The sequence below is a fragment of the Ahaetulla prasina genome, chromosome 1 (assembly GCF_028640845.1).
Source record: "Ahaetulla prasina isolate Xishuangbanna chromosome 1, ASM2864084v1, whole genome shotgun sequence".
Classification (NCBI taxonomy): Eukaryota; Metazoa; Chordata; class Lepidosauria; order Squamata; family Colubridae; genus Ahaetulla; species Ahaetulla prasina.
Window position 1 is genome coordinate 180269379 of NC_080539.1, and position 66276 is coordinate 180335654.

The 66276-nt window shown below is 41.8% G+C and overlaps 4 protein-coding genes across 5 annotated transcripts; 2 read left to right on the forward strand and 2 right to left on the reverse strand.

Moving 5' to 3' along the window:
- Positions 1-1255: 1255 nt before the first annotated feature.
- Positions 1256-33064, forward strand: LOC131198512 (cytochrome P450 2K1-like). 2 transcript variants are annotated; one of them, XM_058183243.1, is made up of 10 exons: positions 1256-1393; positions 1488-1561; positions 2528-2690; positions 24266-24415; positions 25142-25302; positions 25438-25611; positions 26270-26417; positions 28194-28378; positions 29510-29651; positions 31592-33064. In XM_058183243.1, the coding sequence occupies exons 1-10, from the start codon at positions 1312-1314 to the stop codon at positions 31774-31776; spliced, it is 1464 nt and encodes a 487-aa protein (XP_058039226.1). In that variant the 5' UTR covers positions 1256-1311; the 3' UTR covers positions 31777-33064. The 2 variants fall into 2 exon arrangements, with proteins under 2 accessions (XP_058039226.1, XP_058039217.1); XM_058183234.1 differs by having other exon boundaries at positions 1256-1561.
- On the reverse strand, positions 3181-7672 carry LOC131198516 (uncharacterized). The gene is made up of 2 exons (XM_058183257.1): positions 5309-7672; positions 3181-5161 (listed from the first exon to the last, which is right to left on the reverse strand). The coding sequence occupies exon 1, from the start codon at positions 7034-7036 to the stop codon at positions 5921-5923; it is 1116 nt and encodes a 371-aa protein (XP_058039240.1). The 5' UTR covers positions 7037-7672; the 3' UTR covers positions 3181-5161; positions 5309-5920.
- Positions 13818-16406, reverse strand: LOC131198504 (zinc finger protein 862-like). Its single transcript, XM_058183222.1, has one exon. It carries the CDS (start codon positions 16404-16406, stop codon positions 14406-14408), a length of 2001 nt encoding a protein of 666 aa, XP_058039205.1. The 3' UTR covers positions 13818-14405.
- A 3825-nt stretch (positions 33065-36889) lies between the features above and the next one.
- Positions 36890-49025, forward strand: LOC131197650 (cytochrome P450 2H2-like). The gene is made up of 6 exons (XM_058182023.1): positions 36890-37029; positions 37112-37265; positions 38050-38212; positions 39690-39840; positions 40748-40752; positions 49003-49025. The coding sequence occupies exons 2-6, from the start codon at positions 37260-37262 to the stop codon at positions 49023-49025; spliced, it is 348 nt and encodes a 115-aa protein (XP_058038006.1). The 5' UTR covers positions 36890-37029; positions 37112-37259.
- The last annotated feature ends 17251 nt before the right edge of the window (positions 49026-66276 follow it).

The window sequence follows — 66276 nt, forward strand, 5'->3', positions numbered from 1 at the left end:
GCTGCCACAAAAATGATGGGGTCAACCTATTTTCCAAAGCACCAGAAGGCAAAACAAGAAACAAACAATGAAAACTAATCAAGGAGAAAAGCAACCTGGAACTAAGGAGAAATTTCCTAATGGTGAGAACAATTAGCTAGTGGAATAGCTTGCCTTCAGAAGTTGTGGGTGCTCCATCACTGGAAGCTTTTCAGAGGAGACTGGACAGCCGGTTGTGGGAAATGGTACAGGTCTTCTAGTTCAGCCCCTGATTGAGCAGGAGTGGACTAGAAGACCTCCAAGGTTCCTTCCAATTGTTATCCTATGTTTTATGTTTATTCCATGTTCCCTTATTTTTCCCTTTGTCTTAGCTAGTTAATAGCTAACCTGGCATCGGGCCGGGTTATTTACGGGACCGCCTACTGCTACCGAATACCTCTCACCGACCCGTGCGCTCTCATAGAGAGGGTCTCCTCAGGGTGCCGTCAGCGAGGCAATGTCGTCTGGCGACGCCCAGGGGAAGGGCCTTCTCTGTGGGGGCTCCCACCCTCTGGAACAAACTACCCCCCGGACTTCGTCAGCTTCCGGACCTTCGGACCTTCCACCGCGGGCTTAAAACATACTTATTTAATTGTGCAGGACTGAGCTAGATTTTAAATTTATGGGTTTTAATTGGGTTTTATTTTTATATTTTAATTAACGGGCTTTTAGAATAAGTTTTTTAATTGCTTTTATATTGTATTTATGTGTTTTTAAGTGCCTGTGAACCGCCCTGAGTCCTTCGGGAGATAGGGCGGTATATAAATATGATTAAATAAAATAAATAAATAAATAATAAATAGCAAACAAAACAGGAGAAAAGTTGCCCTTCATAAGTTAGTATGAGACAAGAGTATAGTGGCTTTTTGTTAATAATAATGTTTCAGACCTTGAAACATCTCTCTGAGGTCCAATTTACATTTCATTCCTTCTGTGGGTTAAAAGTGTAAACTGAGAATCAATCTTTAGTTCTTCTTGTCTCTAAATGGAAATATTCTTAAAAGAAGAGGAAAACTGCTAACACAGAAGGTCACAGTTTTCCATGATTTTAAGAGATTATGTATTTATTGTATATTGATCTTAAAAAGTTGGATATTATGTAGTACAGCTACATGAAAGTGGCTTGGTAAGCCTTTGATGTTTTCAATATTTGTGTAACACATGTCAGGACAGATCAAATTCCTATTAGAAAAGAACAAGGGCAATGTTCAAAAGTCCTTTATTGAACAGAGCAGTCTGAGGATTCAGTAGAAAGAGTAGCTGGGCTCTGCTTACTGCGTTGCTTTGAACTACATGCTGCAATTATTTCAGATTTCAAAATTCCTTGTAATTTTTATTGAAGGCTGCTTACTGAAAGGAAATGGATTGGACTGGAGTAATTTTAACTTTATTACTATTTATTCTTGCAATTATGTTCCTTTTGAAAAGGGGCAGTTCCAGGAATAAGAGCTCCCCCAATCTCCCCCCAGGACCCAGGACTATACCCATTTTGGGAAATCTGCACATGATGGATCTGAAGAGGCCTCACAAAACAATGATAGAGGTAAAGCCTGATAATTAACAAGTCTCTTTACTGTTCTTGGTCAAAACTTTTTGGGAAAAACCTGATAACTTGGTCGGGTAAGTCTGATGTGCTCCCTGATGGTGTTTACTGTATATGAAAATGTTCAAAAACTAGAGATTTAGCTGATATCTGAATACATTTAAATATTCTGGAAGGATTATTTCAAGAAAATCTTTTTGTTAATCAATGTAAAATGTTCTAATTGAATAAATAAATTTTTGATTATTTAGATTTGCAGAAATGTTCAAATTCCAAGGAGTCTTTGGGGAAACATAAAAGCTCTTAAGCTTGAATGACTGGAGATGTACTTAGAGGAACTCCTATGTTTGCACATTTTAAGCAGAATTATAAGCCATTAAATTGATTTCTACAGTGGCCAATACACAATCAAAATTAAGGGCAGAACAAAAAGTAATGGGTGGAAACTTGTTAAAGAGAGATACAACCTAGAAATTTTCCGACAGTGAGAACAGTTAATCAATGGAATAGCTTGCCTCCTGGAGTTGTGGGTACTCCACTACCAGAGGCTTTCAAAAATATATTGGACAACAATTTGACTGGGATGATATAAGGTTCCTGCCTTGAGTAGAGGGTTCGAATAGAAAACCTCCAAGGTCCCTTCCAGCCCTATGATTCTATGATTCACTGTATGTCCTGCACAGATGATGTTGTTGCAACATATTAGAAACCTTTTCTCAGCTTGACAAGCATTTCTATTGTGAGGATCTTTTATTATATAAGCATTTTTAAACGCTAAATGTAGATCATGTGAAAATTAAAAAATATAAAGAATAATATACCATCAGAATTCTCAAGAACAGAAAAAGGAAATAACATTATATGTGTCTCTGAATTTTGACATGTAGTTCCTTAAACATCTTCTCCATATGTGATTCCAATTATTGATTAAAATTGTCCCTTTGATTCCCTTCTGCTGAATTCCAGTGGTCAAAAGAATATGGTCCCATTTTCCGCATCAAACTGGGATTCCAGGAGATGGTGGTGCTGACTGGCTATGAAACGGTCAAAGATGCACTAGTGAACCAGGCTGATGCATTTGCAGATAGGCCTTTTATTCCCATTTTTGAAGATGTAACAAAAGGGTTTGGTGAGTTAATTCATTTTGGATTGTAGTTGACAAATCTTTCAGATGTGTGATCAGTATAGATTTTTTCATTTGAGGTTTGCACCAGAAGGAACTCAGATGAAAGAAATAGCTTCTGAAAATCCAACAAGGATAAAAATCCAACTAAAACCTTTCTTCTTTATTTTTGATTTTTTTAATATATTTTAAAACAAACAAACATAAAAGCATCTTCAGTCCAATTACAGTGTGTCGGTGGGGTGGTTACATATCTCTTGTACAATTTCAAGATAAAAATATCTCTCATTCATCTAATCTTACATTACCTCCATCTGATATCTATCCAATATTTATCCATACAATAAATAAATAAATAAATAAATAAATAAAATATCTTACTCAGTTTAGTTAACCAATGGCTATAATATTTCATGCTCTCATTCCATGTAAATTTCCCCAAGTTAATATTTTATCTAATAACATCATTCATTCCATCATTTATTTATTTATTTATTTATTTATTTATTTAATTAATTAATTAATTAATTAATTAATTAATTAATTAATTTTTATACCGCCCTTCTCCCGAAGGACTCAGGGGGGTTTACAGCCAGAATAAAACAACATAGACAAAAATTAAAACATTCTAAAAATCTTATTCTAATTTGGCCAAAATAAGTTAAAACTGTCATAAAACCCTAATAAAACCCCCACATTAAAATTACGTTAGGCCAGCCCCGCACGATAGAACAAAAAGGTCTTAGGCTCGCGTTTGAAGGTCCGGAGGTCAGGGAGTTGACGTAACCCCGGAGGCAGCTCATTCCAAAGGGCAGGAGCTCCCACAGAGAAGGCCCTCCCCCTGGGGGTCGCCAGTCGACATTGTTTGACTGAGGGCACCCTGAGGAGGCCCTCCCTATGGGAGCGCACAGGTCGATGGGAAGCTATTGGTGGCAGTAGGCGGTCCCATAGATAACCCGGTCCTATGCCATGGAGCGCTTTAAAGGTGATAACCAACACCTTGAATTGCACCCAGAAGACCACCGGCAACCAGTGCAGCTTGCGCAGGAGATCATGTTGCGGCATCATGTTGCTCCCTCTATTACCTGGACCAGCTGGATCCTCCTGGTGCTCTTCAAGGGGAGCCCCATGTAGAGAGCATTGCAGTAGTCCAGGCGGGAAGTGACAAGGGCATGAGTGATCGTGCATAGGGAATCCCGGTCTAGGAAGGGACGCAACTGGCATATCAGACGAACCTGATAAAAAGCTCCCCTGGTGATGGCCATCATATGCTCTTCTAAAGACAACCGTAAATCCAGGAGAATGCCCAAGTTGTGGACCCTCTCCCAAGGGGCCAATGATTTTTCCCCAACAGCGATGGAATCAGCTAGATGTACCAGGATGCCGGCATCCACAGCCACTCAGTCTTGGAAGGGTTGAGTCAAAGCCTGTTCTTCCCCATCCAGACCCGCATGGCCTCCAGACACCGGGACATCACTTCCACGGCTTCGTTGGGTTGGTTAGGGGTGGAAATGTACAGCTGAGTATCATCAGCATACAGATGGCATTGCACCCCAAAACCACGGATGATCTCACCCAGCGGCTTCATGTAGATGTTGAACAGGAGAGGCGAGAGAACCGACCCCTGTGGCACCCCACACATGAGGTGCCTTGCGGCCGATCTCTGCCCTCCTGCCAACACTGTCTGCGATCGGTCAGAGAGATAGGAGGAGAACCAACGAAAAACGGTGCCCCCCACTCCTAAACCCCCCAGCCGTCGGAGCAAGATACCATGGTCGATGGTATCAAAAGCCGCTGAAAGATCTAATAGGACCAGGACAGAGGAACAACCCCTGTCCCAAGACCTCCAGAGATCATCTACCAACGCGACCAAAGTCAACTCCGTGCTATACCCAGGCCTGAAGCCGGACTGGAACGGGTCTAGATAGACAGTTTCATCCAGGTACTGGGGAGCTGTCATGCCACCACACTCTCAACAACCTTTGCCACAAAACGAAGGTTGGAGACAGGACGATAGTTCGCCAGAACAGCTGGGTCCAGGGAGGGCTTCTTGAGGAGGGGCCTCACCACCGCCTCTTTCAAGGTGGTAGGGAAGACACCCTCCATCAAAGAAGCATTGATAATTCCCAGAAGCCAGCCTCGTGTAACCTCCTGTGTGGCCAGTACCTGTCGTGTCCCATTCCTCCGCCGACGGCCGGGTCAGGGAAATCCAAATCAGGCTTGCCTCTGCAGCTCTGCCCAAAGTCCTAGCAAAGTCCTCAGAGCAGGCAGGAGACCAGTAAGTGACTTCAGCAAGATAAGTTTGACTTTGCCTGACTCAGAGACTGCCAGAAAGCAGATCCTTTATATAGGCCATGGGGTGTGGCTCCATGACTCAGCACTCATTAAGGCCTGCCCCTCCCTTCCTTCTGTTGCCTCCGCCTATCCAATCTTCTGATGCGAGGGTCACTCCAATCAGCTGTTGGAAGTAAACTTTCCTCAGGCTCACATGCTGTGGAGGAGGGGGAGGGGTCTAGCTGCTCCATTTGCCTGGGCATGGAGCCAGGGCTGGGGCCGGGGGATGCTCCCTCCTCTGCAGCCTGCTTGGGCATGGAGCCAGGGCTGGGACCGGGAGGTGCCCCCACCTCTGCAGCTTGTCTGGGCATGGAGCCAGGACTGGGGCCGGGAGGCATACATTCCTCCGTGTTCGGGAGCAGATAAGCAGACCCCGGCTGCGGTGAGAGCAGACAAGACACAACAGTACCAACCAAGAGGGACACGGGTCCAAAAACATGTGGTCGCATTCAGCCTCCCCAGTATCCTGTCCATGTCCTCGGGAGCCACAGTATTGAACTCTTCCCAGATAACATTCTCAAGAACTACCTCCGTCGTCCCACCCAAATCTACCCAATCAGCGTCCAGACCATCCCGGATCCGAGCGATTTTATCGTGCAGATATTGTCCAAAATCCTCAGCACGCCCTTGCAAGGGGTCCTCCCGAGCTCCCTGAAAAAGAAGAGAGCGGGTCACCCTAAACAGGGTGGCTGGGCAGTTATCTGCCGATGCAATAAGTGCGGAAAAATACTCACGTTTTGCCGCTCTTATCGCCACTAGGTAGGTCTGAATATGAGACCTTACTAGTGTTCGATCGGATTCAGAGCAGCTGGTCCTCCAATCACTCTCTAGGCGTTTTTTCCGGCACTTCATCTCTCTCAGCTCCTCAGAATACCGAGGAGCTAGTCGAGATCGGCGCCGGGTCAGAGGCCGCAAAGGCACGACGCGTCCAAAGCCCTTGCCGCTGCCCTTTCCCAGGCGGTGACTAGTTCTTCAGCCAAGCCGTGGGCTAGATCCTCAGGAAACGGCCCAAGCTCCGTCAGAAACCTCTCCGGGTCCATCAGGCGCCTGGGACGGAACCAGCGAGTCAGCTCCGTCTCCCTGCGGTGTGGGTTGGCGGTTTGAAAGTCAAGTCGAAGGAGCGTATGGTCTGACCATGACAGGGGGTGGATAACTAAATCCCCTAGTTCTAGATCATTCAACCACTGTCCCGAGACAAAAAACAAGTCCAGAGTGTTTCCCCCGATGTGAATGGGACCATTAACTAACTGGGTCAGGTCCAAGGCTGTCATGGAAGCCATGAACTCCCGAGCCGTCGCCGCTTTGCCTGCCGACGGCAGGTTGAAATCCCCCATAACCATAAGTCTGGGGGTATCAACCGCCGTCCCGGCTATCACCTCGAGCAGCTCGGGCAGGGCTGCTGTCACGCAGCAGGGAGCCAGGTACGTAATCAGCAAGCCCACCTGCATCCCCTGACCCCACTTCACAAAGAGAGACTCACATCCGGCTATCTGCGGCACAGTGACCTCCCTCGGATCCAGACCTTCGTTAATAATAACCACTACCCCCCCACCCCTGCCCTGGGCCCTCGGCTGATGAAATGCACGGAAGCCCAGTGGGCACATTTCAACAAGGGGCACCCCCTCTTCCATGCCCAACCAGGTCTCCGAAATGCCCATCAGGTCCGCACCTCCCTCTTGTATAAGATCGAAAATAAGGGGGGCTTTATTAACCACAGACCTGGAATTACATAACAGCAGCCGAAGGTCCAGGCTGTGGGGATTCCAGCCACTCGGGGAACGGGGAAAGCCACAGGGACCAGAGTGCGCGATCGCTCGTAAGCAGCGAGTGCACACTCCCCGAACATGATGCGGGCCCCTGCTTCCACTGTATCTGCCCCTCCCATTTACCATGCCGATGGAATAGCCCTTATAAGGTCGAACTCCAGCCTTCTCCTTCGCCCCCGAACCTGTAACCTCTGTGCCGCGAGTCTTAGCAGGGTCCAGCCCTATCCCTGATGGGTTTCCCCCACAACCCATCCTAACCCTCCCCCCCTTAAAAACCCTTTAAAAGACAATTTTAAAAAAACTCCTAAGCCCCTTCTTTGCCACATGCCACTTCTCGGGATTCCAAATTCTGTCAGCGAGGTAGGCCCTCGATAGAGTGGAGGGCCAAATCAGTGAGATGGGGGAGTCTTGCAGACCAAGAAGTTGCGCTGGTGAGTACATCAATGTTCTAGAGAGTGACAGGTGATCTCATCCCGGCCAGTCCAGATGGTAACACAACAGTCTCTGACCGGGAACAAACTTAGATGATAAATTAAGGTCCAAAGGTGGAAATGATGTCCTGGGATGGCGGGTCATCTGGGCGGGCACCCACCCAGGCAAGGATGGAACACTGCCAAAGGTGACTCCGCCAACCATACTGAGCGCCGGATTATTCAGCAATGTTAGTCGGTGACGAACCAATCACTCAACCTCAAGAAGACCCCAAGGCAGGGAAAAGATGTCGCCGCCACCGCCGCCATCACTGCCGACCGCCGCAAAAATGCCGCCATTGCCAGAAGATGACGACGGCGCCATTGCCGCAGCCACCGCTCAATCCAGCCACCCAGGCCTCCAGGGGCCCCAAAGAGGAAGAAGCCACCGCCGCCAAAAGATGATGCCAATGCCGACGCCGCCGCCATCACTGCCGACCGCCACAAAAATGCCGCCATTGCCAGAAGATGACGACGGCGCCATTGCCGCAGCCACCGCTCAATCCAGCCACCCAGGCCTCCAGGGGCCCCAAAGAGGAAGAAGCCACCGCCGCCAAAAGATGATGCCAATGCCGACGCCGCCTTCGCCACATAGGCGGTGGCCACCAACGTGGCAGCCACAGCTTCCCCAAACCTCGAGAGGGCTCCATGGGGGGCTCCATGGGGTCCTGTGGGATGAAACACCACCACCGCCAGAATGCCGCCGCCATCACCATCCAACCAAACCAACGGGCCACAGCTCACCCCGAACCTCAGTTCGCAACCAGCCTCGTTCTTCCAGGCTGGCAAGATGTTCCGTGGGCTTCCATGGGCTCCGTGGGGTCCTGTATGAAAAGACGCTGCCACCGCCGCCACCGGCGCCAACGCCGCCGCCGCAACGCCACCACCGCAATTAAATCAATTTAATTCAATTATTTCTCTTAACCATTCTCAAATCTTTTCTAAGATATCCTTCCTTCTAACCATTGATAAAATAAATCCCATCTTATAATATTGCTTATCTTCTTGTTCTCTGATTTCAAATGTCAATTTACTTATTTTTGCACATTCCATTATTTTCCTAATAATTTCCTCTTGCAAAGGTAGTTTCTCATTTTTCCAATTTTTACCAAACACAATCCTAGCTGCTGTTATAACATTCACCATCAAATATTTCAATTCTCTACTATATATTTCAGGTATAATCCCCAATAGAAAAACTTCTGGCTTAAAGTCTATGTGTTTTTTAATCATTTTTTCCAACTATATGTGAATTTTAGTCCAATATCTTTTAGCTTCGACGCATGTCCACCACATATGGTAGTATGATCCAGGTATCTGATGGCACTTCCAACATTTTTCAGATTTATCCTTGAACATTCTGGCAATTCTTGCCGGGGGTAAATGCCACCTGTAAAACATCTTATACAAATTCTCTTTATATGATGTAGACATTGTCATTTTATAATTATGCATCCATAATTTCTGCCATGCCTCTAGATCTATCCCATGTCTGAAATTCTTCCCCCAGGCAATCATCATCTCTTTAACTTGTTCTTCTTCTAATTTAACCTCTAGTAAATATCTATATAATTTCCTAATTAAATTGTCATCAGCACCTGTTAAAATCTTATCAAAACTAGTCAAATTGTTATAGAAACCTTCTGTTTTGGAATCTTTATCATATCTGGAGTATATTTGCAAGTAAGAAAACCAATTCATTTTTATGCCTTCTGTTTCTAGTTCTTGCATAGTTTTTAATTCACCCTTTTCATTTAATAATTCATTGTAGCTAACAATTTGTTCCTTTCTAAATGTTATTGAATATGAGAATGCCTCAATAATTGATACCCAGACTGGAATTTTTAAAAAAATGACTTTTCTTAATCCTCTCCCAGTTTAATAACAAAGCGTCTCTTACAAAGTGTCTTCTAAAATACCCCTGTGTTTTACTTGCCCATACCATAAAAAAGCATGCCATCCCAATAACAAGTCGTGGCCTTCCAAAGTCAGTATTCTATTATTCCTTAAGGTTATCCATTCCTTGATCCACATTAAATTTGCAGCTTGATAGTATAATTCCCAGTTGGGTAGTCCAAAACCCCCTCTTGTTTTCACATCTTGCAATAGTTTTAGTTTTATCCTCGCTTTTTCACCTTGCCAAATATATTTCAAAATTATTTTATTCAATTCCTCAAAATATCCTTTCCCCAATCTAATTGGAATTGTCTGGAATAGATATAAGATTCTAGGTAGTATATTCATCTTAATCGTTGATATTCTTCCAATCAATAACTGCAAATTCTCCCATTTTGCCAAATCTGACACAATCTGCTGTTTGAGTTTACTATAATTATTCTCTTTCAATGTGCTACATCTTGCAGTCAAATATATCCACAGATATTTAATTTTATTTGTGATTTGCATCTCTGATCGTTCTACTAATTCAATTTTTTGCTTCATTAACATTTTTTTTGTTAAGATCTTCATTTTATCTTTATTTATTTTCAAACCTGCTACTTTTCCAAATTCTCCTATTTTATCTATCAAAATAGTTACAGATTCTAGTGGATCCTCAATAATAAAGACCAAATCATCAGCAAATGCTTGTAATTTATATTCTTCTTTTTGAATTTTCATGCCTTTTATTTCTCTTTCCTCTCTAATACTTCTATTTAATATTCCAATGTTAGTACAAACAGCAGAGGTGACCGGGGGCAACCTTGTCTTGTTCCTTTTTTAATTTGAATCGATTCTGTCAGTTAGCCATTTATCATTACTTTCACTGATTGCTTATGACATATAGCATCTATTGCCTTGATAAACTTTCCACCAAAACCCATCTGTTCTATTTGTAAAAGCATAAAGCACCAATTAATGTTGTCAAAGGCTTTTTGTGCATCAAGGAAAATCAACGGCATCTGCTTTTCCGGATGGGCCTCGTAGTATTCTAGAGTATCCAGTATTATCCTCATGCTATTTTTAATGTGTCTTTTGGGCAGAAATCCATTTTGATCAGAGTGTATAAAATCACTCAAATATCTTTAAAGTCTTTCTGCCAGTATTAAAGCAAAAATTTTATAATCTGAATTTAACAGAGATATAGGCCTATAGTTTTTAACTTGTTGTAAGTCTGTGTCCTCTTTTGGGGTAAGTATAATATATGCCTCTGTTCAAGTCTCAGGTATTTTCTTCTTTAAAATCACTTCATTCATGACCTCTAGTAGTGGGAAACTCAACTGTACTTGAAATGTCGTATAATATTCAGCTGGCAATCCGTCTGTGTAATGTATTTGAATTTCAGGAGGGAAATTTGGGCGGGAAATTGCACGTTGCTAATTGGCTGATGCCTCAGCCAAAATACTATTTAAAGAGGGGTTTTGCCTGTTGGTTGTTGCTGGGATCACAATAAACCAAAGAGCTGTTGTCACTTGTATTGTCTCCTGCCTCTTCATTGCCCGAACTTAACGTTGGCGACAAGAGTGGGATATTGAAGGCAGTGAGACTAGGAAAAGAGCTGAAGGAGCAAAGTAACTTCAAACCCAGCCAGTATCAAGGGCGGATACATAGCGATGTCTAGCTATACGCCGCCAGCGCCATTCGACCCAGCCAAGGAGAAATGGGGGTCGTACATGGCTCGTTTCGAGTGTTTCCTCGAAGCTAACGAACTGCAAGGAGTATCGGATAATCGGAAGCGAGCCTACTTCCTGAGCCACTGTGGGCCAGAAGTCTTCGATACCGCCGAATCGCTGTCGGAACCAATGCCAGTACAGTTGGTGCCATGGCAAATGCTACAGACGACGCTACGAGCACACTACGCACCGGTGCCATCGAAGTTTGTACAACAGTTCGAGTTGAGGCAAAGAGTTCAGTGACAGGGCGAATAGATAAGCGTGTACATGGCCGCATTAAGGAAAGCCGCAAACCACTGTGAGTATAGAGACTTGGAGGACTCTTTATTAGAACAACTCATTTGTGGGGTCAGGACATCCGACTACAGAGGCGGCTGCTATCGAAAAGCAACCTAACCCTGGCGAGAGCCCTGGATGAGGCCAGGGCACACGAGATGTCCACCAAAGCGGTGGAGACCTTACAAAAGCCGAACACGCCAAATGCCGCAGTGAAAGCAACGCCAGTCCACAGTGAAGAAATCCAGGCCAAATCGGATGGTGAAGAAGAGGAAGAGGTCTTCCACACTGGGAGGCCGGAGAGAGGTGACCGAAACGAGTGCATGAGTTGCGGAGGCCAACACCAACGACAGAATTGCAGGTTCAAAGATGCAATTTGTCGGCGGTGTGAAAAGAAAGGACACATAGCTCAGGCCTGCCGAGCCTCTCAACCTTCCCGCCCAAAATTCAAACCGGCCAATCAACAGGGCGCCGGATCCGCAAAGCGGCCAGGGATTGGTCAGTTCAAAAAAGAAGTTGAATCAGACCACTGTGAGAGTGGGCCACGCATCGACACGGCTAGAAAAGAAAATATTCACCAAGACATACATCGAAGGAGTGCAGTGTAAAATGGAGGTGGATACCGGCTCATCAATCACGATTATGTCTTGGGACACAATCGCAAGGGACCTGCCAGACGTCACAAAACGCCAGCTGCAACCCCAAAAGCTGAGAGTGCAAGACTACCAGGGGAACCGAATCCCTGTTCGAGGAGTCACGTCCGTCAGAGTGAAATATGGACAATTCAAGAAAACCCTGCCGATCACCATCGTAGATGGAAACCTGCCCAGTTTGCTAGATCTGGACTGGTTCAGAGCCTTGGGTATGGAAGTAACCGGGGTTCACAGAAGCGGAGTCAGTCTGAAGGATGAATTGTTGAGAGAATTCGAGGACGTTTTCCAAGACTGCCTGGGCAAGTATGTGGGGACCCCCATTTCATTCAATTTGGACCCCCAGGTGGCTCCCATTAGATTAAAAGCTAGGAGGGTCCCGTTCACCCTAAAACCCAAGATTGACAGGGAACTAGACAAATTAGTAAGCCAGGGAATACTAGTCCTCGTCGACCATGCAAAATGGGAGACACCAATAGTGACCCCAGTCAAACCGGACGGATCAGTCCGTATTTGCGCTGACTATAAGGCAACGCTTAACAAAGCATTGCAAAAGAGTGCTTACCCTGTTCCCATAGTGCAACATCTGTTGCACTTGTTAGGACAGGGACAGGTTTTTGCCAAACTCGATCTGGCCCAAGCCTACCAACAATTACTAGTTGACGGCGAAACGGCCGAAGCGCAGACGATTGTCACACATCGGGGAGCTTTTAAATGTACTCGACTTCAGTTCGGAGTTAGTGTAGCCCCTGGGTTATTCCAAAACTTAATGAAATGACTCCTACAAGGTCTACCGGGAGTAGTTCCATATTTCGACGTTGTACTGGTATCAGCAGAAAACTTGGAAGAATTAGGGGTCAAATTACGGAAGGTTTTGGGCATTTTCAGGTCTGCGGGGCTTAAGGTTAAACTCAACAAATGCCAGATAGGAGTTGAATCTGTAGAATTCTTGGGTTACCGGATAGATAAGGAAGGCATCCACCCAACTGAGAGCAACGTGCGAGCCATTAGAAAGGCCCCAACCCCAAAAAACAAAACTGAATTACAGGCATTTTTGGGGCTCGTAAATTTCTATGCGGTATTTTTTAAAAATAAGGCAACGGTAGCCGAACCGCTACATAAACTGCTAGCAATGTTCCCTCTAATTTTTCACGAGTCTGAGCAAGCACACTAACTCCCTGAGCGGTCCCTTGGACCACTGTGAGCAACATCAGACGTGCGCACTGTGGTCATGCCAGCATCGCATCCATTCAAGTCACATGATTTATTAAAAGAATCAAATTACAGCATTTACATTTCTGTTATAACACTTTTAAGTGATTTAGCCCATTTACACAATGAAAATTACAAAAATCTTGTTAAAGATTAAACTCCCGATTTTGAAAACATACTTAACATGGCTGTGGATGCCGGCATCTCGGTACAGTCAGCTGAGTCTTCGGCTGACTGTCGGGGGCGAGTCATTGGCCCCGATGGAACGGGTGCGCAACTTGGGCGTCCTCCTGGATGAACGGCTGTCTTTTGAAGATCACTTGATGGCCGTCTCCAGGAGAGCTTTTTACCAGGTTTGCCTGGTGCGCCAGTTGCGCCCCTTTCTAGACCGGGATGCCCTGTGCACGGTCACTCACGCCCTCGTGACGTCTCGCCTGGATTACTGCAATGCTCTCTACATGGGGCTCCCCTTGAAGGGCATCCGGAGGCTTCAGTTAGTCCAGAATGCAGCTGCGCGGGTGATAGAAGGAGCCCCTCGTGGCTCCCGTGTGACACCTATCCTGCGCAGACTGCACTGGCTGCCTGTGGCCTTCCGGGTGCGCTTCAAGGTTTTGGTGAACATCTTCAAAGCGCTCCATGGCATAGGGCCGGGTTACTTACGGGACCGCCTACTGCTACCGGATACCTCTCACCGACCGTGCGCTCTCACAGAGAGGACTCCTCAGGGTGCCGTCAGCGAGACAGTGTCGTCTGGCGACACCCAGGAAGGGCCTTCTCTGTGGGGGCTCCCACCTCTGGAACGAACTCCCCAGGACTTCGTCAACTTCCGGACCTCCGAACCTTCCGTCGCGAGCTTAAAACACATTTATTCATCTGCGCAGGACTGGATTAGTTTTTAAATTCGTGGGTTTTTAAGGGGTTTTAAATGGGTTTTTAATGGGTTTTTAATGGGTTTTATTATTTGCTAAATTTTAATTGCGGCCAAATTGAATAAGTTTTTTAGTGGTATTTTAATAGTATTTATTTTGTAATAGTACTGTTTATTTTATCTGGCTGTAAACCGCCCTGAGTCCTTCGGGAGAAGGGCGGTATAAAAATTTAAATAATAAAATAATAATAATAATAATAATAATAAATAAACATTTTTATTATAAAGCTCTGACTTGCATTATGAGCATAATCCATTGTGTGAAGCTCCTGCCATGCACTGGGTGAGATTGTTCTACTGTGGTCTGGGAGACAGTCAAGTAACTCTTTTTCCACAAAATTCAGTATATGACACACTCATTTGATTTTTACAACTCAAACTAGTGGCAGTGTTCAATGATCAATATCCATAAAAGAAAATTGTAAATAAGTGACACTAGATGAGCACATTCTGATTGAAGACTTAAATTTCACCTTAATTTTCCCGTCTGTCCTTCTCACGTCTCCAATGGTTGTACACATTGTCCAGGTTGATGTCCTCGTCTGCTTGCAGCTTTGACTTTATGCGCATCAGCTGGTCCAAATGATCCACTTCAAGACGATTTCTGGATGCTGTTTTGATCCGATTCATTAAACTAAATCCTCTTTCACAATCCGCACTGGATGCTTGAAATGTAGCACAAATATCCACAAGCTGTGAGACGTGTTTCAGCTCCTCACATTTTAGTGTTGCAGCCACCATATCTGAAAATGTGCTGATTGACCCTTGTTTCAGTTTTTGCCTCATTATGTACTTGAATTCAGCATATTCACCGTTACTGGCCTCCACAGAATGTGTCTGGTGGAGAATGGCCTCATACTTCTTTGCCAATGTGGCAATGTCTGCTGCTCCGTACTCAAAACTGATGTCTGAGCTCAATGCCTCAATGTCCAATGCAGACCACTCCTTTAATTCATCCTTTGGAAAACGAGCATCCAAGTGATCGCAGAGATTATGAATAAAACAAATAATCTCACCGCCGGTATCTCTGCCATCAGCTGATGAGGCCCTCATCGCCTCTTTGACGCAGTCACTCCACTTGATATCCTTTTCCCCTGTCAAGTATTGGGAACGCAGCTTCTCAATCTTTGCTCTTGCAAAGCAGTGCCCCTCCATCACAGTCAGGTTGCGTTTTTGAAAAGAAAGACACAGGTGTGCCAGCTCGCCCAAAACATCTCCTAGAGCAGTGAGAGTAAACTTGAACTTTGAATCAGTCAGCTTTTTGTAACAGTAATTCGCCACTGGATCTCTGTTATCACTGGATTCTCTCTTGCAGTATTCTTCCAGGACAGTGTAGTTCCTCAGAACAGCATTCACGGCTTTGTCCCGCGACAGCCACCGCACTTCGTTCAGAGGCCTGAATGACAGCGAATCCTCATCAAGAATCTTTGCTAGCTCTTCCAATTTTCCCCTCTTTACAGTGGATCTAGAGAAAGTGGAATAAACCGTTCTAAGAAAAGTTTCCACGTCACGCATCAAAGGTACACCTTTCCACGCATCATCAATGCCCAAGTCCTCTCTATGGGCTACACAGTGTTGCTCAGTTAGATGTGGTATTTGCTGCTTTAATAAAGCTGCAACTCCGTTGTGCTTTCCTATCATTACTGAGGCACCGTCGGAGGTCAGCATCACCATTCTCTTCATGTCTAGTTTATGATTGGTGTAAAACTGAGTTATTGCCTGCATAATATCCCGAGCGGTGCATGCCGTCAGCTGGACGATGCCGCCAAATACAGTTTTATGGTTGACGTTGTTTTCCTCTCTGTATTTAATATACAGGACTAGCATTTTGTGCACTGTTATGTCTGTGCTCTCATCTACGATCAGGGTGTGCCAAGGTGCATTTTTAACTTTACACATCGTCTCATTCTGCACTATTTGATTGATGGAATTCACAAACTCAAAGGCATAATTTTTGCTTCGCCAGCTTTCTGGAATACTCACGTACTTTGCCATTTGATCGTGAATTTGTTGAACCGACAGCATAGAGGCATTCATGTTGATGGCTAGGAGAATATCGTCGATGAGAACTTTAACTTGCTTGGGGTTGGATTTCTTTACGAGTGACAGCTCGTTCCTCTTCTCTCGATCTTTGGTGCTCTCCCTCAACAATGTACCGATCCCCATTCCCATCTTGCATCTTCTTACAATTCCCACCGCTTTCAAATGACTTTTGTGCTGAATGTGACGCTTGAGGTAGTCCAGCTTCCATTCTGTCCACATTTTCCCCTCCGAAAACTCGCTTGCTATTTTGGCTTCGCAACATGTTTTGCAGAGCAGACCTTTCTCGCTCGAAAAAGAAAAAATCTCACCCAGTTTCACAGTTTTTTCTTCCATTTGCACATACTCCGACAGCCATTCCATCTTAAAAGAATTGCATTTCTTTTTTACTTTGGCTTGGTGCGGGGATGTGCCACTGCCCGTTCGTTTTGCCATTATTACAAGGGGTTAGCATAAACAGCACTTAGCATTATTAGCGAGTCTTCACTCCACATTGGCCACATCGGCTAGCTAAAACACGCCACAAATGGACGCCTGTCAATGACGTTGATTAGCTGCGCAGCACAGATTCGGCTACCTAAAACACGCCACAAATGGATGCCTGTCAATGACGTTGATTAGCTGCGCAGCACAGATTCGGCTACCTAAAACACGCCACAAATGGACGCCTGTCAATGACGTTGATTAGCTGCGCAGCACAGATTCGGCTACCTAAAACACGCCACAAATGGATGCCTGTCAATGACGTTGATTAGCTGCACAGCACAGATTCGGCTACCTAAAACACGCCACAAATGGACGCCTGTCAATGACGTTGATTAGCTGCGCAGCACAGATTCGGCTAGCTAAAACACGCCACAAATGGACGCCTTTCAAATGACGTTGATTAGCTGTGCAGCACAGATTTTCTGTGCGCGGAGACCGTGTCAGCAGTGCACATTTGCGCACGCGCGCAGCTTAGAGGGAACAGTAACTGCTAGCGAAAAAATCTGTTTGGACTTGGGGCAGGGTTGAGGCTAAGGCATTTGAAGGCGTTAAGAATCTCTTATCTAGCGATAGCCTTCTAATTCAGTACAATGGGACGTTGCCATTAGTACTAGTTTGTGATGCATCACCCTACGGGGTAGGGGCTGTCCTCAGCCACAGGTTACCGAACGGTTCAGAAGCCCCTATCGCATATTTTTCCCGCACAATGTCCGTAGCGGAAAGGAACTATAGCCAACTAGACCGGGAAGCCCTGGCTATAGTTTCTGGGGTTAAAAAATTCCACGAGTACCTGTTTGGGCGGCAATTTGAAATAGTAACAGACCACAGACCTTTATTGGGACTCTTGGCAGGGGACCGTCTAACACCGGTTGCATTATCACCCAGGCTGACCAGTTGGACTATTTTCCTGGCAGTATATTCGTACAAACTGTCTCACCGACCGGGCAAAGATTTGGGACATGCGGACGCTTTAAGTAGATGCCCGTTGCCAGAGACTATCGAAGACCCGACCCCAGGGACGCCCATCTTGTTAATTGACTCCTTGGACTCTGGCCCAGTCACATCTACAGAAGTGACTAGGGGATCTTACAAAGACATTGTCGTGAGAACTGTGATCGGTTGGGTGCAGAGGTGATGGCCCACTGCACTGGGGAATCATTTCAAAGAGTTTACAAAAAAGCATTCGGAACTGTCGGTACAAGGGGGTTGTCTGTTATGGGGGGATAGGGTGGTTATTCCGGAGAAATTACGAGGGCATGTGTTGGAACTATTGCATGTGGGCCACCCGGGGATTGTGAGGATGAAGAGCCTAGCGAGAAGTTACGTGTGGTGGCCACAAATGGATAAAGACATTAGCGACCGGGTAGGGAAATGCCAAGCATGTCAAGAATCAAGGCCACTACCCCCAACAGCCACCATAAGGGATTGGGAGAAACACCAGGGTCCTTGGTCCAGGATCCATATAGATTTTGCCGGGCCATTCCATGGGCAGACCTTCTTAATTGTGGTAGATGCCTACTCGAAGTGGTTAGAAATTTTACTCATGAAAACCACAGCAGCGGAAGCTGTAATCACAGTATTGAGGCATCTATTTGTGACACACGGGTTGCCCAACACTCTAGTGTCCAATAATGGCCCACAATTCACGGCCACCCAGTTTGAGGGGTACTTGGCAGAAGAGGGCATCCGACATGTCCTCTCGGTGCCTTTCCACCCGGCGACGAACAGACTTGCAGAACGTTTCGTACGCAGTGCCAAGGAAGCGCTATCTAGAATTAGCCCAGGAGATTGGCAATCCAAAATTGATACCTTCCTGGCAGTCCAACATAGAACTCCCTGTGTGACCACCGGCTGCAGCCCATCGGAGTTACTAATGGGTAGAAGACTCCGGTGCCCCCTAGATCGGTTAAACCCAACATACTCCCCTGATGGGTACCAAAACACAAAGGGAAGAACCAGAACAATGACAACAGGTGACCCGGTATGGGCACATAAATATAGTGAGGGCCCAGCGTGGCTAAAGGGAACAATTGTAGGAGTGACGGGCCCAAAGTCATACATAGTGGACATGGGGGACGGCCGAGTGTGGAGACGCCACATAGATCAATTACGAAAAAGAATACAAATCAATCCAGAAACCAAACAGCCAGACCCTGACTACCCAATATTTGAACCAACAGCTAACTCAACCCCGAGGCGATTGGAGGACTTAGCTGAGTCTGAAGAAGTCCAGCGACGCCAACCGGCTCCTCCAGAGGACAGCAGGGACCACTCTGCCAATAATCCAGGGCCGGAGGGCCCAGAGGAGGAGCTGGGAGGAACAAACAGTCCCTCCGACCAGCTCGACTCACTCCCAGGGAATGAATTGCGCAGGTCAGAAAGAGTTAGGAGACGCCCTGTCTACGTGGAAAAATAACATGCAAATGTTATGCAAAAAACTATGGTACAATGTGTTCTGGGAGGGGAGGAGTGTAATGTATTTGAATTTCAGGAGGGAAATTTGGGCGGGAAATTGCACGTTGCTGATTGGCTGATGCCTCAGCCAAAATACTATTTAAAGAGGGGTTTTGCCTGTTGGTTGTTGCTGGGATCACAATAAACCAAAGAGCTGTTGTCACTTGTATTGTCTCCTGCCTCTTCATTGCCCGAACTTAACAGTCTGGGCCCGGCGCTTTTCCATTTTTTTTGTTTTTTAAGTGCTTGCATTAATTCCATCATTGTTATATTTCCTTCCAACATCATTTCAGTATCTTTGGAGATCTGAGATAAGTTTTCTTTCTGTAGATAATGTTTAACATTTCCCTCATCAATGTTCTCCTGCTCATATAGTTCCCTATAATAATCTTGCATAATTTTTTTCTTCTCTTCATTCCCATATTTAATCTGACCTTGGTTGTCCGTTAATTATAATATTCTCTGGGATTCTTTCTTTATAGGCTAACCATATTCTTTATATATTTCTTTATATACTTTATATATTTCTTTATAGGCTAACCATTTATAGGCTAACCATCTACCCAGTTTATTAGCATTTTCAAAACAGTTCTGTTTTACCCCTCTGATTATTTTGTGCTAATTCTTCTTTTTTGATTAGAGCCATTTTATGTTTAATTAAATCCATTTTCATTTTAACATCTTTTTCCTTTGGAGATTTTTGTAAATCTTGCTCTAATTTCTTGTGGCTATTTTCTAATGTTTTAAGGGCTTGTCTTTTCTTGGAATTTCTTACCCTTACATAGTCTATCATCAAGCCTCTTGCATAGGCCTTCATTGTATCCCAGCGGTTTTGAGCTGATGTGTCCTCTTTTTTATTTTCCTTGAAATTTTTTGTACAAATTCTTTATCTTTTAAAACCATAGTGTTTAAAGTCCATCTACATCTTCTCCTTTGTCCTTTCCATATCGTTGTCATGGGGTTATGGTCTACCCAGGTATTGGCTTCTATGTCAATCTTTTCTATATAAGAGGTCAATTCCATTGTCATCCATATCATATCTATTCTGGACCAAAATAAATGTATATTTGAGTAGAAAGTATATTGTATATTTTCCTGATTTCTTTCTCTCCATGCATCTTTTAAATTTATTTCCTCTACCATTTTAAAAAAAGATTTCAGAAGGATCTTTCTATTTTGCTTTGTTGCTTTTTGTGTTTTATTGTCCAATTTGCCATTAACTACACCATTAAAATCGCCCAAAATGCAGATATTCTCATAGTCCAGTTCAACAATATTCTTATGTAGTTTCCTGTAGAAGTCTTCTTGGTTATCATTAGGAGCATATAGTGCTACTAGAAGTATTTTTATATTGTTGTCCATTATTTCCAACATCAAAATTCTGCCATTCTCATCTGAATGTATTAGCTTTGCCCTAATTGTGTCTCTTATGTATAAAGCTATTCCTCTTTTCTTGCATTGTGGTACTGAGGTAAATACTTTCCCCAATTTTAGCTGTATTAATAATTGTTCATGTTATTTTTTAATATGTACTTCTTGCAAGCAACTTATGTCCAATTTTAATTTCTCTAATTTGTGAAACGTTTTCCTTCTCTTAATAGCTGAATTAAGTCCATTTATGTTTATTGTTATCCATTTTCTCCTTCCATTTTCATACTTTATAATTAAGATTTATCGTTGTTGTCTATCTTGGTTCACATTGTGGCTTAACTTCTACCTTACCACCCACAGCACCTTCTTCTTTTTCAATCATCACCAATAGCTCCGACTCCTGCAGCTCAATCAATGTGACTTCTCCACGTGTATCCATTTCTTTTTCTTTAAAGAATTCTGCGTAAAAGTCTTTGGCTTTATCTATTGAATCTATTCTGTATTTTTGCTGTTGCCATGTAAACACCAGGCCCTCTGGTGCCAGCCATCTATAATTAACACCTTTCTGTAATAAAATTTTGGTCAAAAAGTGGTATTTTCTTCTCATCTCTCTCACTCTTCTTGGAACTTGCTTCAATACTACAATTTCTTTGTCTGTATTTCAACGTTTTGTCTCTTGCTATTTGTAATATTTGTGCTTTAATTGATTTTTTGGTGAATCTTATATGAACTTCTCTTGAGAGATTATGTCTTGTTGTATATCTTGTATGCACCCTAAAAATCTTGTCAATACCTTCAATCATCTTTTCCTTACTGATTTGTAAACCTTCGGCCAAGATTTCTACCATTTTGTCTGCCAAGTTCTCTCCCTTCTCCTCCTCTATATTCTGAAACCTGAGAAAGAATTCTGCTCTATCCATCTACCAGCCCAATGATCCACTTTTGTCTCTTTCAACCTCCTCCAATCTGCTATCAATATTTCTAATTTTTTTATCTCTTTCTCTTCTCTTTCCTCAACTTTTTGAAGTCTGTCCTCATATTTTTTCATCATTTGTTGTATATCTTCCACCTTTTCATCCATTTTCTCTGTTCTTTGATTAATTTATTCTGCTTCTTCTTGTAGCTTTTGGATTCCTTGCCAAATAACCTGTAGGGTAATCTCTTTGTCCTTTTCCTTGTCTTTTTCCTGTTGAAGCATCAATTGTATTGACCTTTGACAATGGAGAAGAGGAGGGTGTTGATGTGGCCGATACTTATTTATTTATTTATTTATTTTTATTTATTTTTTATTTATTTATTTTTCGTATTTTTATACCGCCCTATCTCCCTAGGGACTCAGGGTGGTTCACAGCCAAATAAAAATATACATATAAATACAAAATAAAACATCAGTTAAAAAACTTATTACAAATGGCTGAATAATTAAAAATAACAATATACATAATAAAGCCCATTTAAAACCAATTTAAATTTTAAAATCTAGTTCAGTCCTGAGCAGATAAATAGATGTGTTTTAAGCTCGCAGCGGAAGGTTCGGAGGTCAGGAAGTTGACGAAGTCCTGGGGGAAGTTTGTTCCAGAGGGTGGAAGCTCCCACAGAGAAGACCCTTCCCCTGGGCGTCGCCAGTCGGCACTGCCTAGCTGACGGCACCCTGAGGAGTCCCTCTCTGTGAGAGCGCACGCGTCGGTGAGAGGTATTCGGTAGCAGCAGGCGGTCCCGTAAATAACCCAGCCCTATGCCATGAAGCGCTTTGAAGATAGTTACCAGAACCTTGAAGCGCACCCGGAAGGCCACAGGTAGCCAGTGCAGTCTGCGCAGGAGGGGTGTCACATGGGAGCCACGAGGGGCTCCCTCTATCACCCGCGCAGCCGCATTCTGAACTAACTGGAGCCTCCGGGTGCTCCTCAAGGAGATACGAATGCTGTTCCTTTTCTACTCATTGTAGTGTGTAGAAAAGAGAAAGGCAAAAATCAAAGTGACAGCCACAGGACACAAAAAGAAAAAAGCACCTCAAAAGTAATACAAAGAATTTCTTCAGACTCTTGTATGTCTTAATCCAAGTGTTTCAGTTGATCCCAAAAGAAGAGAAGAAAAATAAAAAGAAAAGAAAAAAAGAGGCATCAAAAAAGAAAAAGAAGGAAAAATAGAAGAAAATTAAAAGATATAATGTTTTATGTTAATAATCAGCAAGGAGGGAGCAGAGGCAGAACAAAGAAAAATTAAAAAAAATTAAAAAAGGTATTCTTATGAATTCTCCAATAGTTATCTGCAGCTCTCTTTCCAGAGTCACAACAGCTTTCTCTAAAATAGAAAAAAGCCTTTTTTCTTCCTTTCCCTTACAGGTTACTTTAGTTGATAGTACCCAGCAGAGCACCTGAATAAACAAAACTTTTAGGATTATTTTAAAACAGTTTTTAAAGAAAGAGTCTCTTACCCCACCAGCACACTTCTTTCAGTTCTTCTGTTCCGGAGCTGTCCCAACTTCAGCAGCCATTAAAGCTGGAACTTCCAGTCAAAAAAAAGGGCTTCTCTTGGATCAATCAGGGACTTTGCAGTGTCCCTGAGATCCTCAGGAGGTGCCCTCAATGATCACTGTCTCTTCAGGACAATGAGGTCCAGAAACGGACCGTCCTGGCAGGAAAACATCGACTGAGAACCTGGAGCTTCAGGTCGCCTGTCATTTCATCACAATGTCAGCTCCGCCCTCCCAACTAAAACTTTTCTTGTGCCACTGTGACTTTGTCCCTCAGTGCCAATGGAGGTAATTTAAGAATAAAAAGCTTTGTCAATATTGTATCGAGCCCCTAAGCCTCACATGCTACTCACCACTGTGTTTCATTCTGCATATTGGCAAATTTGGGGGTGGGGGATGGGTATTTGAGGAATTCCATAGGAAGGATTTCTGCCTGTCTCTCTCCTCATATACATTTTATTTCATTTATTTTTATTTATTTATTTTGTCACAACAATATATGTAGGTATCATACAAAAAGATTATATAGTATATAAACACTTATATGATTAAATATAAGGAGGTATAAGCATATATATATATATAGGAAGAAAAAAAGAAAAACAATAGGACAGGAACGATAGGCACGTTTGTGTGCTTATGCACGCCCCTTATGGTCCTCTTAGGAATGGGGTGAGGTCAATAGTAGAAAGTTTTTGGTTAAAGCTTTTAGGATTATGAGAAGAGACCACAGAGTCAGGTAAAGTATTCCAAGCACTGATGATTCTGTTACAGAAGTCATATTTTCTGCAATCTAGATTAAAGCGGTTGACATTAAGTTTAAATCTATTAGTTGCTCTAGTATTATTGCAATTAAAGCTGAAGTAGTCTTTGACAGGAAGGACATTACAATAGATGATTCTGTGAGTTAAACTTAGGTCTTGTCGAAGGCGACGGAGTTCCAAGTTTTCTAAGCCTAGGATTTCAAGTCTGGTGGGATAAGGTATTTTATTGTTTTTATATACATGGTTATACAAACCTTTTCTTTGTACAATGTTTTGCCAGTGTCTCTCAGACATTAAGGCTCTTTTGACCAGATAATACTGGTGAATTTCTGCATCCTTAAAAGATCCTTAAATTTGATTTTAAGTTTTTAAAATGTATGATGTTTGGACTATGCAGCAAAAAAGTATTTGTTATATGAATTTTTGAAAAATAATAAAGTGTTAAACACCAGACGATTTGGAATCATAGTTTTGAATCATTTAGAAGATATTTGCATATGGAACAATGATAATTACTTTCTTTTTCTTTTTTTTGATAAGGTGATGCTGAAGGCTGGATACCAAAAGCATATGATAAAGAAAATGGAGCAGAAATCTTTAACACAAACTTTGAAATACCTTTCAGCCAAGTTCCTGGATGAAACACTTGATCAAATTGATAGAACATATTTTAATGAAGTTGTAAAGCAAGAGTGAGCAAAGGAGGATAAAATTATATTTCACTATCTTACCCATTTTCTCTTCAGGTATTGTTTTTGCTCGTGGTGATCACTGGAAAGTGATGCGACGGTTTACATTATCCACATTACGGGATTATGGAATGGGCAAGAGGACCATTGAGGACAAAATCACAGAAGAGTGCAATGTCTTAACAAAGACAATGGAGACTTATGCAGGTGGGTCAGTATGCTGTACTGGAGCATCTCCTGGGATAGATGTAGAATGGTAAATCATTTGTGCAGATTATATCAAATGACCAAGGAGTGTGTTGGGAAGTACCTTCTCTCAAATAATTCTTAAACTCATTGTTTTTCCCCTATAAATATGCTTCCTTGTCTAATTTATGATAAGTATATTTACAGAAATGTGACTTATGGATCCCAAAGTGGTTCCAGAGAACTTGAATTGTTAATTCAGTGTAATACAACAGTCTCTCATCAATCACTTCTAGACTTATTCTTCTTTAGAGACTCCACTAAATCCTCTATTTAGAGTGGGTTGCAAGTCCTTCATCTAAGCATGACAATGTGTTGTAAACTGGAGTTCTTGCTCCTCCCTGCTTTCGGTCAAGCCATTTGATCTTTAAAACTTTAAAACAATAATTTAATGAGGATGCATTGCAATAACTTTGCTAAACATTTTATCTCAAGGATAACAGTTGCAAAGAAAACATCACTGATGTATGGCCAGATATTATAGCTCTGATTCTGGGAAAATGAATTACCATTGAAATACTTTTTTCATATTTTTAATATAAATACTTCCAATGTTATCAGCACTAGCTATGGCTTTCTGTGAGCAATGCTCCCTTTATATAAGCTGATTTTGAGTATAAATGCAGTAGAAAACAGATTTCATCCTGGTTTTATTTACAATTTTTTTAATCTATTGTTTTTGTCCAGCAAAACCTTTTGACGTCACAAGAATTCTCTCTGCTGCTGTTGCCAACATCATAGTTTCTATTCTACTTGGGAAACGCTATGAATATGAAGATGCCACATTTTTACAACTACTGAAGATAATTAGGGAAAATAGTCAGCTTGTGGGAAGCCCTGCTGTGTTGGTAATCTAATTTCATATTTGGCAAAGCATGTTGCTTCTCATAGCATTGTTTTGATAAAAATCTTTGAGATTTCCATTTGAAAAATTCAAAATGTTCAACTTCCATTATATGATTTTTTCTTTATCATTCTTTTAGCTATATAATTTGTTTCCCAAGTTGGGGTTCCTTTTGGGTGCTCGTAAAACAATAATGAAGAATCTAAAGGAGCTCCATGATTTCATACGGACCACCTTCATAGAATATCTCCAAGATCTTGATGACAATGACCAGAGGAATTTTATTGAATCATTTCTTGTTCGGCAAAAACAGGTAAGGGATTATTTTACCCATATGTGTTATTACCAATTTTTTTAAAAAAAATTTAAAAATGAGTTTCCATATATACTGTCTGTAGGCTGGTTAGGAGCTTTCTTTCAGAAATACAGAAAAAACAAATTTCCAAAGCAGTTTTAATCATTCCCTCTTCATTACTTTATTTCAGAATCTGCAACTACTTAAAACTACACCCAGATTGATTTCTCTCTCCATTAAAAATGCCCTAAATATTTATTTATTTTTTACATTTATACCCCGCCCTTCTCCGAAGACTCAGGGCGGCTTACAGTGTATAAGGCAATAGTCTCATTCTATTTGTATATTTTTACAAAGTCAACTTATTGCCCCCCCAACAATCTGGGTCCTCATTTTACCTACCTTATAAAGGATGGAAGGCTGAGTCAACAGCCTTTTGATCCTTTTCTGTAGGAGTGGGTCCAAGTGGGGATGGGAATGGGTGAACCCTTAGTGCCAATCGTTTCTCTTTCTGTGTAACTGTTTGATTTCCTTCTAGAAATCCAGTAAACTTGGAACAGCTATAACCTCTGAGGGAGGCTATTACCCACATATGAAGTGTCCTCTTAGATTTCAGGAATATTGATCATGTGGGTAGATTGAGCTTTCTTACTAGTATTTTCTTTATACACTTCAGGAAAATATGAAGACGACACATGATGGATATTTTCATAACGGAAATCTTATAGGTCTCGTAAGTGATTTATTTGGTGCTGGAGTAGACACAACATCAAACACTTTGCGCTGGGCCATACTCCTAATGATGAAGTACCCAGAAATTCAGAGTAAGCACTTTCATAATATTGGCTTGCAATAAAAATTAAAAATGACTGAAAAAGAATGTTTGCCATTTGGCATGCTACTTGAATGAAGGCAAAGTGATCAGCCAAGAATTAATTTGCCTTTCAAATAAGAATAAGAATGTAATGGAACGGAACGGAACGGAACAGAACAGAGTGGAGTGGAATGGAATGGAATGAAATGGAGTGGAATGGAATGGAATGGAATAGAATAGAATAGAATAGAATAGAATAGAATAGAATAGAATAGAATAGAATAGAATAGAATTCTTTATAGGCCAAGTGTGATTGGACACATAAGGAATTTGTCTCCAATGAATAAGGTTTCAGAATACATACAAACAAGTATATGTTGTATTCAAACTACAAGGTAATAATAACTGTAAAATTCCAAATGAGTAGGTAGTAGAAAAGATGGGAATGATGATGGTGATGATGATGGTGATGATGATGATAATGTGATAACAACTTTACATGGGCATGCCTTAAGATGGGAACCATCAAGAAAGAAACAGAAGGTTTAATATTTGCCACTCAAGAACAACCACTACAAACTAATGCCATGAAAGCAAAGATACAAAAATCCACTGACAATCCAAATTCATGACTTTGCAATGGCAAAGTTAAAACTGTTTCCCACTTAATATGTGAGTGCAGCAAAATCGCACAAACTGATTACACAGCTAGACATGATTGAGTTGCTAAATTAGTCCACTGGTCATTATGTAAAAAATATGACATACCTGAATCTGAAAAGTCGTGGGAGCACAAGTGGAAAAAGTTATTGAAAATGAGAAAGTGAAGTTCTTGTGGGACTTTTGAATCTTATTTGGAACATAACATGTCAGATATCACGGTTGTTGAGGGCCAAAGCATACAGTTTATTGACATCATGGTACCGGAGATGCCAGAGTCGAAAAAAAAGAACTGGAAAAAAAAACATGAAATATCGCGACCTGGCCATCAAAACTACACGGCTATGGATGAAACATGTAACAGTGATACCCTTTGTCATCGGGGCACTTGGTACCATGTCCAAGAATTTTATGATACATCAACAAATTGCAGCTTCCTGCAATAACACCAGCGAAAAACTGTGCTACTTGCAAACCAGCCCTTGTTTCAGGCACTTTGGACAAAGTGGGGGTGTTGTTGGCCCTCGGAGCCTCCCTCTGAACTGCAGCCCCCACTCTTCCACTCCCAAAGCCCCTGAGTCCCTGCACCAATTGCCTGGAGGCGAATCCAAAAGCCCGATGCAAACAGTACTTTGACGAATGGGCTGCGGCAAAGGGACTGAGATGGAGGGGCTGTGGCCAATGTGCCACAGGGTGAAAGTCCCATTCCACTTCCAATAAGGCACACTTCCTGGAGTCCCACTAGATGCCTTTAATTTATGGACCTAAAGTGTGCCCACTTGCCCAATCTTACCAGCACTCAAATTGCACTAAGAAACCTATTACAAGTAGTCCAGTGGGCTCACATGGGCATAATGATTCACGCAAATCACTATCTATCCTGTCACATACTGGGCTGGGTATAATCTCTGAATAGTCTGCAAAACTTCCAGGTGTAGAGTAGGTGAGAATAATCCATTTGTAAAGTGAATAATGTATGAATGACCGTTTGAAGGGCATTCATCTAAGGATCACAATCAGGGACTATTGTATCATTCAGAATTTAAAATGTATGCATTAACTTCCCCTTAAAACAAAATTCAAAAAATGAATCATCTTGTTACATAATATCCTTTTGTTCTCCCAGGTAAGATCCAAGCAGAAATTGCAAGAGAGATTGGTGATATTCAACCAAGGACTGACCACCGAGTCAAAATGCCTTACACCGATGCTGTAGTTCATGAATTGCAACGATTTGCTAATATTGTTCCCTCCAATGTGCCACATGCAACCTCCATGGATATAACTTTCAAAGGCTTCTTTATCCCCAAGGTGATTAAAATGAAACCACTGTATTATACTGTATTATATGAGGTCTAGTCTGTCGTGTTCGGTGGGTAGAAAAAAGTAGTCCTTAATTAATGGAATTGGCTAAATCAATTGTAAGGCCACAGACTGTTATCTTATTAGAACACTTTCCACAGATGCATCTCTCAAGGTGCCAATGGGAGATATTTTTCTTTGGCATCTGGCATTCTGAAACTGCCCACCTCTTGATTCATGAGAGGTACTTTTCTCTCTTGCTCTATTCTTTTATTTCTTCCTCATCTTGGTTTATTACTTTATTTCCCCACCTTGTCTTCAGTAAGCCTTTATTATTTTTCGTGTCCTGCATTTTCTTGATATTTTTTTCTTATATTTTTCCTAAAAATTTAAAAAGTATATAATGTGCGATATTCAAAATCCTTCATTTATTGTTATTTTCATTTTTAATATAATCAAATTTATTTTATAGCTAGACTTTGACAAGAAAACATTGGCAATTCCTCTCAAGGACAAAAGAAGTAGATGTTCCATAACAAAATAACCATAGAAAAAATTAAGATCTTTTCCACAATAGAGAGTAAATAGAAATAGAAAATCTCCATTTATTTAAAAAGAAAAAGAAAAAAGATCAAAAATATATATAAAAAAGAAAAATGAAACAGTTCTTTTAAGAGCTAATAAAATACACAATCCTTGCAGTAGAAATCTGATGCAAATATAAATAAAATAAAATCAGTAGTGAAATTATCAAGGAGAAAGTCTTTGAACAATAGGTTACCAAGCAGCAAAAGCAAAATTGTTTGATAACTCCAAAGCGAAGCAGTAAAAAGAGATAAAATGTTCACATTTATAGCCCAGTAAGGGGTGAATGAAATAAATCAGTGTTCAACCAGATCTGGTTAATTAAAAATGTAAATCAAATGCAAAAAAGTGATGCTTAAAAACCAAGGTGTATCTAAAGAATACACTGACGGGAAAAGATGGAGATGGAAATATAGTTTTAATATATTTTTTAAATTGAATATTGCCCCAAGCCAATATTTGTAAAGTGTACAAAATCCCTGGATTAATTTCCACAGCCATGCATTAAATGGACATACTCCTTTCCATATCAACCATTTATCCTTTCATTTTTAGGGCACACACATCATTCCCTTGCTGACTTCTGTGCTCTTTGATGAATCTCAGTGGGAGAAACCACATAAATTCTACCCTGAACATTTTCTTGACTCTGAAGGAAAATTTGTGAAGAGGGATGCATTCATGCCATTTTCTGCTGGTAAGATTCTCTGATGTCATAGATTATGTTCCATAAAAGGCAACCCTTAACACCTTGTTTGAAAATCTTGATCTCACAGACCTTATTTTGACAAAGTTTAGGCCTCATGGACAACATGTGTGTCCTGGCTCATTCAGGAACTAGTTGATTCCAAAGTCTGCCTGGGTGATCATCAACCCTGTACATGAGTTACTGTTATTCCTGCTGTGCTCAGTATCACCATTTCTACATTTTGGCAGTCGGGGATGAATTTTTTAGCCTTCCTGGCTGACTGGGACCTTCAGATGGACACAGACTTTGGTTCTTCTTAGCTTGACCTTTTTATTAGCTTTTCGTAAGCTTTTATTATTAGATCATAGGAATGTAGCAGAGATAATGTGCAACAAAGCAAAATAAAATAAGATGGTAGAGAAAGAGCATTAGAGAGAAGGGAAATTAAACCAGGGCTACAGTTTAAAATTTTTAAAAAATTCTTTCTAAGTTTAAATGACAAAGTAAAAATAGAATCCTGAATTCTATGCTTTGAAACACATCTGAATCTAATTCAGTCATTTGAAGTCCAAGCCCTTGAATTCAACTACTGTCAGTAGTTTGGCCCTGATTTCATTGTAAACTGGGCAGTGGAGGACAGAGGGAATAATATTTTCCCCTTGACAGACTACACAGAGATAGAGAAATGTTATTCAACAGGACACGTAGCAAATTTCCCTTCCAGCTATGCCAAAAGCATGCTCTGCAGCCAGAGAGAAATAAGCAAACTTCACAGTTTGGCACTGATAATATTCATAACATTCTAGGAGAGGCTTCAGAGTTTTTATTTTTACTTTTATTTTTATTACAATTGAGCCCAAAATTTCTGTTGCTAAGTGATACATTTGTTAAGTGAATTTTGCCTCATTTTACAACTTTTCTTGCCAGATTGTTAAATGAATCACTGTTAAATTAGAACCAGTTGTTAAGTGTTGTGGCTCCAACCCTAACCCTAACCCTAACCCTTGGCAGACCTTTGCTGGTCTGCTGCCAGAGCTGATAGCTGCCGTGGACTAAATTGATGGCTAATTGAGTCAGTTCATGTGTCTCCCGGACTGAGGTCGGGGGGACAGAACATTAAGTGAATCTGGATCCCCATTGCCTTTCTTTGTCACAAGGTCTCAAAAGGTGACTCAGACACTGCAACTGTTATAAATATGAATTAGTTGCCAGGCATTTGAATTCTGATCACGTGATCATGGGGATGCTGCAACAGTAGTAAGAATAGTAAGAGTAAATTCGAAGGCTCACTAAATGAACGTTTGTAAATTGAAGATTACCTGCAATGGCACCAATAGATGACTGCACCACAATCGGATATTTATTAGCATCCTTTTCAAAAAGCCTTTCTCTGAAGTTTTCTCTATTCCAAGAACTAATTCCCCCCCCCAAAGAGCAGAGAATTGGATAAGCAGAAGGGTTGCCCTGGAGGGCCTAAAATCTTCCCCATGAAGTTATTTTTGGATTATGTCCCATTGAGTAATAACCCACTCATCCCAACACATATCTTGGCTCCATCAATATCTGAACAATCACCTTACCCTACAATATTTTAATTGCTCTCTTCGGGATTCAAAAATCTTAAGGATAATACCCACATCTGTTTTCCATCTGCAGGACTAATGAAATGTGGTACCTAGATAGTTAAAGGAGGGGAATTACTGATGTTGGCATTAATTTTTTGACTCTATTTGTTGTTTGTTTGTTTGTTTGTTTGTTTGTTTGTTTGTTTGTTTGTTGGAAAAATTCTCTGACTCCATTCCTTTACTGCATTTTTACTTCTTTCCATATCTTTGATCTGTTATTTTTTTCCTGTCTCCATGACCAAAGAATATTGGGAAACCCTGTAAAATAATTAAAGAAACCAATAAACATAAATCTCTTTTTTTGTCATCTATGCTTTCTTCCAGGTCGGAGAGTATGTGCAGGTGAGAACCTGGCCAAAATGGAGCTCTTCCTCTTCTTTACCAGCCTCTTGCAGAAATTTACCTTCCAGCCACCCCCAGGAACATCTAAAGATGATCTGGACCTGACCCCTGGTGTTGGATTTATCTCTACTCCTCTGCCATACAAGACTTGTGCTGTGTTACGCTGATCTGACACAAATAACTATAACAAGTTATTTTCTCAGTCTTGAATTGCCTTCATTTTGAGAGGCACAATTTAACAAAGAATCCAGTATTGTCTAAGTTTCATTTGTTATTTAGAAGATGAATGGTAATAACCTATAAATTCATGAAATGTAGATTCTGATAGGAAAGAATATAATCAGGAAATTCTGATCAAAATATTAACTTTGGTAAGAAATAAGATTCAGCAACATTCAAGAACTTCCTTTTTCTTGGAAAGGAGCTATAATTGCTATCTAACAGGAGGAATGTCTCAACTTGTCCAAAACCATATTGACCCATCTCATTACATAATATAGATAATAAAGTCTTTACCACAAAAACACTAAATATGCTTCTAAATAGATAGGTACTGACTGATGAGACTGGATTTGTTCCTAAGATGTACATGAACTATAACAATTGATGCACTGGGGGATTGAGGGCAAGAGTTCAGGATGATGGGTATTTTAAGGGGAGAGGGAACACAGTGACATCATGGTGATAACAAGCATGGGAAGATATAATCAGACACAGCAGCTAATCACTCTTGGAGAAGGCTGTCCTAGTGTTTGGTATCATTGTCGCATTCCAGCCCCTTCTGCTTCCCCCAAGGCTTTGCATCATAGCTTTCATGGTCCCATGTTTTCTTGCTGATTCCCAATGCAGTTTAATGTGTAATAAGACTGACTGGCATGCGTTATTGGCTGGGGGTCTATGTTGTGGGAAGGGAGCACTCATAGACATGTGAACCACATGGGTAGGTCATCAGTTCATATTCCAGGGCAGGATGTGGTCTGTAACTATTGCCATGCTAGAGCCCCAGAGGCAGGGGTGAAATTTGACTGACTTGGACCAGCTCAGGAGAGCCGATAGGCACGATTTGTACCCATTTGCCAAACCGGTAAAAATCACCCCTGGTTGGCCACGTCCACATCAAGCCTCAGAGAGTTATCCAGAGCTGGCAGCAAAGTTCTCTCAGTCATCATCCTCCCTCTCACAGACACAGGACCTTCACACACACACACACAGCCCTCCCTTCACTTTCTAGCTCCATTCTCTGCTGCAAGTTCAGGACAAGAAAAGTAGTCTTTGGGACTACAGTAAAAAAAAAAAATACTGGTAGTTTAGACTTTCCAAACTTCTCATGAAAAAAAAAATCTCACAATGTTGGAAGGTGTTTTTACCATAGTCCCAAAGATTACTTTTCTTGCCCTGCATATGATGGTGGAGAATGGAGCTGGAAAGTAAGTGAAGGGTGAAGTAGTGAAGGGATCTGGCTGCCATGGGAGGGTTGGGAGGGTGAGGGACCTGTGTGTGTGTGAGAGAGAGAGAAGGGGGATGACGACGACAGAGAGAATTTTGCTGCCAGCCCTGGATAACTCTCTGATGTTGGATTGGATCTCTCTCTCTCTCTCTCTCTCTCTCTCTCTCACACACACACACACACACACACACACACACACACACACACACACGCCGTTTTTTCTTTGGGATCGCAGCACAGACGTTCTTCCCAGAATTGCAAGGCTGAAGGCTTCGGACGGAGAATTTTGGGGATGTGTTTCTGTGCTTGATCCCAAGTGCAATCGCCATTGACTTTCTTGCCAAAAAGACCACAGAAGACCATCACATGACCCTGGAACCCTGCAACTGTCATAAATACATGCCAGTTTCCAAGTGTCTGAATTTTGATCGCATGACTGTGGGGATGTTGCAATGGACATAAGTGTGAAAGATGGTCATAAGTCAATTTTTTCAGCATTGTTCTAACTTTGAATGGTCACTAAATGAATGCTTGCAAGTCGAGGACTACCTGTAGTCTATGGCAATTTATTCTTGCTGTGTTCTGTGAAACTTGTTATTTAGCTAGTATATGTGTTAGGATCAGGGAGATTGGTTAGCAGCTAGCAAATATTCTAGCTTTTCTTACATGAAATCTGTCCAATATCTTTACATCTGTAGGTCTGGTTTTAAGATTGTGATTATATAAAGCTAATAATTCAAAATTAAATTTTTATTGATAAAATGCTGTCTCATCTCTTCATCTTGACACTGGATATGGGATCTGCAGCAAAAAGAAGGCTGGGGAATTCTGGAGGTTGAAGTCCATACAGGTAGCCCTCGATTTAACAACCATTCCATCCACACTCTGTTCCCATCTTCCATTTCATGAGGCCAATAACTTTATTCTGGAAATTACATGTTCAGAAGGAAACCGAATCCAGCAGGCCCCTTGAAATGAATAGGATTAACTTTTGCATATGCAGGTAGTCCTCAATTTACAACGGTTCGTTTAGTGACCATTCGAACTTACAATGGCACTGAAATGACTGCTTTGCAACTTACAGTGATTGCAGCTTCCTCAGAGTCACATGATCAAAATTCAGAGGCTTGTCAACTGGTTCATATTTATGGCAGTTTCAGTGTCCCAGGATCATGTGATCAACTTTTGCAACCTTCTGACATATTCATTTAACAACTGCAGCGACTTACTTAACTGTGGCAAGAAAGGTTGTTAAATGTGGCAAAATTCACTTAGCACCAAAGGAACACCTCGCATTGTGGCTGCTGCAATGAAAATGAGAAACCCAGCCAATGTTTTGAGCATGGTTAACATCTCCAGCCTAATGAGTTCTCTGTTAATTGATTGCTTTGCAGTTGTGTGTCATACTTAAGAGCTGAGAAAAGTTACAAAGCATAATGATTCCCAATCAGCTTATTTATACACAAATTTGTCATGCATCCCAATTATCACAACTCTGGGTACTTTACTGAAAAAGAAGTCTGGGGAATCAATGCCAGCAAAGCCTGAAGCCCAAAATTCCCCGGTGGTTTCTTCTGGCATTCCATCTACCAGAGAGACCCCTGGGATTGATGCACAATCACAAGGGGCATTGGAGCAATCCAGTCAAGACCTTTGTTACATGCCCACTCCAGTCAGTGACAAGAAACTACCTATCAGCTTTCTGGGATGAACTTAGGCTTCTTCTGGAATTCGAAAGTGTGCATTGGAATGGATATGACCGAGTGGATATGTCCTACTTCCACTGGGGATAGGCAGCCAAACAACATATCATTATCTAACCAGAGCAAAGTATTAATGAAAAGGTTCTCCACATACAGATCATATCACAACTGTTCTGAGACAAAAGCCAGGCCTAATGAGCTCCAGGGTGTTTCGCTCTAAGTGAGCTGGGTCAAGTGATAGTTGCCAAGATAGCCATGAACTCTATGGGCTGTGCTCCATTTTCCCCCATTTCCCACACTTCCCATAACAATCTTGATTGATTTCTCCCGCTCTTGGTTCCCTCATGGATTCAGTTACATACACAACACCTAAGCCAACACCCAAGTCATATATATCTCAGAGAAGTAAATCTTCCCCAAACATACATGCCAAATACCAGCAAAAACATTCTGACAGGATGAAAGAAAAAAAGAGACATAGCAAAAGGAAATAGGAGGTGTGATGATCCAATAGACCAAACCTTTATAGTGACCATGAAGCAACCTTGATGCTGAGTTGAAATGGTTTTAGTGATATTCTATTTCAACAAAGAATCTTTGAATCTCAGATGCTATTGCAGATGGTTCTCTATATTTGTGGGAAAGGGTCTTCTTTATTTATTTATTTTCTCCATAAATTAAAATATTTCTTGATGGCCTCAACTTCTGGACGAAGAAAATGTGAACTGAAGAGAGTTCTGCAAAAAGTGGAATCAATTATCACAGAGGAATGAAAAACCAGAGTAGACCATCTCGTTAATAATTCCTCTCTGGCCAAAGAGAGGATTTGCGATTACTCCCAAGTGCAGCAGATGGTTCTGCCTTGGGAAGACACCACTAGACTGCAGTCTCTGGTGGTTTTAGGCATCTGGAAGACAAGGGAATAATCATCTTGCTCAAGCCTGGTTGGCACCTTTAAAAAGATATGAAGTTCATCTCATTTTTGGAAATTGTTTTTTATTACTTTTCACCTTTGAAAAAGCTTTGAATCAACAGGCAAAAAAAAAAAGCTTTTAAAAGAAAGCAAAAGTCTCTGACGATCAGGAAACTCAGCTGGGATCGTCAGAGCCTTTTAAAAGCATTTTTTACAACCACTTCAGCCAAAGAGGTTGTAGAAAAAAATGCTTTTAAAAGTAAAAAAAAAAAAAGTTGGCCACACCCACCCAATCCTATTACCCTCTCCACCAAGCCATGCCCACAGAACTGGTAGTAACAAATTTTACATTTCACGACTGGACTGGCCCCACCCCCATCTATTCTCTGCCTCATGAGTCCCAGCTGATCGGGAGGAAATGAGGATTTTGCAGCAACCTTCCCCTGGAGTGGGGTGGAAATGGAGATTTTACAATATCTTTTCCCTGCCATGCCCACCAAGCCACACCCACCAAGCCATGCCACACCCACCAAGCCACACCCACAGAACCGATAGTAAAAAAAATTGAATCCCACTACTGGTTTTAACTATGTGGCAGTCCTCACAACATATCTTTCATCTCTTTCTATACAGATACACTCCATATTCTTCTGAGACCTCGGTGTCACAAGCAAAGAGAAATTCAGTTTGGCACAGAAACCTGATTGGCCCAAATAAGAGGTCATGAAGAAAATTGAATACTTTCCTCTTCCTACTGACCACAGAGACAAAACAATTCTTTAACATCATGGAAAAACATTGGCTGAATGATTCCCCAAGAAGACAACTCTCTGTTGTTCTTTGGGCCCAGTATTGATCAGTTTAATTCCATTTATTCGTTTATCATATTTATATGGCTGTCCTTAAATAAATAGTAAAAGATTTTTACTATTTCTTCTTCAGGAATCTTCTTCCTGAAGATTCTGTTAAATATTATTTCACAGCCATGAAAATTTCACAATTCATCCCGTATTCTATAATTATAAAGAATTATATACAATTATCATAAAAGGTAGTTTGTTGTGCAGGACAAATATGTGAAACCGGTTTGCAAAGCTTTCACAGATCCTATGCATATGTATATCACATGCAGGGACAAATCAAATTCCTGGGGAGGAAACAGATCCAAGGCCAAAAAGTTATAAGTCCTGTATTAAACAGAGCAGTCTGATGATTCAGTAGAAAGGATAGCTGGGCTATGCCTAATACATTGCTTTGAAATACATGTCGGAATCATTTCAGTTTACAAAATTCATCATAGTTTTTATTGAAAACTGCTTACTGAAAAGAAATGGATTGGATTGGACCAATTTTAATTGTATTATTAATTATTCTTGCAATTATGTTTCTTTTGAAAAAGGGAAGTTTCAAGAATAACAGCTCTCCCAATCTCCCTCCAGGGCCCAGGACCATACCCATTTTGGGAAACCTGCATACGATGGATCTGAAGAGGCCTTACAGAACAATGATAGTGGTAAAGCCTGTAATGAAAAAGCATGCATGTATTTTGTCAAAATTAGTTGAGATGGGACAAAATCTTGGTAAGTTATGCAAGTAAGTCTCATGTGTTCCTTGATGATCTTCAACATCTATTAAATATTTTTAAAATAGAAATTTATTAGTATCTGAATATCATGGAAGGATTATTTTAAGAAAATATTTTTGTTAATGGATGTAAAATTTTCTAATTGTTTATTCAAGTACTTTTTTAAAATTTTCTAATTAAAAACAATTTTTGTTTATTCAGATTTGCAGAAATTGTTTAACCCTCAGTGGGCTTTTGAGGAAATATAAATACTATTAAGCTGAATGATAGGATATGTACTTAGCAGTACTCCTATTTATTGCATATTTTAAGCAAAATTAAGGTGGTTCAGTGGCTAAGACGCTGAGCTTGTCAAACGAAAGGTCGGCAGTTCAGTGGTTTGAATCCCTAATGCCACGTAACGGGGTGAGCTCCCGTTACTTGTCCCGGTTTCCGCCAATTTAGCAGTTTGAAAGCAAAAAGTGCAAGTAGAAAAATAGGGACCACCTTCAGTCCCTATTGGTTGGGAAGGTAATAGTGTTCTGTGCACCTTTGGCATTTAGTCATGCTGGCCACACGACCACGGAGACGTCTTCAGACAGCGCTGGCTCTTCGGCTTTGAAACGGAGATGAGCACTGCCCCCTGGAGTTGGGAACAACTAGCACATATGTGCAAGGGGAACCTTTACCTTTACCTTTTTAAGCAGAATTATAAGTCAAATTATAACACCTGGTTTCTTAAACCATCTTCTATATATATGAGTATAATTAATAATCAAAATGGTCTCTTGTTTTCCTTCTTCTGAATTCCAGTGGTCAAAAAAATATGGTCCCATTTTCCGCATCAAACTGGGATTCCAGGAGATGGTGGTGCTGACTGGCTATGAGACGGTCAAAGAGGCTGTAGTGAACCAGGCTGATGCATTTGCAGATAGGGCTGAGTTCCCCATTTTTGAAGATGCTGGGAAAGGATCTGGTGAGTTATTTCATTCTGGATTATAACTGACAAACCTTTCAGATGTGCTATCAGTATAATGTAGAACTTTTCATCTGAGGTTTTCACCAGCAGTACCTAGATGAATGAAATGTTTTCTGCAAATTCAACCAGGATGAAAATCGAACTAAAACATTTCTTGTACCATGGTAACTTTGTCTCTTAGTGCTCATGGAGAGAACTGGAGAACTGGAGAATAAAAAGCTGTGTCAATATTGTAACGAGCCCAGGAGCCTTACATGCTGCTTACTACCATGTTTGATTACGTTTATTTGCAAATTTGGGGTGGGGTGGGGATGGGGGGGGAGGAATCCCAGTAGAAGATATGCCTTTTTCTGTATATAACTCTTCATCATAAATAGCCTTACATATCATTTCTTTGTGCAATGTTTTTGCCAGTTTCTCTCCCTTAATACACAATTATTCCATCCTTCATGGGGCATTTCATCATAACATACATACAGTGCATAGCACAGGAATGCAAAGCCACAGAATCCAGATATATATTATAATATATTACAGATATATATTATATATTTATTATTCTGTGACAACACACATAGAGAGAGAAATATTAGTTCCAGTGTTAGTAGTGGATGGTCTGAGTAAGAAACAATTGGTCTTAACATTTTCATATTGGGTATCAAAGAAGATGTTCACTGGGAAAGACAGCAGGATAGCTACTATTGATTAACTATTGATTACTATTATTAATGAAATTTAATACTTGCTGCATCAGCACAATTCCTCCAATGGCATCTACAGAGAGCCAGAGTAGTGCCCAGGAGGAAATCCTGTGGAATGGACTCACAAATTGGCTGCTTTAATTGGGCAAGTTTTAGAGCCCTTCAGTTTAGGCATCAGCAAGGGAAGGTTATATATGAGGAGAGATTAGTTACATTTATTTTATTTTATGTATTTTTATTTTATTTATTTATTTTGTCAATCATATATAAGATAACATGTATAAGTATGAAAAAAGTAAGTAAAAAGGAATATTAGAACAGGGACAGTAGGCAAGCAGGTACACTCAGTGGTGGGATTCTGCCGGTTCTAGGCAGTTCGGCCAAACCGTTTGTTAAATTGCCAGTTAGCCCAGCCCCTTGCCCCTCCCCTCCCCACCATTACTTATCGGTGTCAGGTGGGCAGAGAGGTGCATGGATCCGGTGGGCAGTGGCCGCAAGCTGCTGGCCACCCAATCCAAGTGCCACGCGGCCGCCAACAGAAGCCTGCCTGCATCCAAGCGTCTCTCTAGCCAGTGATTAAAGCGCCTCGCTGGCCACGTGGCCCTTCCTTTGCTCCTCTTCCTCCTCTTCTGCACCGATCGCGAGCAGAATTCTTGGGCTCATGTGATCCTTACTCGACTGAGGGGGATGGGGTAGGTGGGATGGGCGTCTCTCTGCGTGCTGTGGTAGCCCCGGCCTCCCTCTCTCCCTCCCTGTCATGTGGTTTTTTGCAGCGTTACCGGTTTCCAGAAACACGTCACAGGACGCGGACCCGGCTCCTCCTGTCTCTTGCTCGTTTGGAACTTCGTTTCGAAACCAAAGCCAACCAAACCAACTACGCAGGGGGCGGGGGAGTTGCCAGGGGCCTGCAGGGGGAGAGGGCCGGTGAGTGATTTCCCCCCCCCCACCGGGACTGTTGGGGAGGGGAGGGGGGGATTTGGGAATAAGAGGTGGAGGGTGGGGCCTGGGAATCCACAGAGAGGGGCCTTTAAACCGTTCTATGGGGACGAGGGGTGCTGGCTGTGGGGCTTCTGTGAGGGGGGAATAAGCCCTTCCCCTGCGTTTGCTTTGCCAGTTGTCACTTCAAAGGGTAGGGTAGCCTCCCTTGCGTGGCTGGTGGCCTGCTAATCCTTCTTCCCTGGTCCGCCTGTATCCAAGTGTCTCCCTAGCCAGCGATTAAAGTGCGGCCAGTGAGGAGCTTGGACTGGGTGGGCAGCAAAGTGTGTGTCAATCGCCTCGGCCTGCTGCCCACCCAGCAGGACTGTCCTGCGCCCACCTCCCACCCACGCAGCGCCAGCCTACCCTACCCCATCTGGAGAAAGGGTGATGGAGAGAAAGAGGGAGGCAGAAAATGATGAAGGAGAGAAAGAGAGATGAAGGATAGAAGGGGGAGAAAGATGAAGAAGAGAAAGGGGGAGAAAGATGGAGAGAAAGAGAAGGAGGGAGAAAGAGAGATTAAGGAGAGAAAGATTGAGAGAAAGAGGGGGGAGAAAGATGAAGGAGAGAAAGGGGGTAGAAAAATGGAGAGAAAGAGAGGGAGGGAGAAGGAGAGATTAAGGAGAGAAAGATTGAGAGAAAGAGAGATGAAGGATAGAAGGGGAGAAAGATGAAGAAGAGAAAAGGGAGGAGAAAGATGGAGAGAAAATGGAGTTTTCATATCAAATGACCTAAGTGCCAAAGCCCACTGCAACTACATAGCAAAAAAGGCTCTAAGAGTTGTAAACCTAATTTTACACAGCTTCTTTTCCAAAAACTCTACACCACTAACTAGAGCGTACAAAACATTTGCCAGACCTATTCTTGAATACAGCTCATCCATCTGGAACCCATACCACATCTCTGACATTAATACAATCGAACGCGTCCAGAAATATTTTACTAGAAGAGTTCTTCACTCCTCCGAAAACAACAAAATACCTTATGCCACCAGACTTGAAATCCTGGGATTAGAAAACTTAGAACTCCGCTGACTCCGACATGACCTGTGTTTAACACACAGAATCATCTATTGCAATATCCTTCCTGTAAAAGATTACTTCAGCTTCAATCGCAATAATACAAGAGCAAACAATAGATTCAAACTTAATGTCAACTGCTTCAAACTTGATTGCAGAAAATATGACTTCTGTAAAAGAGTTGTTAACGCTTGGAACTCACTACCTGACTCTATAGTCTCTACTCAAAATCCCAAAAATTTCAACCAAACACTGTCTACTATTGACCTCACCCCATTCCTAAAAGGACTATAAGGGACGTGCATAAGAGCACAAAAGTGCCTACCGTTCCTGTCCTATTGTTCCCTTTCATTATATCAAATTAACATAGTTGTTGCATACTTTTGCGTATATATATGTTTTTCTTTTATGATGTGTTGTTGTTTTATGTCGATGTTTATGTATACTGTTATGACAAAATGAAATTTAAAAAAAGAGGAGGGAGAAAGAGAGATTAAGGAGAGAAAGATTGAGAGAAAGAGGGGGGAGAAAGATGAAGGAGAGAAAGAGAGGGAGGGAGAAAGAGATTAAGGAGAGAAAGAGAGAAAGGGGGAGAAAGAGATGGAGAGAAAGAGGGAGGGAGAATGGATTTGTTCTGGTAATTGGTTTAACAAGCATGGCACTGAAAAAGTGACTTATGACCTTTTTTTCACACTTAAGAACATTGCAGAAAACAGTCATTAGGGCAAAGAAGCTATATCACATGACTACCTGGACATGCCCACCTGGTCACATGAAGCACCGCAGTTATGACATGAATGACATGGTTATTAAAAATGCTGCAACAGGGATAAATGATGACAGGTCATAAGTGTGAGGATTGATCAAAAGTGCGAGAACCTGTCAGAAATCACTTTTTTCAGTCCTCTGGGTAGTCCCTATGTGCATAGGGACTACCCAGACAGCTGAAAAAAGTGATTTCTGACAGGTTCTCACACTTTTGACCAGTCTTCACACTTATGACCGGTCATCTTTTATGCCTGTTGTAGCATTTTGTGCATAGGGACTACTCAGAGGGCTGTTATTTTTTGACCTATTATTTTTGACCTGTCCTCACACTTTTGACCAGTCCTCACACCTACAACTGTCGTCACATTTTACATTTTGCACCCTATCTTGTAACCGTGGTGAAGAGAAGCAGTTGTGAAATGAGTGACATGGTTGTTAAAAATGCTGCAATGGGCATAAATGTGAGGATGGTCATAACTAGTGTCCGATCAGCCTCCGAACGACTGGACCTCCAGGAACTCTCTAGGCGTCTTCTCCGGCGTTTCATCCCCCTCAGCTCCTCAGAAAACCAAGGAGCTGGTTGAGACCTACGCCGGATCAGAGGCCGCAAAGGAACGACACGGTCTAAAGCCCCCGCCGCAGCCCGTTCCCAAGCCGCGACTAGTTCCTCAGCCGTGCCGTGAGCCAGACCCTCAGGAAATGGCCCAAGCTCCGTCCGTAACCTCTCCGGGTCCATCAGGCGCCTGGGACGGAACCAACATATTGGTTCCGTCTCCCTGCGGTGTTGAGTGGCGGTCAGAAAGTCCAGGTGAAGGAGAGAGTGATCTGATCATGACAGAGGTTCAGTGACTAAATCCCTCAAGTCCAGATCCTTCAACCAGAGATGAAAATCAGGTCCACTGTACCTCCCTCAATGTGAGTAGGGCCATCAACTACTTGAGTCAGGTCCAAGGCCGTCATGGAAGCCATGAACTCCCGAGCTGCTGTTGATGACATGCCGGTTGATGGCAAATTAAAGTCCCCCATGACTATAAGTCTGGGGGTCTCCACTGCCACTCCAGCAAGCACCTCCAGGAGCTCGGGCAGGGCAGCTGTCACGCCACAAGGAGCCAGGTACGTGACAAACAAGCCCATCTGACACCTATGACCCCACCTCACAAAGAGGGATTCACACCCGGCAATCTGAGGTACAATGGTCTCCCTCGGCTCTAGACTCTCTCTAATAACAACCGCCACCCACCCCCCACCCCTACCCTGAGCCCTCGGCTGATGGAATGCTCGGAAACCCGGTGGGCACATTTCAACAAGGGGCACACCCCCTTCAGTGTCCAACCAGGTTTCCGTAACACCTATAAGGTCCGCGGCACCCCCCTGGATAAGATCGTATATTAGGGGGGCCTTATTGACCACGGACCGTGCGTTGCACAGCATCAGCCGAAGGCCCAGGCTCTGAGGGTCTTGACCATCCGGGGAACGGGGAAAGTCAGAGCGATCGGGGCGCGCAATCGCCTGCAAACATCGAGCGCGCGCCCCCACAAAACGATACGAGCCCTCACTTCCGCCATATCTGCCCCTCCCACTTACCGTACAAATAGGACCACCCTCACCAGAAGAAACGCAATCCTCCCCCATAACCTTCGAACCTGTTAAATAGCCGCCGCGGGCACACGCAGGAATTAGACCCCCTACCGACGGGCTACCCCCAACACCCGCCCTTACCCTCCCACCCCTTAAAAGCACCCTATCTAAAAAAAACCAAAGGCTCTTTCTCTTCGCATGCCACCTCTGTGGGTCCCAAGACCTGTCATTGAGGCCGGCCCTTGGTAATGAAGCGGGCCATTCCTGCGAGGCGGGGGCACCTCGCAGGCGCAAGAGTTCCAGTACCGAATATCGCATAAATAAAATAGAAGATAAAAGTCGACGAGAGGTGATACTGTCCCAGGGTGGCAGAATATTACACAAAGTTCATCGAATGGATACCCATCATCTGGTGACTCTTCAAATGGTGGCTGGCTTAGAGATGGAAAAAGATGGAGAAATAGGCAGATAGCGTCTGTGATGACAAAGATACTGCTACTCCGCCCAGAGCTCAGTCCTAAAATCATAACATGAAAAAGGTGGTACTTCTATCACCGCCAGCGGTGTCCACAGATGTTTCCAGATAGGTCCCCCAGCAGATCACAAATCGGTCTCCAAACATCTTCCCCAGCAGTTCCAGAAGAACAATCATGGCCTACCTAGTGGCATTGAGGGAAGCGAGACGTTGCTACGTCTCCTCCCTCATTGCGTCGGCAGATAACCGCCCGGCCGCCCTGTTTCGGGTGACTCGCTCTCTCCTTCAACAGGGGGAGCGGGATGACCCATTACAGGGATGTGCCGAGGAGTTTAGTGGTTATCTATACGATAAAATCGTTCAGCTTCGGGACGGTCTGGACCAGAATTGCGGTGACTCAGATCGGACGTCTGAGGGTGGTCTTGGTGACATTTTGTGGGATGAGTTTGACCCTGTGGCTCCCGAGGACATGGACAGGTTGCTGGGTGGGTTGAATGCCACCACATATTTACTGGACCCGTGCCCCTTCTGGTTGGTACTGGCCACTCAGGAGGTGACACGAGGCTGGCTCCAGGAGATTACGAATGCTTCTTTGCTGGAGGGGGTCTTTCCAACTGCCTTGAAAGAGGCAGTGGTGAGGCCTCTCCTCAAGAAGCCTTCCCTGGACCCAGCTGTATTAAGTAATTATCGTCCGGTCTCCAACCTTCGCTTCGCGGCAAAGGTTGTAGAGAGTGTGGTGGCATGTCAATTACCCCGGTACCTGGATGAAACTGTCTATCTAGACCCATTCCAGTCCGGCTTTCGGCCCGGATACAGCACTGAGACGGCTTTGGTCGCATTGGTGGATGATCTCTGGAGGGCCAGGGATAGGGGTTATTCCTCTGCCTTGGTCCTATTAGACCTCTCAGCGGCTTTTGATACCATAGACCATGGTATCCTGCTGCACCGGTTGGAGGGATTGGGGGTGGGAGGCACCGTTTATTGGTTGTTCTCCTCCTATCTCTCTGATCTATCGCAGACGGTGTTGACAGGGGGGCAGAGGTCGGCCCCGAGGCGCCTCACTTGTGGGGTGCCTCAGGGGTCGATTCTCTCACCCCTTCTGTTCAACATCTATATGAAGCCGCTGGGTGAGATCATCAATGGCTTCGGTGTGAGGTACCAGCTGTACGCTGATGATACTCAGCTGTACTTCTCCACACCGGGCCACCCCAACGAAGCTATCCAAGTGCTGGAAGCCATACGGGTCTGGCTCAAGCTCAATCCCTCCAAGACAGAGTGGCTGTGGATGCCGGCATCCCAGTACAGTCAGCTGCAGCCGCGGCTGACTGTTGGGGGCGAGTCATTGGCCCCAATGGAGAGGGTGCGCAACTTGGGCGTTCTCCTGGATGGACGGCTGTCCTTTGAAGATCATTTGACGACCGTCTCCAGGAGAGCTTTTTACCAGGTCCGCCTGGTTTGCCAGTTGCGCCCCTTTCTAGACTGGGATGCCCTATGCACGGTCACTCACGCTCTCGTGACATCTCGTCTGGATTACTGCAATGCTCTCTACATGGGGCTCCCCTTGAGGAGCACCCGGAGGCTCCAGTTAGTTCAGAATGCGGCTGCGCGGGTGATAGAGGGAGCCCCTCGTGGCTCCCATGTGACACCTCTCCTGCGCAGGCTGCACTGGCTACCTGTGGCCTTCCGGGTGCGCTTCAAGGTTCTGGTAACTATCTTCAAAGCGCTCCATGGCATAGGGCCGGGTTACTTACGGGACCGTCTGCTGCCACCGAATGCCTCTCACCGACCCGTGCGTTCTCACAGAGAGGGACTCCTCAGGGTGCCGTCGGCCAGGCAGTGCCGACTGGCGACACCCAGGGGAAGGGCCTTGTCTGTGGGGGCTCCCACCCTCTGGAACGAACTTCCCCCAGGACTCCGTCAACTTCCTGACCTTCGAACCTTTCGCCACGAGCTTAAGACACATCTATTTATCTGCACAGGACTGGACTATAATTTTAAATTTTGAATTTGGTTTTAATGGGGTTTTATTATTTGTATTGCTATTTTTAAATATTCGGCCTTATCTAATAAGTTTTTTAATTGATGTTTTATTTTGTATTTATATGTATGTTTTATCTGGCTGTAAACCGCCCTGAGTCCCTAGGGATATAGGGCGGTATAAAAATGCGAAAAATAAATAAATAAATAAATAAATAAATAAATAAATAAATAAATAAATAAATAAATAAATAAATAAATAAATAAATAAATAAATAAATAAATAAATAAATAAATAAATAAATAAATAAATAAATAAATGCAAGGACTGGTCAGAAATGACTTTTTTTAGCCCTCTGAGTGGTTTCTATGCCCATAGCCAGGGCCACCCGGTCACATGAGCAGCTAGGCGCACCCACCTAGTCACATGAGCAGCTAGCCACGCCCATCCAGTCACATGACCACCAAGCCACACCCCAAAATAAGCCACGCCCACAGAACAGGTTGTTAAAAAATTTGAATCCCACCACTGGGTACACTTATGCACGCCCCTTACAGACATCTTAGGAATGGGGTGAGGTCAGACAGTTTACGCTTAAAGTTTTGGGGGTTTGGGGAAGAAACTACAGAGTCAGGTAGTGCATTCCAGGCATTGACCACTCTGTTACTGAAGTCATATTTTCTGCAATCGAGTTCTCCTGAACTGGTCAGAACCTGCTGAAACCCATCTCTGGTTGACAGGGGAAATATGTATTAAATGTTAAAGAAGGGGAAGACAATAAACTTGTTTGGAACTGCTATATAGAGGATTGGAATTTGCTTGTTTTTTTCTAATATCTTTTTTTCTTTCCTGCACTTTTTCTTTCATATTTTTAATTTTGTTTATCTTTCTGTTTTGTATTTTCTCAATAGGCAGTCTCTCAAATACCTAGGACCCATAGCACATAAGGTTTATAGGTCACAACCAGCCCCTTAAATCACATGCATAAACAAACTGGTAATCAGTTCTACTGGTGGAGGAAGGGTGCCGCATAGGCATATGAAGGCATGTCCAACACTGCCTCCATTACCACATTCTGAACCAGTTAATGGTTCCAAGTTGCTTTCAAGAGCAACTGCTTGCAAAGCGTATTGCATGGGATGACTAGGACAAGAATGATATCAATTTTCTTTCATGGATGCAAAGTACCTACAAAAATCCAAGCAGCTAAAGATCTTTGTAAATGGGCTTTTAGGACAAAAATGTATTAAGAAAAAGAAAAGAAGGCGGTCCCTTCTATACACTTTCTTGGAATACTAGCATTTTTCCTAAAATGAAGGAAGGAGGAGGAGGGAGGAGGAGGAGGAGGAGGGAGGAGGGAGGAGGAGGAGGAGGGAGGAGGAGGGAGGAGGAGGAGGAGGAGGAGGAAGGAAGGAACATTTTTCCTTAGCATGTATGATAGAGGGAACAAAAGAACCCAATTGCAGCCGTGTATAGAAATGTACATACAGTGCATAACCTCTACTTTTGTGACAACCAGTGGTGGGTTGCTACAGGTTCTGACCAGTTTGTGAGAACCATTGGCAAAAATCTGGCCAAGTTCACAGAACCGGTAAGGATGCCCAGCTGGCCACGCCCCCGAACTGGTTCCCTTGGCTGAAGAGGTTGTAAAAAAAACGGTTTTAAAAGGCTCCTCTGGTGATCCAAGCTGAGTTGCCTGATCACCAGAACCTTTAAAAAACATGTTTTCTACAAGTTCTTCAGCTGAAGAGGTTGTTAAAACAATCCTTTTAAGAGGTTCTGGGCTGTGATGAGGCAACTTCAGCTGGGATCGTCAGAGGAGCCTTTTAAAATCTTTTTTTCCTCTGGCAATCCCAGATGAGTTTCCTGATCACCACAGGCTTTTAAAATCATTTTTAACAACCTCTTACAACAGCCCCTGCCCATGCCCACCCAATGCTCCATCCCCATTTACCTATAATTGCTGCTCCTTTCAAGCTTCGGCTGCTGCAATCAGTTGCATCAGCTAGCAACTGAATCTGCCTGCCTGCAATCCATCTCCTTGTTGAGCAACTCAATCTGCCTGCCTCAATTGGGTAAACTATTAAAAAAAAGTTAATTGTTTTTTTAAGGAGTTGGGTTTTCTTAGACAGCAATTAAAAGTTAAGGAAGTTTTAAATTTAGCTGCTTTTATCTAAAACAGGGGTCTCCAACCTTAGTAATTTTAAGGCTTGTGGACTTAAACTCCCAGAGTTCCTCAGCCAGCTTTCCTGGCTGAGGAACTCTAGGAGTTGAAGTCCACAAACTTTAAAGTTACTAAGGTTGGAGACCCTTGATCTAAAAAATATAAATAAAATAAAATAATAAAATAAAATATTTGTGCAGCTTTCTGAGATTTGATGTGTTTCTGTAATGTTTCACTCTAACTACACAAACACACAAAATCTCACAAAGCTGTATGTGGCATTTTGTGTGTGTGTGAGAGAGAGAGTCAGTTGTATTGTATTGTGTTGTGTTGTGTTGTGTGTGTGTAAAGTGTGAAAGTTGTTTTTTGAGCTTTTTGTGGCTGTGTGAGGTTCCTGCTTGTTGCAGGGGCCATTTTGAGTGAGGTGCAGCTACTTTTACATTGAGTGTGAGTCAGTTGTGTTGTGTTGTGTGTGTGTAAAATGTGAAAGTTGTTTTTTGAGCTTTTTGTGGCTGTGTGAGGTTCCTGATTGTTGCAGGGGCCATTTTGAGTGAGGTGCAGCTACTTTTACATTGAGTGTGAGTCAGTTGTGTTGTGTTGTGTGTGTGTAAAATGTGAAAGTTGTTTTTTGAGCTTTTTGTGGCTGTATGAGGTTCCTGCTTGTTGCAAAGGCCATTTTGCGTGAGGTGCAGCTGCTTTTACATTGTGTGTGAGTCTGTTGTGTTGTGTTGTGTGTGTGTAAACTGTGAAAGTTGGTTTTTGGGACCTCTTATTGTTTTGTAGACTTTGTTTATTATTTCTATTATTTATTGTTATTGGCCACGCACGCCCAGTCATCTGACCACCAAGACACGCCCACCAATTAATCCACGCCCACAGAACCGGTAGGGAACATTTTTAGATTTCACCCCTGTTTTAACCCTTTTCTTTTGGTCCACCCTGCACTCCACCTGTTAAGATTTTTGTCTCTTCATCCCATTCTCTTATTTTTCCTTTTTTCCATTTTTAAAATTATTATCTTTTCTTCTGTTTCTCTTCTCTGATTTTTAAATCTCTTAATTGCCTAGTTTGCCCTGAATTTCCCTCTAATCTCCCTTTTACCCTTTTCCTCTTTTTTATTTCCCCACAGATAATCCCAGTGTAATCATTTGATTCTCTTGTGCTTAGACTCTTCCCTTTTTCTTTTCCTTTCTTCCAACCTCTCTATTTTTACCACTGTTAATCCCAGTGTAATCATTAAATTGCAAATCTTTTCCTATCCTTTTCCCTTTTCCTTTTCTTCCCTTTGTTTGCTTCCTTTTTCTAGATTGTTACTCCCAATGTCATCATTTAATTTTCTATAGTCAGTGTTTTTAACTTCAGTGCTAAGTTCTTTCTTCTCCTTCATGATTTCTTTATCCATTTGGGTATGTTGTAACACAGTTTCTAGTTCATCACGTTTGGATGGTCCACACATTGTTTTAATCATATCTTTCAGTTCAAATTTAAATGTTGCATGCATCATTTTGATCATTTCAATTATCTCCTGAGACATTTTGTTGTTTCCACAACCTTTTAAGTTCAATTTAGAGTTCTGTTGTAGTCCACCTTCTTTAGCTGTTAAGATCAAACCTCTTAAAAGAAAACAAGTCCTCCTTAAAATTTCCAATGGCTTTTTGTAAATCAAGGTCACTTTTAAAAAAATGTTTTTTCCGGCTTACAAATTAGTTGTTGTGGTTCTTTTCCACCAGTAGAATAGAATAGAATAGAATTTTTTATTGGCCAAGTGTGATTGGACACATAAGGAATTTGTCTGGGTGCATATGCTCTCAGTGTACATAAAAGAAAAGATACCTTCATCAACAATTCTAAGGTACAACACTTAATGATAGTCATAGGGTACAAATAAATAATCAGGAAACAATAGCAACATAAATCATTAGGATACAAGCAATAAAGTTACAGTCATACAGTCATAAGTGGAAGGAGATGGGTGATGAGAATGATGAGAAGATTAATAGTAGTGCAGATTTAGTAAATAGTTTGACAGTGTTGAGGGAATTATTTGTTTAGCAGAGTGATGGCATTTGGGAAGAAACTCTTCTTGTGTCTAGTTGTTCTGGTGTGCAGTGGTCTGTAGCATCATTTTGAGGGTAGGAGTTGAAACAGTTTATGTCCAGGATGTGAGGAGTCTGTAAATATTTTCACAGCCCTCTTTTTGATTCGTGCAGTATACAGGTCCTCAATGGAAGGCAGGTTGGTAGCAATTTTTTTGGGGGGGCAGTTCTAATTATCCTCTGAAGTCTTTGTCTGTCTTGTTGGGTTGTTGGGTTGCAGAGCCAAACCAGACAGTTATAGAGGTGCAGATGACAGACTCAATAATTCCTCTGTAGAACTGGATCAGCAGCTCCTTGTGCAGTTTGAGCTTTCTGAGTTGGCGCAGAAAGAACATTCTTTGTTGTGCTTTTTTGATTACATTTTTTATGTTAGCTATCCATTTTAGATCTTGCGATACAGTTCAACCTAAAAATTTGAAGGTCTCTACGGTTGATACTGTGTTGTCTAGTATTGTAAGAGGTGGTAGTATGGAAGGGTTTCTCCTAAAGTTTACCACCATTTCTATGGTTTTGAGTGTATTCAGTTCAGTAGATGTCTCTCTCCACAATACCAATCAACGAAATAGCAAAGTAACCAATTTGTGTGTTAAATCCACGTAACAAATATTCCCCAATTTCCTCCTCCTCCTCCTCCTCCTCCTTAATATTATATTTCCCAAATTTAAGTTTAAAATCCAAGTCCAAGTCCAATTGTAAATCTTCCTTTACAGGGCTTATTTGTTGTACACTTTTCTTTGTTTTTCCTTCAACGTTCAAAATTTTGATTTTACATGGTCTAATTAAAGTTTGAGTAGTAAAGTTCAAAAAGGTATAACACTTGAAAAAGTGTAAAAACCAGTTGTGTTACCAGGTGAGATATTTAACTGGGATAAGAGATTGATAAGAACACATCTATTGGGTGGAAACAATCTCGTAGACGACCCTCATTTTATCAAGGACCTAGGAGTACTCATCTCAAACGATCTAAGCCTCAGAGCTCACTGTAACAGCATTGCCAAAAAGGCATTAAGAGGTGTTAACCTAATGTTGCAAGGCTTCTTCTCCGGTAACGTTGTATTGCTAACCAGGGCATACCAAACCTTTGTCAGACCAATTCTTGAATACAGCTCATCTGCCTGGAATCCACAGTGTATATTGGACATTAACAGGATTGAGTGTGTCCAGAGGTATTTCACAAGAAGAGTACTGCACTCCTCTACTCACAGTAGAATCCCTTATGCCACCAGACTTGAAATTCTGGGCTTGGACAATCTGGAACTTCACTACCTGCAGTCCAATCTAAGCATAGTATACAAAATTGTCTGCTACAATGTTTTACGTGACAATGACTTCTTCAGTTTCAACCACAATAATATATGGGCAAACAAGCGGTAAACCACTCCAAACTCAATTGCAGAAAATATGACTTCAGCAACAGAGTGGTCAATGCCTGGAATGCTCTATCCGACTCCACTGTTACAACCTCAGACCCTCACAGCTTCAACCTCAAATTGTCTACCGTGAACCTCACCCCATTCCTAAGAGGTCCATAAAGGGGGTGTGCATAAGCGCACCAACGTGCCTAGCATCCCTGTCTTACTGTCGCCATTTATCTGTACTTACTTCCTTTGTTTTTGTTTATGTTTATACCTATACCTGCTATCTTGTACATTTTTGACAAATAAATTCTACAGAGGAATTATTGAGTCTGTCATTTGCACCTCTATAACTGTCTGGTTTGGTTCTGCAACCCAACAAGAAAGACACAGACTTCAGAGGATAATTAGAACTGCAGAAAAAATAATTGCTACCAACCTGCCTTCCATTGAGGACCTGTATACTGCACGAATCAAGAAGAGGGCTGTGAAAATATTTACAGATCCCTCACATCCAGGACATAAACTGTTTCAACTCCTACCCTCAAAACGACGCTATAGAGCACTGCACAACAGAACAACTAGACACAAGAACAGTTTTTTCCCAAAGGCCATCACTCTGCTAAACAAATAATTCCCTCAACACTGTCAAACTATTTACTAAATCTGCACTACTATTAATCTTCTCATAGTTCCCATCACCAATCTCTTTCCACTTATGACTGTATGACTGTAACTTTGTTGCTGGCAATCCTTATGATTTATATTGATATATTGACCATCAATTGTGTTGTAAATGTTGTACCTTGATGAACGTATCTTTTCTTTTATGTACACTGAGAGCATATGCACCAAGACAAATTCCTTGTGTGTCCAATCACACTTGGCCAATAAAAATTCTATTCTATTCTAAATAAATAAATAAATAAATTTTTACCCTCAGTTTTTCTTGAAGTTGCAGAGGAAGGTACAATATCTTGCTCCTTGTTGAACTGAATGACTTTCCCCTCATACATGAATACAAGAATTGCATCCCATTCAATTTAGTTCAGTTTATTGCAGTCATAGACCAGTACAAAGTGGTCATCCAAGAAAAGCTCTTGCAAACTTTCTCTATATTTTGATATATATGTCATTGCTATCTTTCTTGAGTGTGTGGAGATACAAAAATCCTACAGAGAGAAATCAGTTCATAAAATTTATACAACTACTTTCTCCATCTCCTTTATAGCCTAAGAAACCAAATACATGTTTGAGAACTCCCAGATGGAATAGGAAGAGAACTAATGAACTTATTATAAGAAGATATTAAACTAAAGTGTTATCAGGAGCTGCTTCCAAACAGTTTAACTCCTGATGCTTCCTTGTTTATAAAATTAAATGCTAGTGAAGCATTTATGAGAGATTTCTTCATTTCTCTGGCACCAAATGGAAAGAAAACCATGTATAAACAAAAGGACTGAACAACAAATAGAAGAATTATTACTTTTAGTAATAAAATTAATGATAAAAGAATGAAACATGTTTTTACAATGAAAGAAATAATACAATAATTTAGGAATTATTATACTAGATTATGTAATAAATAGACAACAGATTTGGAAGAAATTAAAGAATACTTAAATAATACATTACATATAAAATGTATAGATCAGGAAAAAAGGAGAGAACTTACAGATGACGACATGATAAAAGAGAAAATTTTAAAAGTGGAACTGAATAATGCTCCAGGAGTTGATGGCATTTCTACAATATATTATTAGACATTACAAGACAAGTTAACTCAATGAATGAATGAATGAATGAATGAATGAATGAATGAATGAATGAATGAATTCAGTCAATTTCCTTTGATAAGGAAATAAGCCTTTATCAGTTTAATTTATAAATAAGGAAAAGATTGGCTCTACAAACCTATTTGTTTACTGAATATAGATTATAATTTTTCATGGCAATATGTAGTGCAATCTGGGAAAAACCTTGGAAGATTGGTCAAAGAAATGCTGCCAAGGAAACAGTCAGATAAGGGACAGCATAGCCCATAGCTGAATACTGAATGGGACAAGAAGCTCAGAATAGACCCTCCCAAGTTTCTCATGCAGTAAAGGAGAAAATATATCTCAGGCTAGCAAGTTTCTACCAATGTAGAATTACAATGAAGTAAAATTAGCTAATCTGGTCACACTGACCATCAAGTTTACCACTTAAGACCCAGACAACATTTACATATAGAATAAACTTCTTTTAACAAAACCGATACATCCAGATCAGATTGGATCTGTTCTGAAGAGTACATGACAGATAATATCAGACATACAATATTCTGAATGCTATTAAAAAGACGAATTAAGAAAGGAAAATGTGGACATGAATTTTCTTCATGAAGCAGAAAGCTTTTGACAATTTGGAAAAGAGGTCAAGACAAGTTTTGCCTCATGATCAAAGCAAGCTGAATTAGTAAAGATGAAAGGTTTGTGATGTACTTACTCTTACATATGCAACTTATATAAAGGCAATTTGTTAGATGCAACAAATTTAAGAAATGGGTCACTTTGCAGTTTTATGTCACATCTAAGAGCTGAGTGAAGTTGCAAACATGGTGATCCCACTGAATTTCTTTTTTTAAGTTTTTTATTTTAAACACATTAAAACAAAATACAAAACATACAACATCTATATATAGATATAGGATTGAAAATAAAAAATGAGGAGTACAAATTGCAATCCTTTGCTGATGATATGGTTTTTATAATTGAGGAACCCTTGAAATCAGGCCCCAAATTGATCAAAAAAATAGAAGAATTTGGCATAGTGGCAGGCTTAAAAATTAATAGGAAGAAATCTAAATTACTAACAAAAAACTTTACAAAAAAACAGGAGACAGAATTAGAAAATAACATGAACATTCAGATAACAAAAAAAAATATCTAGGGATTTGGTTAACAGCAAGAGGCTCCTCAATTAAAAAAGATAATTATGATAAATTAATTCAGCAAATTGGGAAAGATTTGGAAAATTGGAAAAACTTACACATTTCATGGATGGGAAGAGTGGCAGCAATAAAAATGAATATCTTGCCCAAAATCTAGTTCCTCTTCCAGGTTACACCGATAAGAATAGAAAAAAGTTTCTTTGATTCATTAAACAGATTGACCTCAAAATTTATATGGCAAGGACGAAAATCTAGGATCAGATTGAAAACACTACAGGATACTAAGAATAGAGGAGGAGTAGCCCTACCATTGATTGGGAAATTTATTATCAAGCAGCATGCCTGACATGGTTAAAGGAATGGATGGAGTTGGGAAACAAAAGAATCCTAACAATAGAAGGCCACGACCTACAGGTAGGATGGCATGTATTCTTGTGGGGTGAAAAATACAAAACCCATAGGTATTTTAAAAAACATATAATTAGAAATTCATTACTATTAATTTGGAATAAAATCAAAAAACAACACTATATGAATATACCATTTTGGGTTTCTCCCAATGAAATACTAACACACCCAAATTTAATAGATTTAGTAATAGATTACTAAAATAATTAGATACAGGGATATATTAAATGAATTGGGAAAATTAAAAATGAAACAAGAATTGGAACAGGATTTGAATAGACAAGTCAAATGGTGGACGTATCTCCAAATCAGATCAAAATATTTAGAAGACTCTAAAACTAATCAGATACAATTGAAACAAAATGAATTAGATAAAATAATATACGGGAAGGACCAAAAATTAATCAGTAAAGCATACAATTTCTTGTTATGGTATAAAATGGAAGAGGAAATAGTGAAAGATGATTAAATGGGCAAGAAATTTTAACCATACAATAGAATTAGAGAAGTGGGAAAAGATGTGGAGAACAAACATGAAATTGACAATATCGACAGCATACAAGGAAAACCAGATGAAAATGTTTCATAAATGGCATCTCCCACCAGCCAGAATAGCAAAGATGTTCCCCTAACTCACCAAAGTGTTGGAAATGTAAGAGCAATTCCGGAACATATTATCATCTCTGGTGGACCTGCCCAGTGGCAAAACAATTCTAGGCCAAAATTAAAAAATGGTTACAGGAAATAATACAGGAACCAATAAAGGGAGAGCCAGAACAATTTTTATTAGGGATCCCAACAGAAAACTATACAAATGATACGCAATATTTAATACTCCATATATTAACAGCAGCATGTATAGCCTATGCCCAAAATTGGAAGAAGAAAAATCCACCAACAGAGGAAGAATTAATTAAAAAAATACTAGAATGTGCAGAGATAGACAAACTTACAAAAGAAATCAAAGAAAAAGAAGATACAGAATATTATAAGGTCTGGTGCAAATGATATGAATGGTTAGAAAATAGGTAAGATAAGAAAATTGAACAAGGTGAAATGTAGATGAAATAAAGAACAGTAGATAAATAAAAGTAGAATAAGATAGAATTAAAATATGTATAAATAATAGGAATGCACTGTCTTGAATAGCTGATAACCATTGAATTTCTATTATGAATTAACTGTTACAATAATACACTTCAGCCCTTTGCTTTGGCCATATCTCCCATTGCACATCACAACCTTCATAGGCCTAATACTCTATCAAATCAAAGGATGCCATTTTGGGAAGCAAGAATATAAAAGAAGCCTCTTTTGACAGTTAATAAAAATGGAAATATATGTAAATAATTCTTATTTAAATAAACATTGCTATTTGATCATGTAAAAACAAGTAGAAAAATGTCATATGTGTAAAATTAACTACATAACTAAATATAATGGCAACATATCCCTGTTGAGAGTGTTGGGATACTTTTCTTATATGTTTACAATAAGGAAAGATTGTATAGGAAAGATAATAATGCCATTTATAAAGGCTGATTCCTGCCAGTATAAATAAATGAATATATCGTGTAGTAAAACTTATGTAAAGGAAAACATGTATCTTGTGTCTAGAAAAATGCATAAATAGAAAAGATAAAATGCCCATTGTTTTGGCTCTAAATGAAGAGACATTTGTTCAATGATAATTGGGGCATCTGCCTTAACCTTAACATAAGGAAATATCTATTTTAACACAACTTATAAACAACTTATATTGAATAAATATATTTCCATTGACTTCTACTGATCAACAGTGAATTTTACCGAATTCTCGATTTAGGAAATGACTCAAAGGGAAAAGATGCCTGATTCTTCTGACAAAATTTAAAAAATAATTTCAGATTTAAACAGTGCATAACGACATATCCTCATCTGTGTGTTAAATTACAAAAAATGATCTCAAACAAGAATGAATATGTATCACACAAACCTCACCAAAGCAAGCAGTTGGTTTTGAAGTGTGCTAAAGTATCTGTAAGAAAAAAGTGAGTTTAGAATTCATTGCAGAGAAGCTGAACTAATCCTTTCCTTCCATCTCACTGGAGACAAATTACAACAGACCTTGATTCTGAGCTCCCATTCTTAGGAAGGGAATCAGATTAACTGGGCCATATAGATATGACAAGATAAGAAGTATTAGGCCTTATTGGCGAACTGAACATCAACAAATCATTAGATCCTGATAGCATCCGCCCAAGTGCTAAGGCAGGACTTCCTTCAGATCCTCCCTTAATCTCATTATAAACCTACCTTCCTTCCTTCCTTCCTTCCTCTTTTTCCTTCCCTCTTCATTCTCTTTCTTTTTCCTTCCCCTCTTTTCTTATTTTTTCCTTCCTTGCTATCTTCCCATCTTTTCCTTTTTTTAAAAAATTTACATTTATATCCCGCCCTTCTCCGAAGACTCAGGGCGGCTTACAGTGTGTAAGGCAATAGTCTCATTCTATTTGTATATTTACAAAGTCAACTTATTGCCCACCCCCAACAATCTGGGTCCTCATTTTACCTACCTTATAAAGGATGGAAGGCTGAGTCAACCTTGGGCCTGGTGGGATTCGAGCCTGCAGTAATTGCAGGCTGCTGTGTTTTAATAACAGGCTATCTTACAGCCTGAGCCAACATGGCCCTGTGTCTTTCCTCTTTCCCTTTCTCCTTTATGTCCCTTCTTGCATGCTCAAATGCAAAAGGGGAAATATTTCTCCTTTCGTTTTGTTTTTAGCTTGTTTTGGTAGCCCTCTGCCAGCAATAACGGAGCTGGGATGGCCACATGCAGCCCATCTGGGCCCTGTTTTCAGCCGTGATCGCCTCCTGCAGCCCTCTACCAGTGAAAACGGAGCCCGGGGCGCTGCGCACAGCCCTCCCGAACTCCATTTTCACTGTCAGAGGCACCGGAGGCCACTCCTTTGTTGTTTCCAGGTTGGCCCCGCAGGCCAGATCTAAGCACCCTGTGGACTGGATCCGGCTTGCAGGCCTTGAGTTTGATACCCCTGTCCTAACCAAATATGCAACCTGTAGGTATATTAGCTTCTGTAGTTGAGGACTGGAAATGACTTATGGAAAAATCCAAGAAATTAGAGGCCTATCAGCTTAACATATGTTCCAGGGAAGATAGTGGGAACTTCTAATAAAGATTAAATTATCAAACATTTGAAGTCACAGGCCTTTCTCAAGGGTTAGGGTATTGAATGAGGCTTCACTAGACAAAGATCCTGCCTAACTACTAGAGATTTCTGAGAATATTAATAAACATATGGATAAGGAGCAGCCAGTACACATCATTTACTTAGACTTTTAAAAAGTTACATAAATGGAATGGGTGCCAGAATGGGAGATACCATTCAAAGTGCCTGAGTGTAAAATGTTAGACATTGGTTATGGATATATCATTTACCCATCTTAAAAAATAAAAACAGAGGACATATGGATATATCATTGGTTCAGGCTTTCTTAGGCCTCACAGCCGGGAGAACTTGATTTGACCTTTTTCAGTGCTACATGACAGACATGATTAATAGTCTTTCCCTGAATTAGGTTTCTATTCCGCTGAACATTCCTGAGTTAGATGCATAGTTTTGCTCTCCCTGAATTGGGCCCCCAACTTTCCCTGAGTTAGTTTTACATTCCTGAGTTGGGTTTCGATTCAGGTAAAATGCATGATTTCCTGAAAACCATGTGGTATTTTGCTAATACGTATACTCTAAACGCTTGCTGATTGGTATAGCTAAGTTTCTATATGCTAATTCCCTCATTGCTGTAGTTACCCCTCCCTGCTAAAACTGCATAATAAAAGAGACTGTTGCGATCTAAGGGGGAGCTCTTTTTACAACCCTTTCTTCGTACTCTCTCATTTTGAAGAACTCCTGGTGTGGTGTCTTTTATTTGGCTTCTTTCGTCCTTGCGAGGACCCACTAAATTGTCTCAGCGAGGGCTGAGACCCGTTCCTGCGGGAACCCAGGACAACATTAACAGGGAACCTAGGACAACAAATAATTGTTGCAGACCAACAGCAACATCTGGGGGCTCGTCCTGACCTGTTGTGTTGTCCAGAGGCGTGATCGTTGTCTAGCGGTGCGTCACCTTCACCCTCATTGCTTACCCGTCCGGGACGCGACACATGCATACGTAAGTAATGGGCTCCTCGAACTCGAAAGTCTCATCATTGCATAGGAATGAGCTTTACTCTCTGGTGAAGAAGGCTAATTGTTTGCAAAAAGTTAATGGCACCACTGTCTATCCTCTTTCTAAGAAATCTCTTACCTCTTTTCTATCCTATGTTCATGAAAAGTGCCCTGCCTACCCGGAGGAAGGGTCTCTTAAGAAGGCCACCTGGACGCGCTTGGGAAAATTCCTCCATGACCACCCTCGAGCTCCGCCTGATATTCTAGTGACTTGGCGGGCTATTACGGCTGCTCTTGGCACCCTCTATCCTAATTCTCCTTCTACTGATTCGGCTGCTCTGCTCTCTTCTACTACGGCCGAATCCCTGCCAAAAGTTTCTCCCCCTCCGTATGAATCTTCTTCTGTCTCTGTAGCTGCCTCTGCTCCCCCTGCGGACACAGCTCTTTCTCCTTCTGCAGCGTCTCCCCCCCCTTCGGAGGATACAGACTTAGCTGCAGGCACTCTCTCTGCCTTGGTTGCTCTTTCTTCTCTTTCTCTAAGAACTGAACCCCCGATATCGGCTTACCCTTTAAACCTCAATCCACCAGGAGGGGGACAGCCGATACATGACAACATCAATGTACGGGTGCTTAAAAATTTAAAAGAAGCTGTTACTTCCTACGGCATTCACTCTCCGTATGTAATGGGATTGCTTGATTCCTTAATAGATACCAATATTGTAATGTTACTGTATGATTGGAAGTCCTTATTTTCCATGTTATTAACACCTGCTCAATTTGTTATCTGGTCTTCTGAGTATAATAAATTGGTAGATGCTGAGATCATGCGAGGCTTGCCTCAAGCAGTCTTGGCTGATCATATAAAAGGAACTGGACCTTTCACAACCTTGGCCCAGCAGCAAAATTGCCCGCGCCGTGCCTTTGCTATCATTCGCCTTTGTGCTATGGGTGCCTTGAAACAGGTAGATGATGCGGATGGCAAGGCTTCTCAAACTTTCCTAAAAATTATTCAGGAACCCTCTGAGCCTTATGCCACGTTTATAAACCGCCTTCAAACGGCTCTTGAAAGGCAAATTCAAAATCACACTGCCCGAGACGAACTTTTGATAAAATTGGCTTTTGAAAATGCTAATGAAGATTGTAAAAAAGTACTTCAGCCCTTGACTGGAAAACCAGGTGTTACTCTTGCTGAGTTTTTACAGGCTTGCCGTGTGGTGGGAACCACTTCTCATAAAATGTCTGCTCTTGCAGCCGCTATAACTCCTTCTCTCCCTTCCTCTATTACTCAAGCTTTTCCTGTTGTTCAGCATGGCAATTGTTTTAATTGTGGGAAGCCTGGTCATTTTAAGAGTCAATGTCGTTTCCCCGGAGGTGGAGGAGCTCCGCGCGGGAGCGCAAGGGGTCCTCCCCCCCAACCTACTAATGACAAGCCAAAAACTATTTGCCCGCGCTGCCGTAAAGGCTTTCATTGGGCTATAATTGTCCTCAGAATCCTTCTCAAGCTGCGCAGGAAACTAATTCTGGGGCGTTCAGCCAGCCCCACTTCAAAGGCTGACTTGCAAGCTGTTTCTTCTAATCCATCTCTTGCTTTTCCTGTTCGTCTAGCAGTAGATTTTGTATATGATGATCCTGGCTCTGTCTTCACCATGCCCTTGAAAGTTCTTCTTCAGAATCCCATTCCCCCTGATGTACCTCTTCTCTTATTTCCTAATTCCTCTCTTACTCTTGAAGGAGTTATAGCTGCACCTTTTCTGCATAATTCAGATTCCTTAAAAACATTTTCTGGCTGCGATCGGTGATCGCTGCTTTTCTTTGAAGGCTGAAACTGTTGTTGCTACTCTCATTCTCTTGCCTCCCCCTGATCATCCTTCTCTCTTTGCTCTCCAGCAGCCTGTGCAAAACGCCAAGCCAATAATTTCCATTCTTCTCAACGGCCGCACCTTCTCAGGTCTTATTGACACGGGAGCGGATGTTTCGGTGATTCGCACAGCTGAATGGCCCTCTTCCTGGCCTCTTTCTGATGCTTCTACTGTTCAAGGTGTGGGAGGCGCTCAGGCTGCTAAGGTTAGCACATCTTGGTTGACTGCATCTACCCCTCACTCCTCTATCACTGCTTTCCTTCGACCTTTCATTCTGCCCCTACATACTAATCTGTGGGGACGGGATCTCTTGTCTCAACTGCATGCTACTTTAAATATCCCTTAATTTCATATGATGTCTTCTCTTCCTTTATCTCTTGTTTTGAAATCTCCTATCCCTGTGTGGGTGAATCAATGGCCTATGTCACAGGAAAAGGTTACAGTCCTGCAGGACTTAGTGGCTCAGCAACTACAGGAAGGACATCTCGAATTCTCAACTAGCCCTTATAATACTCCTGTCTTTGTAATCAAAAAGAAAAGTGGGAAACACCGCCTCCTGCAGGATTTGAGAAAAATTAACGCCATAATTCAGCCTATGGGACCTCTACAATGTGGCCTTCCCAACCCAAACTTGATTCCTCACAATTATGACTTGGTAGTAATAGATTTAAAGGATTGTTTCTTTTCTATTCCTTTGGCTCCTGCTGACAGAATTCTTTTTGCATTCACCATTCCTCAATTTAACAATTCAAGGCCTACTACTAGATATCAATGGAAGACCCTACCTCAGGGAATGATCAACAGTCCCACGATTTGCCAAAATTATGTTGATAAGGCCCTACAGCCTTATCGTGATGCACATCCTACCTTTTTGGTTTATCATTACATGGATGATATATTAATTGCAGCAGATGGTCCAAAAGGCACTGTTTCTCAAACTCTTACTTTTCTGTATACTATTTTGGCTCAAACTGGTCTTCATGTTGCTCCTGACAAGATTCAAACGCAGTATCCTATGCAGTATTTGGGTCATAAGCTCATGGCATCTGCTGCCATGCCTGTTCTCCCTACACTACATCTCCCAGAAAAAACCACACTTGTTCAACTCCAACAGTATCTGGGAACTCTTAATTGGGCCAGACCTTATCTTTCAATTTCAACTCATGTTCTATCTCCTCTTTTTTCTGCTCTGATTGGCCTTAAACATCCATCAGACACTGTTGTTCTCACACAAGATCAAAAGACTGCTTTGTCTTTAGTTAATATTGCTCTCACCCAGAGATGGGTCGACAGAGCTTTGCCTAATGAGCCTCTTTTGCTTGCTATCCTACCTACTCCTTCTCTCTTAACTGCTCTCATTTTCCAATTGACTGATGGAAAGAAAATGCACATTTTGGAGTGGATACATTTGGCACACACTCCTAAGGCCTCAATTACCACTAAAGCCTTACAAATGGCTCTTCTCTTGGACAAGGGGAGGAGACGTACACGGGCTCTCATGGGTATAGAATTTAGTACTCTGTATGTACCTTTTAAATTAAGTCAATGGGAATCTTTGTTTCAAACATCAGATGCATTGCAAAATGCCTTGGAGGATTGGAATGGTATTCTCTCATGCCATCTTCCTCCAGATCCTCGATTACAAATATTAAAAACTGTTCCCATTCTCTTTTCAACTCCTGTAAGTTCCTCTCCCATCAAAGATGCCCTCACTGTGTTCACAGATGGCTCAAAATCCATAGGTGCCTGTGTATGGCAGGAAAGAGGACAGGACAATTGGCAGACTCGTACTACTTCAGCTCAGTCCTCTGCCCAACAAGCAGAATTGTCTGCCTTCAATCTTGCTCTTTCAATGTTTCCCAATCAGCCCCTTAATATTATCACAGATAGTTTGTATGTTTCACATTTGATCTCCTATATATACGATGCTTACATTTCTCCCTCAACCCCTGTCCCTTTAATGAGATTTTTTTTACAGCTCCAGGAATTGTTACATCTCCGTGCTTATCCGCTATTTGTAGCACATATTAGAAGTCATCAACATCTTCCTGGATTTTTATCAGAAGGAAATCATATGGCAGATGAGGCATGTAAAACCAACCCGTCCTCCTGTCTGTATACCTTAACAGCAGGAGAAAGCCATGACTATTTTCATCAGAACAAAAAGGCTCTTGTCAAGCAGTTTGGTATTACCCATCAAGAAGCCACTGCCATAATTCAGCAATGTCCAACATGCAGTCTACAGTCATTTGCAGTCCCACAAGGGGTCAACCCCAGGGGTACTAGTGCTTGTGAGACATGGCAAATGGATGTAACTCAATATCCATCCTTTAACCCTTGGAAATACATTCATGTTTGCATTGATACATATTCAGGTTTCATCATGGCAACCTTGCAAAGGGGTGAAACCGCAAAACAAGTTATTAATCATTGTATTCGGACTTTCGTAACGTTGGGATGTCCAAAAACTCTAAAAACTGACAATGGACCAGCCTATACGAGCTCTGCCTTTGCACAATTTTGCCATCGCTGGTCAATAATCCATAAATTCGGCATTCCTTTCAATAGCCAGGGCCAGGCCATTATAGAGAGAGCGAATTTGACTCTTAAACAGGCCTTGGACAGACACTTGGGGTCAAAAGGCATCAGCCCCCCGACACTCCCGGCGTTGCAAAATGTATTAAATGTTTGCTTGTATTCATTGAATTTTCTTAATCTAACTGGATCTCCTGCCTCCACTGCCGCCTCGAGACAGTTTTCCACTCCTCCCCTCCCCTCTTCTCGTCCTCTGGTATATTATAGGCATCTTCCGGATCCAGCTTGGAAAGGTCCAGCTCAATTGATTACCTGGGGAAAAGGTTACGCTGCAGTTCAACTGCCTGATCGAGTCCTGTGGGTTCCAGCTCGCTGTGTTCGCCCCTGTCATCTCAATCAACCAAAAAAGAAAGATGAAGATCCTTCTGATCCTATCACTGATCTCTCTTGCCTCTTCTGTCCCTAATGCCTCTTCCTCTCTTCCTAAATGTACTTTCCTTGAACGTTTAAGTGCTTATATAAGAGTTCCTCATTGTAGAATACTAACCCCTCTTGGGGGTCGTGCGGAACTTGTTTGCAGACAACGCCATCCCTTGCTGCATCCAGCTCAGTGGACATGGCTAAAGAATGGATATCCAGTCCATCCCTCTAACAATACTTACATTATATCTTCTGCCTGTTCCACTTCTCTGTTAATTTTTAACATCTCAGCTGAAGACTACAGCACTTATGCATGCTCCTGTTTTCCCAAAGCAAGAAAGATCTTTTGACATGAAAATTTCCTTCTCTCTGCTACTCATTTTCCCTGGCGATCTCGCTTCTTGCCTCTTCCCACGTTTCTACCCCTGCAGCTCTTCGTTTGCAGCGCTCCTTATCCGAGCACAGCAGAACCTGCATCGTCCATAAATTATACTTGGACTATTTTGGACTTCCAAGGCGTCCTTCATTCCATCTCTAATCGAACTCTGTGGCCTTGGTTTCCTGCACTCTACTTTGACTTTGCTGAAATGCTGGTCGGCGCCCATGGATTTAAACATAAAACAAAATGTAATCCTTCCCCTCGGGACGTCTGGTCAATTGGTCCAGGCCTGTATATCTGCCCAGGACATCTTACTGATCTCTCCCACCTAGATGAATGTGGGACCATCTCTGATTGGTATTGCAAGTCCTGGCAATGTGTCAACCGGAAAGTTTTGGTGGACTGCTCCCTATACTACTGACTATATCAAAGCTGTACTAGGCCCTGATAACAATTTGCCTTGGAATTCCTGCTCCAATTGGGCCTGCTGCGGCGTTCGCCTCAATCCTATGACTGTTACTTTTACATCTCATGGAAGGAATCTTCCGATTACTGAATGGCTTAAAGGGAAAAGATGGGGGGGAAGGTCGAGATAATTCCGATTACAGACATCCAGGAAATATATTCATAATTGCCTTACCATGTCCTTAGAAACATCCCCACCTGTGGGCCCAAACAAACAAGTCAATTCGCCTTTTACAGCCCTTGATTAAAAGCAACAATCCATTGGTGTCCTGGTCTCCTCTGCGCATGATGCCCTTGTGGCAGCCGTACTTTTCCTAACAATGATAGTAGATGTTGGTTGTGTCTGTCTTCTCAACCCCTTTTATGAGGCCATAGGTTCCGCCTACCTTTACCAATAGCACCTCAGATACCGGTTGTAGGTGGTCTAACTCTTCTATAACGGTATCCTCAATTGAAGGTCAAGGTTGTTGCCTTGGGTATGTACCCTCTAACTTTTCTCACTATTGTATCAATGCCTCCTCAGATGCCTATACTTCCTGCACAATATACTTGTCCAAAGAAAGACTAGGACTTGACACTGGAGGGTGGACTATAATACACACTACTCTATCAACTGCAGATCTTTCCAAACGTTTAAATGGTCAGTTTTTTATTCCTTCCAATGGCTCTATTTGGGCCTGCTCTACGGGTGCTACTGCATGTGTCAGTGGAGACATTTTACACACAAAACACGCTTTTTGCATTCAGGTTTATCTTCTCCCTAAAATGTCTGTTTTTTCCAATAATGAGTTCTTTTCTCGCATAGAAACACCCCAATACCTTCCACGAACCAAACGGGAGGTGGTTACTACTATGACTTTGGCCCTTCTCCTGGGCCTAGGAGCCACTGGTGCTGCAACTGGAATCGCAGGAATGGTTGTGGCTGACAAAAACATCCGCAGACTCAGTATTGAAATAGATGCTGATCTCAAACGCATTGAGCAATCTATGGTTGCCCTCCAAAATTCCCTGACCTCTCTCTCCGAAGTTGTGTTACAAAATAGAAGGGGTTTGGACTTGCTATTCTTAAAACAGGGCGGTCTGTGTGTAGCTTTGAAAGAAGAATGTTGTTTTTACACTGAAAGTTCTGGTGTTGTGCTTGACTCTATGGCAGAATTAAATACCCGATTGAAAGATAGAGAGAAAGAGCGTTCTCAATCCCACACGTGGTATCAGGGAATGTTTAATCTCTCTCCCTGGTTGACCACCCTCCTCTCTGCCCTAGCTGGTCCTCTGATTTTATTGCTCCTTGCATGTACAATTGGCCCATGTGTCATGGGGAGAGTTCTAGCATTTTTGAAACAACGACTAAACAGTATTGGAGATGATGTCCTATTGCTAAGAAACACTGTTGAAAATGAATATAAACAACCTCTTTTAGAATTAGCCTCTGAGGCTGATGAAGACTCTGAATCGGGAACCATTCCTTTGGAAAAGTGTACTGACTCCCTGCGGGGTCTCCCGGAGGGGGGATCCAATGGGGATGTCATAGCTTTAGAAGAATATTACCCATCTTAAAAAATAAAAACAGAGGACATATGGATATATCATTTACCCATCTTAAAAAATAAAAACAGAGGACATATGGATATATCATTGGTTCAGGTTTTCTTAGGCCTCACAGCCGGGAGAACTTGATTTGACCTTTTTCAGTGCTACATGACAGACATGATTAATAGTCTTTCCCTGAATTAGGTTTCTATTCCGCTGAACATTCCTGAGTTAGATGCATAGTTTTGCTCTCCCTGAATTGGG

Excerpts from the sequence above, each read along its gene's own strand:
- LOC131198512 (XM_058183234.1), top strand. The coding sequence starts at position 1,379 with ATGGATTGGACTGGAGTAATTTTAACTTTATTACTATTTATTCTTGCA. Across the intron at positions 25,612-26,269 it reads TTCTTGTTCGGCAAAAACAG|GAAAATATGAAGACGACACA; the intron begins GTAAGGGATTAT and ends TATACACTTCAG. Across the intron at positions 26,418-28,193 it reads GAAGTACCCAGAAATTCAGA|GTAAGATCCAAGCAGAAATT; the intron begins GTAAGCACTTTC and ends TTGTTCTCCCAG.
- LOC131197650 (XM_058182023.1), top strand. Across the intron at positions 38,213-39,689 it reads AGATGCTGGGAAAGGATCTG|CGTTACCGGTTTCCAGAAAC; the intron begins GTGAGTTATTTC and ends GGTTTTTTGCAG.
- LOC131198504 (XM_058183222.1), bottom strand. The coding sequence starts at position 16,406 with ATGGCAAAACGAACGGGCAGTGGCACATCCCCGCACCAAGCCAAAGTA.
- LOC131198516 (XM_058183257.1), bottom strand. The coding sequence starts at position 7,036 with ATGGGTTGTGGGGGAAACCCATCAGGGATAGGGCTGGACCCTGCTAAG.